Source organism: Terrapene carolina, unplaced genomic scaffold, assembly GCF_002925995.2.
Source record: "Terrapene carolina triunguis isolate 2854851 unplaced genomic scaffold, T_m_triunguis-2.0 Scaffold714, whole genome shotgun sequence".
Classification (NCBI taxonomy): Eukaryota; Metazoa; Chordata; order Testudines; family Emydidae; genus Terrapene; species Terrapene triunguis.
In genome coordinates this window covers 14,503,447-14,564,394 of record NW_020665065.1, presented here as the reverse complement: position 1 = coordinate 14,564,394, position 60,948 = coordinate 14,503,447, and the positions used below count along the sequence as shown (strand labels likewise).

Below are 60,948 nucleotides of genomic sequence, written 5' to 3'. Positions count from 1 at the left end.
TTTTGATTCTTTTCCTTTTGTGTGTTTCAATCAATAAATTCCTAGTGTTTGGTCTGAATTTTATAGTGTGTTTGCCACTGTATTAAGCAGGCTGAGGTCTCTGTAGCTCAAACTCTGGACCTTATTTAACACTGTTTTATGTGGGTCAGTGAATAGGTTAACACCTTTGGCCCATATATTATATCTAAATACAAGAGTGAATATCTGCTTGTTCACTAGGAAAGGGAAGAAGGATGCTTCCCTGCCACAGCTGTGCTTCCCCAGGCTCAGCTGTGCAAATTAAAAAAAAAACTAACTAGAAAAGAAATCATTAATACCAACTGGCTCATGGACATAGAAAATGTTGAATTGGACTGTTAGGTTTCCAAGTCCATGGCCTCATACTTTAGTATGCACTCTGGATATTGCAACTAAATTGCACATGAGAGTTCTAGCTAGATTTTTTTAATGTTGACTGGGCAATGTATATCAAAATGAATGCCACCAAAATGATGCTAACTGTGTGCTTAATAAATACTCATGCCCTATGGGTTACTGTGAAGTTTAGTTAATATTTGTAAAACATATTAGAAGGGATTTTCAAGGTACAATTTCATACTTACCCAACTTGTGCACATGTTTTGGGAGTTGTTCAGGTGTAAAATAGCTACTTGAAAAAGCTGGTCCTAAAATGCAGTGTTCCATTGTTATTAACTAATGCTGATGCTGCATTAAGGGCCTGATTCACAGCCCACTGAAATAAGCCGCTCACTGAACATGATGACAATAAACAGCATTTTATTGGTAGAAATAAAATTCTTAATGTGGGACTTTGTATTTACCTCCATACCAACTCAGCTAATCCACAACTCTCATCTCATACACTGGATCTAACTCTTAACATCCCTATATCATGGGATCACACCACAAACTGTGTTATTCTGCTGCCATCTCATGGACAGTTTGCATTCAAATCTCTCTCTCACATGGATTTCATTAATCTGTTATTCTATCAAACTATGCTTTGTGGCAATATTTTAGGGGTGAAATAGAGGCTGATAGCCAGGTCTGCAAAGTGGTTCATGCTATATAATCATAACTGCAAAAGGAGATCCGGAGGGGAAGAACTCCAACACCCACCTGAGGAAAGGTATCAAAACAGGTGGCAACTATGGATATCTAGAGCAGCAAAGGGAGGTGCAGTGGACAGAGGCTTGCATCAAGAGTCCTTATCTACAGTCTAGCCAGGCAGATGGACTCCTGTGAAAAGAAGCCCAGTAGTGACTAAGAGTGAAAGAAGAGAGTGGATTTGAAATTATTTCCTTCAAGAAGATAAAGAATTAAGGAATAATGATATTGAATTATTTTTGCCTCCCATTTTCTTTCCCACCCCTGCCCCAACCAGGCTCAGCATCCCCCACCCCTTCCTCTCTGCACAATTTCATCCTTCCACCCTTGTCACACCAATCAGGCTCAGTCTCCCCTTCTCCCCCAACCCAGGCTCACATTTCTCTTCCTCCTTTCCCAAGTTCAGCCCTCCTCTCCCCACACTCCCCCAGGCCCAGCTTCTCCACCTCCTACCCCCAAGGCTCAGGCTCCCCTCGATCTCTGAAGCTTATCCCCCCTTTCGCACCGGGCTCGGCCTCTTCCCTTCCCCCAAACTCAGCCTCCTGTCCTCTCTCCCAGATCAGCCTTCAAGATGGCGGACCCCATTGGCCACGGCTGGGGAAGAGCCGCTCTGGCCCCTCTTGGGCACGCTCTATGGCGCTACCGGTAGACAGGCGGTCACGTGACAGCGGCGGAACGAAGCCGGCTAGGGAGGTGGCGTTCCGGCGCAGGCGCAGTACGCACAGCAGCCGGTGTAGCGGTGCAGGTAGCGTTGGGGGCTTGGGGCAGTAGCCGGGTCATGTCCCGCAGGCAGGCGGCCAAGGCGCGGCCTGGTGGCGGGGGCAAGAAGGCGGAGCTGGAGCGGAAGCGGGACGAGCGGGCGGCCCGCCGGGCGCTGGCCAAGGAGCGCAGGAACCGGGCGCCCCCGGAGGACGGCGGCGACGCGGCCCAGGAGTTCGTGAGCTTCGGCCACCAGCTGCAGGCGCTGGGCCTCAAGCTGCGCGAGGTGCCGGGCGACGGGTGAGCGCGCGGAGGCGAGGCCACGCCCCCCTGCTGAGCCCCCCCCTCCCGCACTACGCCCCCCTCCCTCTCGTGCCACGCCCCCTGCCGGGCACCTAGCTCCGCCCCCCAGCGCTGGGCACACGGCCCTGGGGGTGCAATCCAGGCCTGTGGCTCCTGTTGTCCTGTGCACACAGCCCTCCCCCTGGACCCAGGTACCAGCCCCCAAACCACTCACCTGTCCCTGGGCAGCCTGCCCCAGCCGTCCAGCTCCTCTGGCTTCCCTGATCCAGGCTCACAGCCCCCTTTGCACTCAGTGCTTCCCCAGGCACTCCTGCCGCCCGTGTGCCTCCACGTGGTTCATGTACTGTCCACAAACAAGGCTGGAAATTACTTGGACGTGCTTCGATTGTGCAGCCTTGTAGGAAGTGTTAATACAGCATGAATAGAGGCTGAGGATTGAGGGAGGGTGCGTGTAGGCTGCCTTGTAGAACTATTGGGGTCACAGTCTATCCCCTTGATTATAGTAGGACAAGACACTCTTGCAACTGTGAAACTGGCAAGAATCTTGCCAATTGCACCTTACAGTTTTTGTTTTTGTTTTTTTTTTTGTTTTTAGAAAGCTTTGAGCTGCAGCAGAGGCAAGTAATGGAGTTGAGTCAAAGGAGAGAGCCCCCCAAAATCCAAGCTGAGGCAGGGGTACAAGTGTGGAGACACCCCAAAGATCAGAAGCACTGGGGTAGAGGTTGGGGGAGCGTTCCTTCCTTCTAACATCCATAGGAGTCCTTTGTCTGGGGAGGGCAGCCTTCATATTTATCAGGTTTTTATTGGCTAGAGGGAGATCTGGAAGATGGAGGCCCCTGAACCAGGGTCCCAGGACATCACAGTGGTGGGAATCTCAGCCTCCTTTTCTGTTCCAGCAGGTGGAGATTAGGTTCTCAGTGGTGGACTGACCCTCATATTTTATATTGGCCTGTGCCTGTTAGGTGTCTCATTGACTTTTTAATCTCTGGTATGTTCCCATCAGTCTTGCTACCTGTATTTTGAATAGCAGTCGAATGCTCTCTAGCCTGATAAATAGTTCAGTTTTTATAACTTATACATATATATGCTAAAGACACAATGTCACAATATGTACTTGATTGAGGAGGGCAGGTTGAGTGACCCAGCCCCTTAAAGAGATTATCATGTTAGAGAAGAGTCCAATTCTTAACTATAGGTATATTTTAATCCCTTAATGCAGTAGTCACCCCCCTCCCCAAAGGGTTAACAGAATAGTTAACTGTGTGGAAAGTGTCACTATTCAATAACTTGCTCTTTGTAGCATCCCATCCTTTGTCTTGGCTGGGATTTTTGAAGAGATTTAAAGGAATTAGGTGCCCAAATCCCCCTGATTTCAAGGACAGTTGTTGGCCCATGAGAGACTAGTCAATGGTTTTCTACCTTGTTCTTAGTGGATAGGTGTCTGTTTCACTAAAAGCAGTACACTGTTGCTGCTAGTAGGTAAACACTTTCAGTTGCAGCAGAGATGCTGAGTACTGAGTGAGCATGGAGGTTGTGCTCCTCTCGCTACAGGCCTGACGTGCAGGGAAGCTTACTTTCCTGCTGCCATGACTGCACTGTTCCTATCTGTAAATCACAGACTCCAGCATTAATTGGGTATCTTTCACCAATGTTAAATACATGTCAGACAGACTTATTTGAAGTGTTTGTCTTTCTACAGCAACTGTTTGTTCCGGGCCCTTGGTGACCAGCTTGAGGGGCACTCCAGAAACCACCTCAAATACCGCCAGGAAACAGTGGATTACATGATAAAGCAGAGGGAGGATTTTGAACCTTTTGTTGAGGATGATGTTCCCTTTGAGAGACATGGTACGGAAACCGTGGGATGCTGGCAGAAGGAGTTATTGTGTAATTAATCCCCTAGCCAAACCTCTCGCCCTTCCATTTCCCCATCCCAAAGCTACCTTAGAGTAGCTATTCATTCTTCAGATGCAATTTGTAGATACTAAAGAGTTTTCCACCAAAAAGGCGTTAGGGGAGGGTGGGAGGCCAGGAACGTGAGCTGCTAACTGGTCTTGGTATGTACCCAAATATGGGAGCAGTTTGGAGAGGCAAAAGAAGCCTAAGGGTATATCTACACTGTAGCACTGAGGTGTAATTCCCAGGTCGGGTAGATGTACGTGTGGCTGCAGTGGCATGGGTGGTGGCTTAGGCTAGCTGCCCACATATGTACCTAGGATCTTGGACTGGGTTGCACTCAGGCAGCTAGCCCAAGCCGCTGCCTGTGCCTCGGGGCCACACTGCTATTTTTAATGTGCTTGCTTGATCAGAGCTAGCACATGTATGTCTACCCTAGTTGAGAATTGCACCATCCATCTGCAATGTAGACTCATTGTAAGTGAGTTAGGTGCCTGACTCCCATTGAATTTTAGTGAGTGAGTGCCCTCGCAACTCTTTGGGTTCCTTTGAAAAATCTCACCCTAAGCTGCTTAGTTTTAGTAGGACTTCAGATTAAGTGGAAGCCTTGCCCTATAACATTATATAATGCTAACTCTAGATAAGAGCAAAAACAGAGCCTTATCTAGACTTTGCTATAAGAGCCTGGAGAAACCCCTAAGTAACACACAGGTGATACAGGAAGCGGTTTTAGTGATTCAGTACATGGCATGCTTCTTTCTGAGTTACTACTGAGCTGACAACCTCACATATGTTAGGGGAGACTGTTGTGGGAGAAGCATTTTCTATGGTGATTAAAGACCCTCTTAATCTTTATGTCCAAATTCCAACATGAATAATCACATTCGTCTGTCAGGCTTGTTGAGGTGTGGTTCTCTTTAGCCACCAGTGTTTCTGTAGGTGTCCAATCCAAATCTCTAACCTCTTCTGTATCCATTCTGAATTTTTTTTGTTTTTAGTTGCCAATTTGGCGAAGCCTGGTACATTTGCTGGCAATGATGCTATTGTGGCATTTGCAAGGAACAATCAAATGAATGTGGTTATTCATCAGCTCAATGCCCCTCTGTGGCAGGTAAGAATCAACACTGAACTTTCCTATCTTGGTCTGGGTTCCTGCTGACTAATACAGATGGTGTTAAATTTGCTGATTTTTTTTTTAAATTACTCTTGGCTAGGTTTTGGTATGATGCTGAGTGGCTCTTTGCTTCCCCCTCCCTCCTGCAAAGTTTCTCCCAAAACATAAGCAAGGACGAAGGGGATGTAATTTAGGCTAATAAACAGCTATTGAACATCTGAAACTTAAGCATGTCAGGCCAGATCATCTTGTGTAAACTGACATCTCCATTGAGGTGAGACTTACATCACCTGAGGATCAGGCGTATATGTAGAATGACTGTGTCGATATTAGATTGAGTTAAGGTTGGGGAAGGTTCTTAGCACTGACATGCGTTAGGAGTTAAAAATAAGCGTGGTAAGGCTGTCAACTTAATGTAGGTGTGGGTGTTGTGGCGGGGCCCTTGGATGCCTTGTGTGTGTGTGAAGCTCCATCAGTCGGTGTTTTGGGGAAGTGCAGACTGAGTTAGTGCTTTTGTGGGTGACATGGAGTGGATAGAGCCGTAAACTTCTTGCAATAACTCTGCAGGCCAAATTAGCATTGGCCAGAGCAGTATTGATTTAGCTACATGGACGTAGAACTTCTGGGATGTACAGAAATCAGTCGGGTTGATCCCCTGTGTGAATTCTGTATATTTCCTCAGATGTGTCCTATTTAACTACTACTGAACTGCTTTGAAAGCTACTGCTGCTTTACATTGCTGTTTTACTGAAATCAATGAATTGTTAGGATGTACCATGTGCTGTGTATTTGCACTTGCCATGTTTGCTAGCGGTATTTTGAGTGACATTCAGGTAAATGTCACCAGCATGAGAACGTGCACTATGCAGGGACTGAGATGTTTGAGAGCTTGTTGTTAGCTTGCCTCAATCTTCTGTAATACAACAGCAAGCATATCTGTTAACCATTTCCCTTGGGAGGTTGGCAAAGTCTGAGATGACAGAAGAATGAGCTATCTCTAGGGATTCTCATAGTGAATGAATCCGTACTGAACCTTCCCTCTCTGTATTCAGAGGAGCAGCATGTGAGCATGCATCTTCAGTCCTGGATCATTCATCTGTGTGTCTGTGCTTTAGTGAGGTGGATATAAAGGAGTAGCTCTTTAGTACAACATTTAGTAGCCCAAATAGTACAACAAAATGCATAGATTAGGGCTACTGAGGAGTCAGAACACTTACCAATTGGAAGGTCTAACTGGCATTTTAAATGCACTCCAGCATGCTGTAAAGTAAACTGTTGAATGGATTTCAGAACCAGAAAAGTGTATTTAGAGTTTAGATGACCCTACATAAGTTAGGTAGCTAACCCACACATTCTAAAGAAAAAGCATTCTTCTACTATGCTAAATTAGCTAGTTACGAATCCAGCAAGAATAATGCTCATAACTCTGAGGTTCTACCATAGCTGAACTGACCAGTCAACCACACCCCTCATTTGGAACCAGAAGTACACCATCAGGCAGCAGCAGAGACCAAATAAACAAATACAGTACAGTGCTGTGTTAAATATAAACTACTAAAAAAAAATAGGAAAGCAGTATTGTTCTTCTGCATAATAAAGTTTCAAAGCTGTGTTAAGTCAATGTTCTTTCAAAAGTTTACAACTGAACTATAATGTTTTGTTCAGAGTTATGAACATTTCAGAGTTACAAACAACCTCCATTCCCGAGGTGTTTGTAACTCTGAGGTTCTACTGTACTTGGTTTCTCAGAGCATGTAGAGGCAACCACTATGCAGGAGTTCATGGATATGTTATGCAGGTTATTGTTTTGAGCTGGATGTGCAAGTTGATGTGCTCACTCTTATCAGTACATCATGTATTGCCTCAACAATTACTGCCTGAGTGTTCCCTCTTTCATGGACCATTTTCAATGCCCTTATGATGAGATTCCTTGTCTTGTGTGGCTGAATGTAGTGCTGATGAAAGGTGCTAGTTGACAGCCCTGGTGATGGAAGTTCTACCACAGAACAAGTATTTTGGGGCAGCCGTGTAGATCTCTTCCCTACAACTGCTGTTGTGCCTCAGAGAGACTGTCTTTAGGGGAGTTTATTTTCCATGCTTCACTTGGTCTCAGCAATAGAACCAGATGGGGGTTGACTTGTAAGAGAGCCACCTTAAGCACAAAGCAACCAACCTGAGAAAACCTGGTAGAGCAAGTGCTTAATGCCTCCCACTCTTATTTCTCAATCATTTCTGTCCTGCTCCAAAGCCTAGTGAAGTCACCGGACATCTTTCCATTGACACTATTGGGATTTGGATCAGCCCCTTTGATTTATTTGGAAAAAATGCTTTTTGAGATGCCTATTACACATGGAATTACAGGGTTTGCTTTGTGCCTAATGATGCCTTTGCCATTCTCCTTTGGCTTAAGGTGATTTCATTAACAAGGTCTATTTACAGTACAAATTAGCATCCTAACTGTTTCCTGAATAAAAGTGAGTTTTGGTTACTTTCTGCATATTGTCACATTTCCTGTAGCAAAACTCTATTTACAGCCCCACTGCGTCAGCAGGAAGCTTCCCTTTTGTTAGGTAGAGTTTGTCCATGTTTTCCTATCAGGATGCCCTCATGGAACTGCAGGATCTGTAGCCATTCACCCTCCTGCAAAGAAATGTAGATGTAAAGCTAGCGAAGCTTAATCTTGTTGCCATCCGGCATGTTGACCAACTTAAAAATAATGGAATGTGAATGGGGAGGTAAATGAAAAGTTGTTGAACTGGTGACTTGAAGGTGAACAGTCGTTAAAAGAAATAAATGGAGGACACTTGTTTGAGATCTCAAATCCTTAACAGGACAGATGTATACTTCAGCTACAGATATAGTCTAAAGGAGAGCAGGAAAATGCTCTTAGTTGCTTTCAGAAACGTGGAGGAGTGAGCATTCTTTGTGCTGCTTTGGGTATTGGTCATCTGGTTTGGCAGGTAAGTAAAGGAGGAGCTGACTTACAAATATTCAGTTATGAAAATGGATCTGATTCTCTGCATTCCACTTCAGAGTTGGGATCTTAAACATCTTTTATGTAAAAAAGTTTAAGTAACTTAAAATATCAGGGTGCCTACCTATACTTAGAGCTGGAGTTATTCTAGCAGCTGTTACATCCATAGATGCGGCTAATTCCCAGGCTAGGTGTCTTTTCTACAGATATTGCTAAGCTTTGGCTGGCACAAATAAAAACTTTCGTTTTCTTTAATGTTTTCCAGCCCTGCTCTAGTATTAAAGAGCAAATTGACCAGCACTTGATTTGTAAAGTCATAAGAATCAAGCAGCTGACGTGGCTTCCTAGCACTATAGCTTGCATATTATGGATATTATTTTAGGTACATCTGGACTACTGGCTATAAATGTTCCTTAGTTAAAGGTCTTAGCTATCTAGGTAGTTTCCTAGGTCAATGTTTTGTATTAAGCTTAAGCACTGCTTGTAAAAAATTCATATGCTCTTCAGAATGTAAAGTTGATTCAATTCTAAGGCCTCTTTGGGAATCTCTCCATCTTCCTCAGATTCGAGGCACGGATAAAAGCAACGCAAGGGAACTTCACATCGCCTATCGGTATGGAGAGCACTACGATAGCGTGCGGAGAATAAATGACAACTCTGAAGCTCCCGCACATCTTCAAACAGAGGTCGGTGATGACAGAACGACCTCCTCTGGTCTGGTGTGGGCATCAAACCAGAGTCTGGGTCTCCAGTTTCTGCCAGCTTGATTTGATTGAATGTGTCAAAAGTGGTGGTCTTCGATGGTGTGCGCGCGCACACGCGGCACCCTCTCATTGACTGTGTTGGTGTTGAGCATTGGGGACATAAATATCCCTCGGTCATTATAGTTGGTGATGTCCACTTAGCAGGCGGTTGGAGAAAGTTTCTACATTTACAGGACTGGGATGCGGGAACTACTGAATTCTAGTCCTGGCTCTGATCAGTGCTGAGGGCCCAAATGTCCTTGAACCTCGTAAACATGTGATGCGCATGCACCTCCAATGTAAAAAACCAAGGGGGGAGATGAAGGTGAAACAGCCTCACTCCTGAGCCGTCACTGTCCCTCATTAACTATGGAGGGTTAGAGTGAGCTGTCCTGGAGTCACGGTGCATGCAGTTGTACAACATGCACCTTGTAAGTGAGGTTAAGTCCTTGAAATTTTCTTTTATGAAGTCTGCTTGCTATACATAATCCTATAGCATCAGAAGCTTTTCACCATATAATGCAAGACTCGAGCAACAGTGGAAAATGATCCAATTTGTTTTTTTTAAATAAAGGACACCCCAGGCAAAGGTATTTAATTCTCTAGCCAAGTTCAATGGTCAGCACTAGGTTTCCTTTGTCATGTCTTGAAATGACAGTATCTTCATATGCTATGGGACTCTGATTTGACCCAGGCTGGTACTTTTCATGGTTTCCTTGTCACTGCAGATGCTGTGTAAAAATGAATCTAATAAGAGGGAGAAAATCAAGCCACAGAAGGACGAATCTGAAGAGGAGTTACAGGATGAAGTGGAAGATGCTGTACAAAAAGTCTGTAATGCAACCGGGTGTTCGGTCAGTATTTAGTCTAGTCTTCATTTCGGAGTGATGCACACAATGAAGGGCACCTCTTATTACATGAAAGTTGACCTGCAAATGGTTCGTGGGCTGATGCTGCTGAGCAGTTTCAGCATCAGAGCTGCAAGTCACTGGTCAGGGCTTACAAGGGATATGCTTCATAATACAGGTACGTTAGTGACAGAGGAAGTGTATTTCAGGAATGACTAGATTTGTGGGTTGTTGTTTTTTTTTCGCATGTCCAGCTTGAGGGCCCTTGAAGGGGCCAGATTTTCAGAAAGCGCTGAGCATCCAGTCTCTGAAATTCGGGCCCTTGAAGGTATCGTAAGGTGGGCACCCAAAATCCCTAGTCACTTTGGCCCTCATTGTTACATAGCTGTAATTAGCAGCTGCACTGTCCCTGTAGATTGTCATCTGTATTATAGTAGTTCCTAGGGGCCAACCAAGAATCAGGCTCTATAGTGCTGGGGTACATACAGACAGAGCAGGGACTCTCTAGTACTCTGAAGTGCTTCGATTATGCGGGCTATACCGTAGCACATCAGACTCGTGTGCATGACTGTGCAGTCAACTGAGGTTTTGGATTCGGCTGCTGAGTTTAAATCAGATTTGTCACTTACTCTGCCCTACTGAAAACTAGAAACGTGTAAGCTTATAAGAATTCCCCAAACAAGATTTGCTTTTAGCTAGAACGTATAGATAATTGTTTTAACAGGTCTGAGGGGTTCAAATCTATCCCACGTATTAACATCTCTATTTGTGGCTAGGATGTTGATTTAATCATTCAGATTCTGGAAGTGAAGAACTACGATATTGATTCTGCGATATTTGCTGTTCTTCAAGTGAACAAAGTGAAAAGAATCTGTAAGTAAATGGAGGATTTTTTAAATACTCTTGTGTTTCTGAAAAATACTGGCAGGAGGGCACTGGAGACAGAGGTGCTCTCATTATCCACATGACAGGATAGCACTGGCAATAACAGTGCAAGCTTCTCCTCAGCTGTCCCACCAGGGTGCCTCAGCCCTAGCTTAAAAGGATCACCTGTGAGGGGATAAGGTTAAACTTCTACTCCGATCAATGTTTGGTGACTCAGCCGAGGCTTCCAGTGTGGTGCCATCTATGAAGCTGGTTTCAGTGACTATGCTAGGAACTCGAGTGAGCCCACCAACTGATTTCCTCTAGGACAGCGAGCAGCTAGCCCCAACCAACCTGTGCTGATGACTTAATATTTACAAGGCTCCACTTCAGATTACGATGCCATTCAGTCCCTCAAACAAATGGATTTTCAGTGTTTACGAATTGATCTAATTGATTCTAAACCTGCAATTCACTCAGGCCTCTGGTGTCCCTTCACCTGGGATGTTTAGGTCCTGAGGATCTCTTCCCCACAAAGTTAATAAAAGCCTGCTACTGAAAGGCAACAAGGGTCAAGTGCATTCTTGTACATATGGTCCTCTTTTGAACCTTGCAATGGGTGTGAAATTTGAGGGGTCCAAAAAAATCTCTGTGGGCTCCATAAACCGGTTACCATGAGCAGCCCCATAACTAGCTAAGTAGTTTAAGCAGCATAGGCCACCCCCAAAATTAAAACATTGCAGAAAGCCCATTGGGAACCCAGTGACATTCTGTAACCAAGAGATGGATTGTATCAGTGTCTGAGTGAAATCTCTTCCCTTGATAGATTCTGAAGAGGAATATGAGACCCAGGCCAAAAGTAAGAAGTCACAGAGCTCAGCCTTGTGGGAGGAGAATGGAAGTGGCACCAGAATCTTTGGAAATCAGGGATTGCATCAGGATGGAACAGAAAACAACAAGACACAGGCTAGTCCAGATGAAGAGAATCAAACCAACAAAAAACATTTCCCAAAGGTATCCATCGGGAGGGCTGGGAGCAGGTCAGCTGTAGGTTCAGTGGAATTCTGACATTCTGGTGAACTCCTTGATTAAGGTTTAACCCTGGAAACATTTTGCCCATGTATACAAACTTGCTGTATTGCTGCAAGAAATGCACTCCCTGAATTTGCTAGCTGTACTGCTGGGATCTGATCTGTGTCAGATCATGCTCTTCTGACAATGGGGAACAAGAATGTTACGCTATCATGTGGCCTCTTGTTTCTCAAAATGAGAAGATGCTAAAATCCTGGGAGAGTGGCTGTGTGTCTCCGTTCAGGCCTCTGCTTTGTAGCCTTGTGCTTTAATATCATCCCGTTTGCCTCCCTATGCTATAGAACACAACATATTCCTCTGTCTCTTGAGCAGGGCCTATGGGTAGGGCCCTACCAAATTCACGGACCATGAAATCTGGTCTCCCTCCATGAAGTCTGGTCTTTTGTGGGCTTTTATCCTACACTATGCAGATTTCACAGGGGAGACCAGCGTTTCTCAAATTGGGAGTCCTAACCCAAAAGAGGTGCAGGTGGGGTCACAAGGTTATTTTAGGGGGATTGTAGTATTGCCACCCTTACTTCTTCACTGCCTTCAGAGCTGGGCGACCAGAGAGCAGTGGCTGTTGGTCCGGAGCCCAGCTGTGAAGGCAGAGCCGCCGCCAACAGCAGAGCAGAAGGAAGGATGGCACGGTATGGTATTGCCACCCTTACTGCTGCGCTGCTGCCTGCGGAGCTGGGATCAGTCAGCAGCCGCCGCTCTCCGGCCACCCAGCTCTGAAGGCAGCAGCGCAGAAGTAAGGGTGGCAATACCATACCATGCCACCCTTACTTCTGCACTGCTGCTGGCGGTGGCTCTGCCTTCAGAGCTGGGCTCCCGGCAGCCGCTTCTCTCCAGCTGCCCAGCTCTGAAGGCAGCGCTGCCGTCAGCAGCAGCACAGAAGTAAGTGGTAGTAGTACCACAACCCTCCCTACAATAACTTTGTGACCTCCCCCACAACTCCTTTTTGGGTCAGGACCCCTACAATTACAACACTGAGATTTCAGATTTAAATAGCTGAAATCATGACATTTATGATTTTTAAAATCCTATGATCATGAAATTGACCAAAATGGACCGTGAATTTGGTAGGGCCCTACCTATGGGTATTTGAAGGTGTATTTACTGTTGGACTCTTCCTTTTAAGGTATCCAATAAACAAAGGAAGGAGCAGCAGCGGCTAGAGAAGAAGAAGCGGCAAGAAGAAAGGCACCGGCAGAAAGTCCTGGTCAACAGGAGTAACAATGCAGATAACAACAGGAGCGAGACAGACTCGGATACACAAGTCACCCTGGTGAAGACCCTTGCAGCTCTGAACATATGACTGATGTATTGTGTGTTCTTTGATGGAATAAGTGAATGGCAAATAAGACTGATCAGGAAGGGCACTGAGCTTTCAGACAAAGCCATCTTCAAAGCAGATTCCCTAGCACCCCTCTATTTTTAAACAACGTTTCTATGGGGTTCTCTTAGCATATGCTAAGTTGTCTTTGGTTCTCCTGCTGTGGGAAGAACAACTCTTCAGTAACACTAAAGAACATCAGCCAAGCTTGTGAGGGATGGGCAATCGAGGTTAAGTAAAGTGAAAAGATTGACACTTGTTTTTACTATTCTTGAGACAGAATCTAGTCAACCTTGATCCATCACCCCACACACCTTGTGTGAATTTTGCTTGGCGGTGTCACAATATTACTTAAGTTAACTCTGACTACATTTTACTAAGCTCAAGCATGGAAGAGCTCTTATTTTAAATTACTGTGCAGGAACATTTTAACTGCTCCCGACTCAGGAACTCTTCTTTCTCTATTTAAATTCAAATAGATTAGGACAAAATTCCCAAATCCCTTTCAAAGCTAATCAGCCAAATGCTGCACCAGACATGTTCGATTCCTTTCCCTCCCCACTTGTAACTTGATAGCAAGTTATAGTCCAGATAGAGCTGCTCTTGCTTTGGTGCACTAAGCCATATGCTAAATGTTGCTAACTATTAGAGGAGATAGGGATGGTTGGGTCTATGCTTGTTTTTTGCACAGAGAGGGTGAACTCTTAAGTCTGTAGCTGCTCTGATCTGCTGGCAACCGAGTTCCCCTTCTGACAATGCTGCTCCAGTAATAATAGGGAGATGCCAATGTATTCCTGAGGTTGCCGGGTGGATTTCCCCAATCTGGTGAGGTTTAATAAGATGATCTTTTACCATAAGCAGGTGTAAGATTTCTATTGTATAGTAACAAAGATGTGCTGGTGTTTCGGACCATCCTCCACCTTGCTCCTGAGCATTAAGGGCTAGAGTCCAAAAAGGGAACTTGACTGTCTTTAATCTCCAAACTAAGTACCTGTAGCCAATGGATCAAAAATCCTGGGAACGAGCTTCCAAGAAGCACTGGGAGACCTGCCTGCTTTATTCCTCCTAAATCAAGCTTTTCCTAGCTTAGATTCTGCTTGGATAAGGTCACCAAGCACCACACAGTATAATTGATAACTAGAGTCTGAACCCTTTGCTGCTTTCCACAAAGATTAGGAGCCTGGCCTAAACTAGGGCCAAATTCCACAGTTCTTAACTTGATGGTGTGAAGCATTGGACATCACTCAAGTGTTTGGACCTGCATCAAGCTTTAAAAAGTGAAGGATGGGGGGGGAACCCTTACTCAGAATAAAGTCTAAGCAGAACATTTGAGTGAGATGAGCTTTGAAAAGTGATCCTAGATGTCTTAATCATCCTACATTGGTACTAGAACATATGTAGACGTGAAACATACAAATGTCCTTTTGGCTTAATTGTCAAAGTCTTCGTTAGTGGTTCTTGGTTTCCTCTTCCTGTATATCAGTAAAATTTGAAGCACTAGAAGAAATGGTGCTCTGTTTGGTATGCTAGCAATATTAACGGTTGTAGGAGAAAAGTAAAACTGTGAACTCTGACCTTGGAGGATTGTTTGTCCATCCAGTTCTGGATGCGGGGTAGGGAGAAAGTTGTTCTGAAAGAAAGTATAGCTACTAGATGAAGGTTGCTTCCAGCATAAGCACAGAAGCTGCCTGACCCTGCAAAGTCCAACCTTGTTCTTAAAGAGATTAATTGGACTGGCTTTTTCACGTAGCGCTACCAGATCTTTAGTGGGAGGGGAAGATACTTAACTATGGTATCTGAAACTGACTATGCAATAGAAAATGCTTTCATCTGTGAGTGTAAAGGAATTAAACAAGCTCTTATTGCACTGGACTGATTGTCTTGTTAAAGCACTCAACTTCACTCCAGCAAGCTGTGTCAAGAAATCCAACCTGTAGTAGTTGAGGGTCCCAAACTCTCCTGCCCTCTGTGGTACAGACTCTCTGGTCTGGCTGATGAAAATTCTCCTGCCTTTAAGATCTAGAACATCTCTGGCAGAGGATTTCCCTGTACTTTGTTCCTCCAGGAACTTGCTTTCGTGCCTGTTGGCTAAATGAGATGGCAGTTATCCTCTAGGTGGCAGGCTGTGAATAGCCTTCACAGGGAGAAGATCAGCAGGATAATGAGCAGCGAATGAGTTGGGTTCATTCCCTTACAGCTTTTATTGTCAAGCTCTTTGGTATGGAGCCAACTGCTACATGGTATTGGGTGTCAGGTCAGCGATTTTCCCCTTGCCATCATACATTAGCGTCAGTTCCCACCCCCGTAGCAGAGACCATCTCCATCCAAGAAGCCTGCGATTTGAGAATCCTCTGGTTTTATCAAGGTGGCTACTTTGTACAAAACTCATTGGGTTTAATGCTAGATGGGGACTTAAATAGCTCAGGATAGGCAGTGGTATATGGAGACTTCCAACTCTAGATCTCTCTGGATGCAGATACAGCTTTACCAATGGTGGTTGTTTAGTGGCCGAGGTGAAATGAATAAGTTTCAGTCCGGCTAGAAAGATACTATCATCATGGGCACTTGGAGGCCTGGGACTGAATGAATATTGGTTACCTCTGGAGTCTGAGAGGTGCTCCTTCAAGAGCCGTTTAGCAAACATTGTCCGAAGATTTTACTATTGCTGCTTGTGATATACCTATTTGGATAGAAGGTTAGCTCAGCAGGTGCAAACTTGCATAGCTCCACTGACTTTGATGGCGTTAAATTGGTAATGTAAACCAAGCCTATGTCTGTATAACTGTTGCTAGTTATACTGACCTACTCCTCACAGTAGACCATGCTATGGGCTTCTCCCATCAACATAGCTACCGCCTCTCAGAGAGGTGGAGTACCTCTGCTGACAGGAGAGCTTCCCCATCGGTATAGGTAGCATCTTCATTATGCGCTACAGCACTGTAAGTGTAGACAAGCAATTCTTGCCAAACTATGCAGGTTGAGCATGTGGTCAGTTGTTCCTTAATGCTACCAATCCAATACCTTCCTCCAGTAAATGTAAAGAGAACACACCCCCATAGCAGTTAAATTACATTGAAAGTAATAAACTCTTGGCTGGAGGTTGCACACGGTAACGAAAGCAGGCTTGGGTTTGAGTGTAAGTGCCAGGGAGGCTTCCCCTATCGTTGGCTGTGCACTAATTCTCGTTCCTTTCTGGTGATAGCTTAACCCTCCTTGGGGAGCGGTCAATCCATCTGTTGACTTACCAGTGGTTTTACCTCATCTGCAGTGCCTGAATATTAGAAAAGTCACATGACCTGGAGTATTTGCATCCATAGTAACGCTCCAGATGTTCCTAATTTCCCTTGGATTCTGTTGAAACTGAGTAGGGAATCTTCTCTTCCTTCCTACTTCAGAGCATTCTGTGGGGCTCCTGCCCCGGTCAAACCAAATGTCGGTCTCTTTTAATTGAATACTTAGTGCAATAGACGCTGCAAAGATGTGCCATGAACTATGAGAATGAATTTTTGTATATTGCTCAAGTACAGATTAAAGGCAAAATTTTCAGATTTACTAAAAGCTGGCTCACTTCATTTTGTTGAGTAAGAATGTACTAGCTGACACACCCAAGCAATCGGATTCTCTCTGGTTCTGCTCTGGTCCCCATTACTGTAGTATGGGAGTGTCTCAGTGTTCAATGTATTTATCCTCAACACCCAGTGTGGTAGAGCAATGGTATTATCTCCATTTTACAGAGGAGGAACAGAGGTCCAGAGACACTAAGTGACCAGCCCAGTGTGAGGCAAGCATGAACTGTGCAACACCAACTCTATTCAGGAGCTGGCTAGCTCCATTTTGCCACCCCTTCACGCAATGGTATTGTGCTATAAAGAGGGCCAAATTAACAACCCTGCAGCAGAAAAGCTAGAGCAGGGCATGGATTGTGTACACTTTCCCATAGTGACTTAGTTCTAGGATTACCACCTGTGTGTCTTAAACTACCCTTTAAGGGTATGTCTACACTACCCGCTGGATCTGCGGGCAGCGATTGATCCAGCAGGGGTCGATTTATCGCGTCTAGTTTAGATGTGATAAATTGATCCGAGTGCTCTCCCGTTGACTACTATACTCCGCTGCCGCGAGAGGCGCAGGCGGAGTTGCTGGGGGAGCGGCAGCAGTCAACTCACCGCAGTGAAGACACCGTGGTGAGTAGGTCTAAATATGTCGACTTCAGCTACATTATTCACGTAGCTGAAGTTGCGTAACTTAGATCGATTCTTCCCCCCCCCCCCCATTCCCAGTGTAGACCAGGGCTAAGTTCTATGTGGTTTGAAAATTCTAAGCATTTCTGGGTGCTAACCTTAAAACAAGTTACTCTTACACCGTAGATCCAGGAAATTATCTATGTCAAACATCCAAGAACTTCCTATATCTGCACCAGACCTGCTCAAAGACTACCACTAACGATCATGGTTTACAAGCCAATCTGTGAGTTACGTTACTTCATTCAGTGAAGATACCACAAACCAGTTACCAGTGAATGAAGGCAGGCCTCCCTTAGACAGCTAGCTGACGCCATATAACCAATAAACACTACTTTTAAAGAAGCTCAAAATGATTTCCCTGATAATAATTTTGAAGATGCATAAGAAGCAGGGAAGTGCACCAAGCAAGACCCAGCTCCTCTGAGCAATAGTGAGGATGATGAACCCTGAGTTATCCCCAATTGCCAAGACGGTGTGTCTGGGGAAGTGATTTGTGCCCTGTAGATGAATCCCAGCTGGTAAAAGCATTGTCACCTTGAAATCTGGGCGGTTTTAAAGGGAGTCTAACCGAGTGTACCTGGCCTGTTTTCTGTACTACTCTGATGGGTTTTTTAAATCATGAGTCTTCTAAAAATGGTTTTTCTCTTGTCTGTCACTGTGCCAAAACCTACAGACAGGTGAAGCTGCCTGGATACAAAGCACCGCCAAACACAAAGGAAAACGATAAACCACCTCTTTCTAATCTGTCTTTTCAACTCATTTGTTACTATAAGCAGCTACAAACTTTTCCTTAGTGGAGGTAAGGGGACTTAGCTGCAGCATGTGTGTAATCCCATCCCTTTTAAGCACTTTGCTGAATCTGGGCCATAAATCCAGCTTGTTTGACTTGCTTTCATTTATCCTCTTCCGTTTTGCTGTGCTGGTACCTAAAATAAAAGAACTGGAGCCTCCCATCACGTATGCAACACTAGAAGGCAGTTCAGGATGAATCTTCTCTAGCAATTGAGCCATCTAATCTTTCTCTGTGACAGCTGTTTGCATTTCCCATTAAGATGAAATTTAAGTACTCACTATAATGGGAGGAGCCCCGTCCCTAAATTACAACGGAAAGCAAAGGCCCTTCAGTGGCTCTAGAAGAGTCTGGAGTGTTCATTAGAAGGAAAAGTGAGCAAGTGGTTTAAGGGTAAGTCAATATGTTCAATTGAGGGGTAAGTTTGAGGGGAAGGTGGGTGGGAGATACATTAGTAGCTGCATCATTCCTGGAGAGGGTCTCTATGCTAACTAGAAGGGAGAGATGACTGTCCTAGCTTAGCTGGTGTATTTACAGTTTCACATTGATTTAATTCCTCGACACTGATATTGGCCAAGTCTGTTCTGTTCTGGATGATTGTGGCCAGGCTCAACAACATTATTAGCCTCTAGTGCACAGAGCTCCTCCACTGTTTACTAGAACCACCCCCAATGCAGCTCTGTATCCCTTGTTTGCCTTCCTGTGAGCAACTCTGAGCATGTTCCTAGCCTGTGTTCTCTTAGAATGGTGCAGTGCTGATGTAGGGGAGAGGTACTTGCGAAGGCAGTGTGTGTCCTCCCAGTGCTACCCCCCTGTTGCGCCTGATCACTACCAGTGCCAGAATGTGGTCAAGCTGCCCACATCACAGAGTCAAGTAGGCCTACAATCAGCCAAGCTTGTTCCCAGCCTCCAAGCAGTGGTAAAGAACACAGCGATCATGCAAAATACAACCCTGTTGAAACAATAGATTGGAATAGATGTTTGGAGGGGGAAAACTGCCTGGGAAGGGCCCAGAGGGATGTTATCCTGCTAGGCAACACGAGAGGAGCTGTAAGATCAGGCACAAAACAAGAACAGAACTATCAGCAACAATATTAACTACCCCTGCCCCCCATACACAGCTGATAGAACCACCAAGGGCAACTTCTCAAACTCAGCTGCAATTATTTAATAAGACTAGGAGAAGGGCAGTAAGTACAAGCCCCTCCCTCCCATAAGGCCCTTTCCCCTTGACCTCAAGGCACTAGCTTCCTACCAGGTCTATTGAGCGGCTTCCTTTCAGCGGTCTGATCTGCCCCGTGGAGTAACCACGCTGCCACAGCTCTTCTCTCCTGTTCAGATTTTACCATGTTCTGGATCTTGGAACAGTTCTGTAATACAAACAGCTCCTCGCTACAGATCAAAGGAATCCTATGCAGCTACAGACAAGCGGCCATGTCCAAATCCCTTTGAAGCATCGCGCCTCTCCTGGAGAGGGTTCTACGCCAGCCACCCTTGCTGCTTCTACTCAGCTGGATGCTCCCGATCTGGCTCCAGCTCTCCCACCCACCTGCAGAGGGGTCCCTGCAGTTCAGCATGATACACTCAGCGCAGAGATTGCATCAGGGGAACTCATGAGGCAAAAAATGGTGACCATATTCAGAAGGGATAACGTGCCAATGTTTGGAGGCCTGGGGACAAGACCCCCGTATCTGCTAGTTCTATTACTATTTGTATTACAGTAGTGGCTGGATGTCCCACTGAGATCAGGGTCCCATTGTACAGCGCCTAGCACAAACATAGTGAGAGATCATCCCCGCTCTGAAGAGCTCGCAGTCTGAACAGCCAAGGGAGAGAATAGGTGGGAGGGGAAATGGAGGCCCCAGCTCATCACAGGTTAAATACCTGTGAGCATCGGGGCAGGAGAGCAGGAATGACTTGGCAGCAGATCCAGACACAGACCTCAGATCTCTTTAAACCCCACTTCAGCACCCTCCCCACTAGACCGCGCTGTCTCTGGTCTTGGAACCTATCCGGATGTCCAGTCTGATCCCCAATCACTGGGCATTCAGATTTCACGTTTGCTCCAATTTCACTAATATTTACGCATGCCCAGAACCGTGTGTCGTCAGCTACCCCAGTGCAAAGTCGGTATAAAATGCAACCAAATGGAATTAGCGGCTTTTAATCCCCATTTCACGCTGGTGTAAATGACCTGAAGGGCAATAGAGAATCCAGTCCCAGGAGTCTTTTCGCCTCTTTTTATAAGACAGTCCCTCCAACCCCTTCATAACTCTTAATTCCCTTCAGTCTTTCTATGCCTCTGTGGTCTCTAGGTGCTCAGAAGTGGAAGCAGTTTTCTAGGTGCTATTTAACCAGGGTCATACAGAGAGGGCTCATCCCTGGTACAATATTTATCTCATGAGAATCCAAGAAAACCAAACCTCTTTCCTTGCAAGGATGCGTCTCTTGGTGGTATGGTTTGGCAAGGAAGTGTTCTCTACTCAAGACAAGAAAGAATTGAAGTTAATCACTTAAGCGGAGGTCACGCCCTGATTCTAAATATTTGATAGTATCTTAATGCTCACTTGGGGTCCGAGAGAGTTTACACGTTTGATGACACTAGAACCTCACTACTCCACAGTGCTCTCCTTAGACAGCTTGGAATTCACCTCCCCAGAACAGTGCTCTCGCCTGGCCTCTCAAAGATTGCGTTGCTATTGAATCTCATTCCCCACTACATTTCTAACACACGAACGCTGCTGCGTCCAGATACCGAGGCCGAGCTCCTCAAAGGTATTACCTGATGAGGTTCAACAAGGACAAGTGCAGAGTCCTGCACTTAGGACGGAAGAATCCCATTCACTGTTACAGACTAGGGACCGAATGGCTAGGCAGCAGTTCTGCAGAAAAGGACCTAGGGGTTACAGTGGACGAGAAGCTGGATATGAGTCAACAGTGTGCCCTTGTTGCCAAGAAGGCTAATGGCATTTTGGGCTGTATAAGTAGGGGCATTGCCAGCAGATTGAGGGATGTGATCATTCCCCTCTATTTGGCATTGGTGAGGCCTCATCTGGAGTACTGTGTCCAGTTTTGGGCCGCACACTACAAGAAGGATGTGGAAAAATTGGAAAGAGTCCAGCGGAGGGCAACAAAAATGATTAGGGGGCTGGAGCACATGAGTTATGAGGAGAGGCTGAGGGAACTGAGATTGTTTAGTCTGCAGAAGAGAAGAATGAGGGGGGATTTGATAGCTGCTTTCAACTACCTGAAAGGGGGTTCCAAAGAGGATGGATCTAGACTGTTCTCAGTGGTACCAGATGACAGAACAAGGAGTAATGGTCTCAAGTTGCAGTGGGGGAGGTTTAGGTTGGATATTAGGGAAAACTTTTTCACTAGGAGGGTGGTGAAGCACTGGAATGGGTTACGTAGGGAGGTGGTGGAATCTCCTTCTGTAAAGGTTTTTAAGGTCAGGCTTGACAAAGCCCTGGCTGGGATGATTTAGTTGGGAATTGGTCCTGCTTTGAGCAGGGGGTTGGACTAGATGACCTCCTGAGGTCCCTTCCAACCCTGATATTCTATGATTCGGCTTCCAACTTCCACTGAAATGAATTGAAGTAAGGAGCTTAAATATCTTTGAAGATCTGGGTCCATGTTACCAAGACCTTGTTGTTTCAGTCTGTACCACGTTATGTTCACCAGTACGTTATGGAGTATCAGTGACTACTTGTGTGCAAAGTTACTGACGTGCAAGTGTTTACAGGATTGGGCCTTAAATCAACAATAATATTGCCATGAAACTGAACAAAAAAAGCTGTCAATGAAAGCCCGGTTTAGGGATTTGAACATACTCCTAACATGCGGTGTTAGGATCCTAAATGTTATTGCCATTGTACTAAGGCAGGAAGATCTGAAAGTGACATTAATTCTCACCCTTTTAAGTTGCATGTGGCTTTTGTACACTTTACTCAGGACAGAAAGCAAAACTGAATCAATCTGCATGACACCTGCCCGGGTCAGCCCCCAAAAGAAAGGAGTCCAGAATAAACCCTAGATAGAGTTACCCAAATGAATGTGACCGTTCCCCATCATGAATCCTGTGAGTTTACCTCAAAGCACCCCATGCTTAAGAAACCCCAGAGATGATTTCTCAAGTGTCTGATTCAGCCATCCATGCTCCCCTCTTACAAACTTTGTTAGCTGCAGCATGAACTGTAACATATCCCTTGCTAATAAAATGTTTGTAATACAGGTGTTCTGTTAGATCGTTAACCCACCAGCAAACAGCATTTTCACAATCTATTTCCCCGCTTTATATCCCAGTGTTAACTTGGGGCCTAAGAGGTTAGGCAACACGTCAAAATAAATAATGCAATTATTTTATAAGTTTTTCCATAGAGGAGACATGAACAGCTGCGAGGAGATGATGTTATCCAGCCAAACCTTTGATTATTTAAAGGAGTCCCTCAGGGAAATTTCAGAGAAAGTAAGTTTCTAGTTCTCATGGTTGTAGAGAAAAGCTGAAAGACCAGAAGGGCAACAAAAAGGCCCCAATGTTGTTATTTTTTAAATCTCTTGATTGTGATGCAAATCTCATGATTGTGGGGGCCTGTCTCCCTATATCAGAGTGCTTGGGAATAATGCTGGTGATGCTGGATGGGTCTGTCTGGACCCCGAAGAAGGGTGCTTTTAAAATTGAATTAGTTCAGTGGAGTTAGCCTTGTGGGGAAGCCACACAGCCAGTTGGCAGAGTTGTAAAGGTGTTAAACTGTGTCCACCTGGGTGTGAAAGGTCATTTCCAATCATGTTAAGGTAACTCCATTAAGCTAATTCAATTTTAAAGAGCACTTCTTTCTTTCATGGGGACAGGGCCAAGGAGGTTGTTGTAACTGAGCTATTGGAATGTCATTTTAGTCTTTGCACAAAATATTTTAGAACATGAAATGGCCATGTCGAAGGGTTGACTCACCTCTGGCATGGCTCCTCGTGGCTGGGTGTGGAGGAGCAGATTTGCTCTGCGACACCCCCTGCTGACAGGTGTTCCTGGTTCTGTGGTGGCCTGCCTCTTTTTCCGACTCAGCTCTCTAGCCAGGTCCCCTTTTAGTTCCACAGCCCTTTCAGGGTACTCCACTCAAGTTCCAGTTTCTTCACCCCCTCTCCTGGGGTTAACTAAGACCGACGGGGTCCTCACCTGGGATCGTCTATGAAGATCACTCAAAGAAAGCTCAAGTACTTCTAGTCCCACTCAACTAACTCCCAGGACTTTCCCAAACCCTGTTTCGGGCTCACCATGGGGAGAAACACTCCTCACTTGCCAGCTTGGTACTCCCTCAGACTGTCAACTCTGGACTAAACCCTCTTTCAGGCCTACCGCAGTGAGACTCACCATCTCCTGTTGCCCTGTCTCTAGTGGCCTTCCCAGACCCCTCAGCTTCTCAGGCTTTCTTTCCCAGTCCCATGCCCTCCTTCCTCAAGGCCTCTTGCTGGGGCTCTGCCTAATGCCTGCAAAGTTCTTCCTTGCTCTTATTTCAGAGTATGGCCCCCCCAACTTCCTCCTGGCTCAGCCATCTCTAGTTCTGGCTCCAGGCTTCTCTCAGCCTTTAGCCCATGAGAGGAAACTACCAGCTGGTTTCCTACTAGGCCTTTCCCCCCACCCCGTGCTCCTTCTTTGATGAAGAGCCCACTCCTCCCCAGCTGGGTTTGATCACCAGTTTTGCCTAACACCCCTCCAGGTGCTGCCCAGGGGCCTAATTGGGCTCAGGCTTCTGTTAACCCTTGCTAAACTAGTGTGGGGTTTATGCATCCAATCACACTCCAGCACATCGTTAATCTCCCAGCACAGCTTTAGGCCCAGTTTGTACCTTGATTTTGGGCCTAATCCAAAGCCCAGGGAAGCCTGATTTAGATGCACTTTGGCTCAGGACCTCGAGGCAGAGACCAGTATTCCAGTTCTGCAGCTTTTCCCACTTTACTGCTGCAAGCCCACGTAGCCACCCGCTCTGTCTCTGGAGAATCTTTCTCCAGCTGGTCTTAAATAAGACTTGGCACTAAAACCAAGCCTCGCTGTAACTGCCTGGCAGTGCCGACTGGTTAACGTCTCCATTGGAGAAGGGAGAGAGAGAGAGCTCAGCCTGGTATAACAAGAGGACGATAGCTATCATGCTAAAGTTTATTTCAGATATTCCATCAGCAGTTAAATCATATAAAATGACCCGAGCCGGTAAGCAGAGCTGCCCGAATTTCACGCTGATTCTTAGAAGCTGCAAACATTGGTTGCATTTTAGAAGCTGTCTTTTATTTTTACTAGTAGGGGGAGGTATGGCTTGTACTTACAGGGCCTGGTCCAAAATCCACTGACGTCAATGGAAAGGCTCAGAACCCTGCTGAGGAACGCTGCTAGAACTTGGAACATCTTGCCGAAAAAGGAACAGCACCTAGCGCAGGAAAGAGATGGGGCTGGCACTGCAGAGCACGGGGACTAGGGCAGCTGTGGGCCTAGCACGCGGGAGAGGGTCCCTTGCAGAGGATGTTTGGGTAATAGAGATATTTTCTGCGGAAGGTGTGGGCGGTCCTTTGGAAACACATCGCCGCAGCCTTGTCACATTCACAGGTCCATTTCTGGCAGACAGTTTTCCCACCTGAAAAATAAACCAGCAGGGAAGCATGAGAACAGTACAATAGAGCCCGGGGCAATTCTCTTGAATCAACTGCTGGAGCATATGCAGATCCTCTCATTGCATGCCTGAGTGTTGCAGCTAAGCCATCCTATGTGTGGGAAAGTCACTTGGGCCCAATCCAAAGCCCATTGTAGTCCACGGGAACCTTTCTATGGACTGAGGTGGGTTTGGGCTTGGCCCCTTGCCCCAATTCTACTGCTGCTTTACAGAGGTGTCTGTGATAACTACCTACATGGTGGATACAGCTTCTTACCAAACAGGAAGATCACGACTCCATAACTAGGTGCAGGGGGCCTGCGGTGAACGTCTCTCTGTTTGTTTTGAAAATGCTGCTGTTGAGAAGACTGGAACGATGCGAGCCGGTGTGGAGCACCCCGCTTTGTGCTGGCGGCAAAGCAGCCGGGCACACGCCGTGCTGAGAAATGTGCTCAATTCCTTTCTTGCACAGATGCAGAAGGCCGGCACGTCTCCTATGCACCCAGCGACAGCTGAATTTCCCTGGGTGAGTGCCTCCTGGCAATAGACAATAGCCAGAAATCACGCTGCATGTGACACAGCTGGGAGCGCACAGCCTCCCTGTTTGCCAACTTCTCCGAGTTGCTCTAGAAGAAGTATTCCCTCTGGCGCAGCAGGGCCCTGGGCCTGTACTCAGCTCAGGGTGAAATTCACCCCACAGCCTGGGGCCACCAAAAGGCCTTTGCGCCGCTTAAGTTTTTAAAACAGGGCAAAAGTGGGGCAGAAATAGTGTGGAGGCCCTCGTCCTGACCCCTCTGGGTGGGGTGAGTTTCACCCGTAGGGAAGCTTGTCTTGCTTAACCAATCACCTGAAGAATAATCACAACCAGGATCTGTACAGCCTGCTCCCTATTTCAAGCACATTTCACTTGTTAGCCAGTTGAATAGCATTTTCCAGCCTGCTAGTCTCCAGGGTGCTCAGGAGGAGCGAGGCCCAGAGACTGCCTGTCTCTACGGAGAGCGAAGCCATTCAATTCATGCCTTGGGCTCTATAGTCTCACTTACTGCAGGCTATGTTGCCCGACTGGATGGAGTAAGAATAGGATTCCAGTTTGGGTTCACAGCCACGTGCCAACATCTTGTTGTAGCAGCAGTCGTGAGCATGACAGCACCTTGTATGAACAGAGTCAGCATTAGTACAGCACTGGGGGGCGGCAGGAAAAACATGACTAGTTGTTATTTGAATTACGGTAGCACACAGGGTCCCTAAATGAGATCAGAGCACCGGGGGGGAGGGGGGAGGAAATGTTGTGCGCACACAGCGAGACCAGGGCTTGCCCCAAAGGGCTCACAAATCTACAGCACATCTTCCTAGCAGAACATCCTCCCTGTTTTCATTCAGGGAAAGTGGAGTTAAACGCATCCCCTTGCCATTCACCTTCCGCGGCGCTCCAACAAAGGGGATGATTCAATGCCGCTCACTGTTGGCCTCCCAACAATGCAGCATTTGCTTTGATCGATTTCCTGTTTCTCTGCTGTAACTAATGTCTGGTAGCTGAGTCATTACCCAGTGTTCTCAGGAGAGATTTGATCTCTAGTCAGAGGTCTATGCTTTTTTAGGCACGCCGGCGTGATCCGTGCAGACAGCGGATCAGGTAGTGTTGAAAGAGCTGGAGGGGGGGCCTCCTTGAGCGATCTGCATCACCTTGAGCATCCTCAACTGTAGTTGTGAAAAAGCCCAATGGAGACTTGAGGATGTGTGTTGACTAATTCACGGACAGTTCAAACTAGCTAGCAACTGCCCCTCAGATCAGATACACTCAAATGAATAAAATCCCAGGAGTAAAATACGTGAGTAGTTTTGATTTGGTATCTGGATACCATCCGATTAAAGTGGCAGCTGAGGATTGAGAACAAACTGCCTTGGTGACATGCTATGGGTTGTTTCAATTCTGCAGAATGCCTTTCAGACTCATGAACGTGCCAGGGGCATTTCAGGGGCTGGTGACTGTCCTTACCCAAGCTTTGAGAACTGAAGACATCCTCACGTACTTAGATGACTTCATTTGTTCCCCCCAAAATGGGCGGGACGTCTGGTAGGCATGGTATGGGTTCTAGATCTTCCTAAGGAACCAGGGTTTAAATTTGTACTAAACAAATATCAGTTTGTGAGGAGCCACATCACCTTGCTTGGACATAGAGTCAGCGAAGACCAACAAGACTGGGATATGAAGACACCCTCTGTTGTCTTTGCATATAACACCTGCTGGCATTCAACTGTCCATTACTCTCCTTATGAGATTATTTTTGGACTCCACAGACCTATGAGTCCCTCAGACTTGATGTTCGCCTACATAGCTGAGAGACATGGCGGAGTCTTATATCAATGACACCATTCCCGAAGGTGGAAGAACAAGTGAGCCAGAAGCAGGTTTTGGAGCCAATCTCCCCTTGCAGTTCCAGGATTCCCTTGAAATGCCCCCCTTCTCTGAATTCCTGGCATGCCACTGAGTTTTGAAAGTAAATGCCATTAGTTATACAATGCACGCTGACAGAATAGTTACTCCTGGGGGGTGGGAGGGGGTCAACACACTCTGATTGATTGCTACTGAACTAAATAATCATCACAATGATCTTTTGTGGGTATCTACCAAGCGTCTTAAAGCTCTTCATAAAAGTGGACATGCAGTAACCTCATTTTACCCGTGGGCAGATTGAACCCAGCTCTCCTGATTCCCAGTCTTGTGCTCCGACCACTTGTTCACATTGCTGCCCTGAGTAACAAATCAAGGGCCATGCTGACGACGCCAGTTCTGGAGGGGAGGAGGGCAGCGGGGGCGCTGAACGGTGGTAGCACTTCCCAGTGCCCTTAGCGCCTGTGCTCTGACTTACCAGTCGGTCGCATCTAGTGGCTGTTTGGATCCTCCCAGTCCACAGTAGCATCCGTAACCATTGTAATTCAGAAGGGCGTTTTTCCCAGTCATCTGCTTAGTTATGGCCGCAAACTGAATCAGGTTACTGCACGCCAAGGGCAGGCCTGCAACCAAAGAGCTGGGGATAATTAAACTGTGTCTAAAGGGACATCAGGGAAAAACACCCCTGGCCTCCCATGTCAGTCCTACTGCAGCCACTCCTGGCTCTCTGATCATTCTGTAGGCAGGTGTGGGGGGAGCTCCATCCCCTCAGAACGCCGGGCTCTAAGCATGAATCTCACCCACAGCTCCCCTGTGTCTCTCCTATTTACTGCGGGTCCTTCCCACACCAGTTAGTCCAGGGCTGCAGTGTCCTCTGCAGAATGGAGGGAGTGCCAGAGAGGAGAACCATTTCTTGACCTGATGCAGATAAAGTTAATTGTGCCTAAAGCTGGCGCCCCCGTTATGCTGTATTCTGTACGTACACAGCATCTTCCCTGGAGACAAGACAGAAATAGGGGGAACCAGCGGCAGGGGGCAGCCGTCAGTGGCAGAGTCAGCATTAGAACCCAGTTCTCTATGGTTCCACCCCAGGGCCCCAGCCCCTGGACCAGCGGTGTGCAAACTTTTCCAGTCACGTCCCCCCCCTTACCATTCGTGGCATTTGTTGCACCCGCCTTCCCATTACTTGTAATCTGAAGTAAACCCTGACGTCTGTGCTGCTGCTGGCGGCGGCGCTGCCTTCAGAGCTGGGCAGCTGGAGAGCGGCAGCTGCTGGCCGGGGCGTTGTTGTTGTTTGCGGTGTGGGAGGACTATTTTTTCAATCCCACTCCCGTCCCGCCATGCAATACCCACTCTATTTTTATCCCACTCCTGCTATTATGGCAGCAGGTCCTGCAGCACCCATAGGATCCCAGTTTCCCCCGCAAACCTCTTGCACCCCCCCCTCAGTTTGCACACCATTGCACTACTTTGTCTCAAGCAAACCATTAAGGCTTTTTATGACAACAGCTTCTAGGCAATGTCAGAGTTTACAGGAAAATCAAGAGAGTTAAAAACGTGTTACAGAATGGGGATTTACTTACAGCACAGGAAAAGTAACAGGATGCCAGGCAAACGCTTCATTTCAATTGAGAGAGGTTAGAGAAGAAAATAACTGTCCAGCTAAGGAAAGCACTAAACCTTAAAGAGAGCCCAGGACTAACTGCACCTTTACTGCTGTTGGTTATATGGCCATTCCATAGTGCCACTCCTCCTTATTAAACTACAGAAAGATGGGAGATGCAAATATTTACAGTTCTCATCAAAATGTATTTGTTATGCAGCGGTGTGTCTGGGGTTCCTGGACACTGTTGCCGTAGGGATTAAGGCCCAGATCTGCAAAGGTAGTTAGGCACTTAACTCTCCTAGAGGTCCCAGGAACTGGGCCTTCGTGTTTTTGCTGTGGGTTAAATGGGGGGTGAGAGCTGCATTGTGAAATGCAAAACTACCCCGCAGTCAACGTTTCCCCCACATTTTGAGTCTCAACAACGGGCCTGTTGTCACAGAACGTTTTGCAAAACAGGTGCCTTGTCCTCCTAGGATCAGTGTGTGTGACTGTGACTAAAAATGAGTTCCCATGGATCAGATTTTCAAACTTCAGTGCCTGAGTTTTGCATGCAAAATATTCCTGTGCCAAAGCGTGCACTGAGGTACCCAAAATGGGCATGAATGCCTCCAGCGTGCGTCCTTATGAACACAAACACAGGAACCTTATGCATTTCCCAGCCCCCTGTTCTCTACATGCAGTTCCACCTTTGCACGGGTATGTGTCGCTTTGCTGTTGCTAGAGATACTGCTGATGGGAAGGCAGAAAGGACACAGGAGCTTTTGTTCCCAGAACATTTCTCTGCTGGTTGGGGAAAATATTAAGCAGTATCTTCTCTTTGTACCTGCCCAGGGTAAAAACTGAACCTCTCTTTGTGTGTGGCCTCACCCATCCTTGCCTGAGGCGCTTCCACAGAAGAGCGCTGATGCCAGGTATAGAAATCAGGCAGCCCTTTGCTTTCCATTCCAGAGGTCTCTTGGCTCCAGTGGTTCCCGACAATGCTTGTAACTGAAGATAAGAGTGGGCCAGGTCATGGCCCGGAGGGCTGCTTTGTGATTAGTATTGCACTAGCCTTCACAGCAACACCCAATCAGAGCCGTGCCCCATTCTGCTGCACAAACTCTGCTCTAATATATATAAAAAGGGGGGGGAAATCAGTTCAACAGACTGTCCTGTGCTGCAGAATAAGGTGTCCTGCTCACCTTTATTTAGAAGCAAAGGAAAGGAAATAGCATGGTAACTAAAGTGAAGGAAATGAATCCGGAACCAGAATATTAAGCAGTGGGGAGCTTATGCCAGCAATCCTAGGAGAATCCCAGTTCAGCCAAATGGTCCCTAGTCACCATTTTTAGTACTGTGGTATTATATATATCCCAGTAGCACTTTTGGGACAAACTGAGATCAAAGCCCTATCATGCTAGGTGCTGTACAAACACATAGGAAGAGACAGTCCCTTACACGCTACATACACAGGCAAAGAAAGGACTATTATCCCCATTTTACAGATGGGCAAACTGAGGCATAGAGTGATTACAGCCCAGCTTCATAAAGGTACTTAGGCACCTAACTCCTATGGTTTCCAATGGGAGTTAGGTGCCAAAGTGCCTTTAAAAATCTGCACTTGGCCAAGGTCAAACAGGAAGTCAGTGCCAGAGCCAGGAATTGAACCAGTCCAGTGTCTCAACCGTCCTTCCTATATTGGCTACCGGCCATCTGATGTGGTTCTTGTCCGGCCTGGTCTGTTCTAGTGACCCGCTTTAAGGTAGAGCTGCTGCACTATTTACAAGCAGTTCCCTGGAATTTCTCTTGTCCTCTCCAGCAAAGCACTCAGAGATCACAGTCCATTCTACAGTCCCACTCCTGGCTCCTGGCTCCTTGGTCCTGGGGAAACAGCAAGTGCAAACTCTTGTCAGCTGGGTGGTCAGTAAAATGATGTGCTGGGGACAGGATGGCCCCTAGCACCTGGGTGTGAATCCCGTGCACTTGTTGTCTCGGTAACGAACGTAGCGGCTGTTGAACGTCTTCAGGTTCCTTTCCAGGCAGAGAGCAGTGCTCTTGTCACAGTCACAGACCTGTTCTTCGCACCAGCTCCCCAAAGCTGCCAAGACAGAGAGAGAGAGACGCACGTTTTTCATGGGACAATCGCTGCGACGAGGAAGGTGACTAATTCTCAGGGCCTGACTTCCCGCTGGCCCTGTGGAGTCACTTACACTCGGGCTGTGTGAGTGCAAAGCGGGTATGAAGTACTGCTACAGGCGTCCTCACTCACACCGGTGATAGGTTACATTTGATTGGATGAGACCTTAAAAAGTGAGCTCCTAACACCCCCTTACAGTCAGCTGCATGGACCCCAATTTACCTAGAATCATAGACTATCAGGGTTGGAAGGGACCTCAGGAGGTCATCTAGTCCAACCCCCTGCTCAAAGCAGGACCAATCCCCAGACAGATTTTTGCCCCAGATCCCTAAATGGCCTCCTCAAGGATTGAACTCATAACCCTGGGTTTAGCAGGCCAGTGCTCAAACCTATATCAGCTGGCCGAGGGGCCGAAGTCATTGGGTCAGGAGCTGGACCAGGGCTTTCAAGGAATCAAGGTGTGGCAACTCCAATACTTATGGGCCATTAATTCACTTCTTGGGTCCATGACACAAGGGGAGAGAGCCAGAGTCCTTCCAGGGACCCTGGTGCTGCCCTCCCCTTCGAACCCTTCTCTTCTGGATCAATGATAACGTTTGGCCCTTTGGAAGGAGGACACCGAGCGAGAAAGGCGAAGAACCAGACCAGTGTGCTGATTAGAGAGTAGAAGCAAAGCACGTCCCAACCTGACCAAGGAGAGAGAACTCACCACACAGAATGTCCCCGTCCTTGTAGGTGTAACTATATCGCTGTCTGTTCCCATAACATCCACTAGCTTTTAGCCTTTTATAACAGCAGTGATGAGCTCGGCAGCACCTCCGGGGAGAAGGAAGAGCAGAGGTACACGTCAAAGGTCTGCTTACAATGAAAGAGACTATCATCCAGTATAGCCGATCTTTTCTAGGCAAGCAGGTCTGGCCATTGTCTAAGCATTTGTTGGATTTACTGTTCATATCCGGTACATTCCCACTAATACACGTATTTGTTCATGTCAGAATCAGGGCCATATCTGAGGATCCATAACTAAAGATCAGAAATGCCCTGGTGAGTAACTGGTAGAAACTGAGCTTTCTGCAGAAGCCAGTGAGCATCTTAAGAGACTTTCCATCCAGTCGGTCTCCTGCAAAGGCCCCTTGATAGTAAACTCGACTGCACTTTATAGGGATATTTAAGCACCAGCCCCTTCTCTCACCATGACAGGCTCTGGGGGACTTTTCCCTTTATGAATCTTGGGGCTTGACTAGGTGAGTGGTTTTTTTGGCGGGTGTTTTGCAAAGGTGCATTTGACCAGTCCCGTGGGATTACAGCGCTGCTTGAGGAATGATATATTTTTAAAAAAATCTAGTGGCAATTTACCAATCTGTCGCATCCTTTGGCTCCCCTCTGCCATCAGACCCGCAGTAGCAGCCATACCCATAATAACTGAGGATGGCGCTTTTTCTCGTGGCTTGATTAATCATCTTTCGAAACTCCAGAAGGCTCCCCTGTGTTCCAGACAGACCTGCAAACCAGCAAGAGCACTAGGAAGGATGGTTTCCTCTAAAGGAAAGATCACTTCCCCCTCTCCTGTTGTTAGTGCACATGGGGAGCACACTGAGTTGGTGAAAGAACGCTGAGCTGAATCCTGGGGGTTAGCATGTGGCTCTAATGCCACAGCCCTTTGCTAGGGGGTGCTATGGCGCTGCGCTGCTCTACACGGGGCACCAGAGAGCTTGTGCCCCCTAGTGGTGTGTTCCTTGCAAAGGGGATGCACAATCCTCATTCCAGCCTTTAGACCGGCATAGACGCTTCCCACAATTGCACTGCTCTTGCTCTGGGGACCGGCACCAACTCCTCCCTGCCCCCTTTCTCCAGCTTACTCTCCTGTGGGAGAGCGGGAATGCACAGCCCTTCCCTGGAGCGCGGGGACTTGTATTGCAAGAGGCCCCTGTGCAGCAATGCAAGGGGCAAGGTGAACACCTTACCCTCTCCCCTGCCCTTACACAGAGATGTGTGTGGCCATGCATGAGCTGGGGCCTGAGGCTTTAATATGCCTCACTCGGGTAAAGCTCCCAGTGACCTCAGGTAAGGGCTGAGTAAACCCAATGTCCAGACCCCAAGCTGCGGCCAGGTGTACCAGGCACCGAGCCTCACTTGCGCTGCCCTGATGCTGGGGATTCTGCTCTGAGGGGGGACGCTGGTTACAGAGCGGAGGCGATCACATCATTAGCGTCGGCTAGGGCGTCCCCAGTTTGCTGTACTCACTGCAGGCGATTAGCAAGGTGACCGCAAAGAGATTCTTCATCTTTGTGCAGGACCTGGGAGCGGAAACACCCGGATCTTTCACTCAAGCAAGCAACTCAGGGGTATTGATCTCTGGATCTGCTCCAGTTAGCAGGCAGGCTTCGGATAGCTGGCTGCTGCTGAGAGGATAGAGAGGCAAGTCCGAACTTCTGGCGCACGAAGCCACTCGTCACGATGAGTCAAAGCCCTGCCTGGGACAGTAAGGAGATACAGCGGATGATCTCTTACAAAGACGTGATCTGTCAGCACCGGCACTTTCTGCCTCTCCTTCTACTGGAGACATTGTACAGGCCAGCAGAGAGCTAAAGTCACGTCAGTGCTGAAATTCAGGAGGCTGATGCCCCTCTTAGAATCTGGCACAATTTGAGCCTGCATTTCCCCGCTCCCTGCCCGCCTCTAACTGGTATTTCACTAGCATGCCATTCACAGTCACTACTCAGGATCTGTCTCGCCACGGGTGAAACCCCAGCCCTGTTGGGGTCAAGGGCAAAACTCCCATTGATGTGTGGAGTCAGGACGTCACCCCATGAGTCTACCGTTCTTTTATTTCTTTAGCTGAGTTCCCCTGTAATATTAGGGGACATGGAAGATAAGGGGAGCAAGGGTCATGACCTCTTTCCCACTCCATGTAGATGTCAGAGTGAACTCAGCTATATGGTCTCTCTGTCTTTCTCAGGTCACTTTTAGGGGGGAGGGGATCGTAAATAAGCCAACCTGCAAGTGAGATAAGCTGAGCCCTGCTCTTTCCCGCTCAGGCAGAGGGGAGCGATCACATAGGGGGTGTTTATAGTGGAGTTGTAGGTGTAATTTTCAGGGTGAGCAGACGTACCCAGGCGGATTGAGTGAGCATGCTAAAAATAACAATCTAGCCGCAGCTGCACGGAAGGTGGGACCGGTTAGCTGCCTCAAGTACAATCCTGTCTGAGACCCTAGGTACATAGCTTGGGCACCTAGCCTGTTTCACTGCCCGCTACTCTTTTTAGTGATCTAGCTCAATCAGGGCTAGCACAGGTGTGTCTACCTGAGCTGGAAATTACCCCCCCAGCTGCAGTGTAGACACGCTTTAGTGAACCCCGGGGTCCCAAAGCCAATCTCAGCTGCAGCGAAGGGTAGGAAGTCTGTCCCAAGTACAAAGAACTGGTTGTCTGTTCTCCTGTATAGTTACCAGTTAGAAGGAATAACCCACAATGACACACAAGCAGAAGCTAAAACTTGTCAGAATGGGCATCAGCTGCTTGATCCCATAATGCAAGAAAAAGATCAGTAAATAATATCTATAGCACCAATCATCACAATACCCAACCACTTCCCAGGAAAATTAAGTCACTGTAGCAAGGCCTACTAGAGGGCATTCTCTTTTGTAAAGCACTCACCTCCTCTGGGCTTGGGAAAACCTTGGCAGCTGGAGTAACACCTGCTGGAGTGGTTTCTCTTATATTCTCCACTCTGTCCCTCCCACTGCTACCCCCGCCAGGTGGATCTTGTTCTCCAAGGTCCATAATTCAGGATGATCCAGATGAGTGGCCAGGTCTGTAATAGAAGGCGTTGCCTGTTTCCCTCTTTTCTCTGGGTCTAAAGGACTCTTCCATTGTATTTAAGCAGGGAGGGGCGATCATGCTGAAGACCCCCAGTAGAGACTCCGGTCTCTTCTGGCGATTTCACACTGCTCCTTTCTGAATACTTCCACTGTGCTATGAACTCGCAGGCTGGAGTTTCACACCCCTTTGGCAGAGTCTCTGCATTCTGATGTCAATTTGGCAAGAAACTATTTTTTTTCCCTTCAGAACAATGAAGAATGATCACAGCCCCACTGAAATTACCAGGAGTTTTGCCATTGACGTCAATGGGGCCAAGATTTCACCCCATGTCTTCAAGAGTGAGACCGTGCTGGATTGTCCCAGGGAACAATAAATGAAGAGGGCCAGAATCACCAGCTCAGGGAGTTGGTCGGTAAAATCCCATGGGAAGCAAGTCTAAGGGGAAGAACAATAGAAGCGAGTTGGCAGTTTTTCAAAGAGACATTATTAAGGGCACAAGAGCAAACTATCCCACTGCATAGGAAAGATAGGAACTATGGCAAGAGACCAGCCTGGCTTAACCAGGAGATCTTCGATGATCTAAAACTCAAAAAAGAGTCCTACAAAAAGTGGAAACTCGGTCAAATTACAAAGGATGAATATAAACAAATAACAGAAGTATGTAGGGACAAATTTAGAAAAGCCAAGGCACAAAATGAGATCAAACCATCTAGGGACATAAAAGGAAACAAGAAAACATTCTACAAATACATTAGAAGCAAGAGAAAGACCAAGGACAGAGTAGGCCCATTACTCAGTGAGGTGGGAAAGACAACAACAAAAAATGTGGAAATGGCAGAGGTGCTTAATGACTTCTTTGTTTCGGTTTTCACCAAAAAGGTTGGTGGCGATTGGACGTGTAACATAGTGAATGCCGGTGAAAATGAGGTAGGATGGAGTCTAAAATAGGGAAAGAACAAGTCAAAAATTACTTTGACAAGTTAGATGTCTTCAAATCACCAGGGCCTGATTAAATGCATCATAGGCCTTGGCTACACTGGCGCTGTACAGCGCTGCAACTTGCTGTGCTCAGGGGTGTGAAAACGCCCCCCCCCCCGAGCGCAGCGAGTGCTGCGCTGTAAAGCGCCAGTGTAATCAGAGCCTGCAGCGCTGCACGCTAGCTCGCAGCGCTGCAAGCTACTCCCCTCGGAGAGGTGGAGTACTTACAGCGCTGCGAGAGAGCTCTCGCAGCGCAGGCGGCGCGACTACACTCGCGCTTCACAGCGCTGCCGCAGCAGCGCTGTGAATTGCCAAGTGTAGCCAAGGCCATAGAATACTCAAGGAGCTGACTGAGGAAATATCTGAGCCATTAGCAATTATCTTTGAAAGTCATGGAAGACGGGAGACATTCTAGAAGACTGGAAAAGGGCAAATATAGTGCCCATCTGTAAAAAGGGAAATAAGGACAACCCGGGGAATTACAGACCAGTCAGCTTAATTTCTGTCCCCGGAAAGATAATGGAGCAAATAATTAAGCAATCAATTTGCAAACATCTAGAAGATAATAAGGTGATAAATAACAGTCAGCATGGATTTGTCAAGAACAAATCATGTCAAACCAACCTGATAGCTTTCTTTGACAGGATAACAAACCTTATGAATGGGGGGAAGCGGCAGATGTGGTATATCTTGACTTTAGTAAGGCTTTTGATATTGTCTCGCATGACTTTATGATAAACAAACTAGGGAAATACAACCTGGATGGAGCTACTACAAGATGGGGGCATAACTGGTTGGAAAATCGTTCCCAGAGAGTAGTTATCAGTGGTTCACAGTCATGCTGGAAGGGCATAACGAGTGGGGTCCCGCAGGGATCGGTTCTGGGTCCGGTTCTGTTCAATATCTTCATCAATGATTTAGATAATGGCATAGAGAGTTGACTTATAAAGTTTGCGGATGATACCAAACTTGAAGGGGTTGCAAGTGCTTTGGAGGATAGGATTAAAATTCAAAATGATCTGGACAAACTGGAGAGGTGGTCTGAAGTAAATAGGATGAAATCCAATAAGGACAAATGCAAAGTACTCCACTCAGGAAGGAACAATCAGTTGCACACATACAAAATGGGAAATGACTGCCTAGGAAGGAGCACTGTGGAAAGGGATCTAGGGGTCTGTAGTGAGGTGATCTGGTTCCCCGTTTCCCCGGAGAGGGACAAGCCTCTCTGGACGCCAAAGTGGGCAGAGCCAGTGGAGCTTGCGCCCACCCCCCACAGGTCAAGGCGCAGGACAGGAAGTATAAAAGCCCAACCCCAGAGCTCACTGGAGGCCCGGCCGCCGGAGAAGCCAGACGCCTGTGGCCTAGCTCCCGGTGGGGAGACTCCTGCAATCTGCGACCGACCCGAGGACTGGCGAGACTAGCCAAGGACTGATGCCGACCAGCCCCCGGGGAAGCTGTTAAGCCTGCCTGCGGCAAGCTACCCAGAGAAACTACCAAGCTTACCGCTCGCCCATTACCCCGAGGAACTGCCAGGCCTACCGCTTGCCAGCTACCCCGAGGAGCCCATGGTGTGTGACCCCATGGAGGATGCCATCCGGACCCAGGTACCTCTAGAGGGGAGGTAGGAAGTAGCCCGGGGGCAGCCGACCCGAGACTGGCTGCAGCACCGCCAGAGCCAATGTCAGTCTGTTGCGGCCAGGATCCCCACTGACACAGCAGTGGGTCTTCGGCCGCTGCTAGGGCCCCGGGCTGGGAGGCAGTGGAGTGGGTGGGCCTGCGTCCCCCCCTGCCACCCACCTCGCGGGTGGCCGTCTCCCCCTCTCCCCGGCTACTCAGAGCCAGGAGCCTGGGGTTTGCTGTTGAACCTGTTTGCTCAGCCCCTGCCTGAGGGCCTGAGCTACTGACTGTTTGTTGCCCTGCCCTGACCCAGGGCCTGGGCCTGTGTAAACTGTTTGCTCAGCCCCTTCCTAAGGGCCTGAGCCAAAGAGACTCGACTGCCCTGCCCTGAACTAGGGCCTGGGTCTGCGGAATAGAGCTGTTTGTTGGTCTCTACCATTGCCGCGGCGTGAAACCCCGCAGCCAGGCTAGTTCCCCCGAGATAACCCGACGAACGTAGTGAGGCGGTCTGGTTCCCCGCCGCCCCGGAGAGGGACGAACCCGGACGAACCCTTCTACAGGGTCATAGTGGGTCACAAGTTAAATATGAGTCAGTAATGCTGTTGCAAAAAAAGCAAACATCGTTCTGGGATGTATTAGCAGGAGTGTTGTAAGCAAGACATGAGAAGAAATTCTTCCGCTCTGCTCTGCGCTGATTAGGTCTCAACTGGAGTATTGTGTCCAGTTCCGGGCGCCACATTTCAGGAAAGATGGGAACAAATTGGAGAAAGTCCAGAGAAGAGCAACAAAAATGATTAAAGGTCTAGAAAACATGACCTATGAGGGAAGATTGAAACAATTGGGTTTGTTTAGTCCGGAGAAGAGAAGATTGAGAGAGGACATGATAACAGTTTTCAAGTACATAAAAGGTTGTTACAAGGAGGAGGGAGAAAAATTGTTCTTCTTAACGTCTGAGGATAGGACAAGAAGCAATGGGCTTAAATTGCAGCAAGGGAGGTTTAGGTTGGACATTAGGAAAAACTTCCTAACTGTCAGGGTGGTGAAGCACTGGAATAAATTGCCTAGGGAGGTTGTGGAACCTCCATCATTGGGGATTTTTAAGAGCAGGTTGGACAAACACCTGTCAGGGATGGTCTAGATAATACTGAGTCCTGCTATGAGTGCAGGGGACTGGACTAAATGACCTCTCGAGGTCCCTTCCAGTTCTATGATTCTATGGCTACCCAATGGAAGTTTGGTCTGCGTGAGGACTGCAGGTTTATGTTTAACCACAGATAAATGGTGGTGGTGCTACAACCATAGGCCAAGATGCGAAGGGGATTAGCACAGCAAAAATACCCTCTCCACTACAGTTATTCCAAATCAGTTTGTACAGCACCTAGCGCAGGACGGTCCTGGGCCTAGCGCCTCAGAGGTATTTAGGTTCCTGACGCTCATTGATTTCAGTGGGAGGTAGATGTCGAAATACCTTTAAGGAGCTGAGCCTTGATCCGTGACTAGGGCTCCTAGGTGTTACAGTAATCCCAAACTAACGAATCATACGAGAGGCTGCACCTTGACATGGAGTTATTGTCAACCTTTTCATGCCCAAATTTGGAGAGTGTTTTCATCGTCCATTCCCACGGCTATTACAACTGCTGATTTGTTCCGCTGAATGCACTAACTCAAGGGGCACACACCAACGGAGCCCACAGACTGGGGTGGAGATTCCTATCTTAATTGACAATAGGCAGCCCAGGTGCACAGACAGTAATGCAGTAATGCCAGCATGCAGACAACCTGTGGTCAGAGGAATTGAGACAGTCACAGTAGTTCAAGTCAGTATGTAGGTGCCAACATCTGTAAGGTCTGGAACAATCACCTGTCCCCTGTCCCTTGAGTCCCGATTTACCTCCATCACACTCCAGGTGAGCTGCGAGGGTTTAGCAGCGCCTTCATATTGAGTTCCACAGGTCGCTCTGCTCCAGCGAGTCTCAACAATGCTTGAAACTGAGGCTAAGGGGTTGTTGTAGTAACTGGATGGAAATAATCTACTTTTAATGCACTTCGGGACAATTCCTAGTGCCATTAAATTCATCTGCTAAAATCCCATTGATGGCAGTGAGAGCTGGATCTGGGTTCATGGACTGGGCAGAACTGACTGGCTGAAGGTTCCCGGAGGAGTGGAGGTTGTAGATGATTTGAGCTGTTTGGATTGGATCCAGATGTTTCTGCATCAGCTATTGAGCAGCTATCATTTAAAAACAACAACAAAACACTGCTTAACCTTTAGCCCTGCACTATATGCACTGGGTGCGTGAGCCGCATTGTCTAGAATAGAACATAAGCTCCATGAAAGAGAGATGACGTCGGCCTTTACGTCTGTGCACTGCGGAGCACGCTGGTGGCTTTCAATAATTCAATGATAATAAGGGCATAAGCATGTGTCACCCTACTGCAGGATATGTTGCCAGGTGGAGAACCCAGTCACTCCTACCCTTTTTGTCCCACTGGGCTCTTTGCTTCAGTGCTTGTAAACAATGCTTGGGTTTGAAGGCAAAACTAGACTAGGTCCAAGTGTTCGCACTTTCATTGCGCCGAGAGGGGGAGCACTTCTCTTGTCTCCACCAGGCATGCTGAACATGGAAACTATGGAGGAAGGGCCTCCAAGGAAGAGAACCTGGTTAAGGTGACATGACAGAGTGCCCAGGACTTCTCTTATGATGGTTAAAGGGTAAAAAGAGGGTGGTGCCTTTTGGAATGTGATCATTTGAGAGCATGGCTTTGCAGAGGCCTGCCCCTTAGTAGCCTCTTCCCAACGCGGGTCCTGTGGTGCCCCTGTTGTTATCTAAAGCTGTCCTTGCGGCATAAACACCCAGGTGGGGACAGGAGAGCTAGTTACGCCACCTATGCTCCCTGGGGGCGAAGCCTCCCTGCAATCCAGGAAGGATGCAATGTACAACTCCCTTGTGCTGGAATTCACTGAACTCCTCCTTCAAGTCAGGAGGGTGACGGAACCCAGGGAAAATTAACCAATCATTTCCAGCCAATCGGCCACGTGAAGTGATTGGAGGGGTTCTGTGCTCCTGTTGGTAGTATACCTACCTGCATCCCCCTTACACAGCTGGTGGGCTGGGAGATGGGGGCAGCGTTATGGTTTGCAGTTGAACCTGAACTGCAACTTTCCAGCCTTGTAGACGGTCGAGATAGTCTTTTAAACTATAAACATGTTCCCCCTTCAGCTGGTTTTTAGAACAAACTTCACTGAGAAGCTAATGAGCGATTTGGGGCGGTGGATAATGATCCATTGTGGAGAAAATGTCCCTTTTGCAGACTCAGCTTCCAGCAAAAATTCTCTGCCATTGAGAGGAATCGAGAGCCAGCAGCAAGCGAGGACTCTTCCGATGCTTCCCCTAGGCCTGATCACAAGAGAGGCCCTGGAAAAATCAGACTCTAAACAGTGGAACCATAAAGAGGGGGCTAAGGATGGACTCATTGGCAAGAAGTGGGGGGATGGAGTTAAGGGGGCTGGCAGAGAATAAAGGGAAAGAAATACAGGGAGGGTAAGAGATTTCCCAGAGCCCTGAGAGAAGAGGCAGCAAGAGAGAGGAAAACAGCTCATCTTTATGAAAAGTGATTAGGGCACTGGCCTAGGACTTGCGAGAGCTGGTGTAAGAGGGTGTGCTGGCCCTGTAGCACCCCCTCCGGGTCACGCATGGCTTTGCAGAGGCCTGCTTCAGTTTCCCCTTCTCTCAAGGCTCCTTAATAAACTCTGCAGAGGCTCTCTCATGGCCAACACCAGCCCTGTCCAAGGCTGGTTTAATAACAAAAAACAGTTCAAGACAACCCCAAATAAAGTCCATCATCACCACAACACACAAGCTCACACTCAGCTCCGGCATCTTCAGCCACTCCTGGAGCTCTTCCGTTCCAGCCGGCTTTTCACCAAGCAGCCACTCCCAGCCCTGTCCTCACTGGAGCTCAGCCTTCTTTAGCTCCGGCTCAGAGAGGTCAGGAGGCAAAGCCCCTCTCCTGGTTACGCAGGGTCTCCTGCTCACTGCAACCTCTACCAGCACCCTGACCTCCTTGGGCTGAGAGAGGTCAGTGGGTTGCCTTCCTGCCCCTGCTGCTGTTGTCCTCTTTATAAGACCCAGGTACCTTCCCTTAAGCCCAGGTGGGCAGCAGGCGTGCTGGACCTCCACTTCCTCTTAAAGGGGCCAGTCAGGCTGGGACACCTGGGTTTAGTGCCTTGTTCCATCCCAGAGTTCTTATGTGATATTGGGCACCTCACCAGCTCCACAAAGGGACGGTGGCGTTGCAGTGCCTAGAAACTCACAGGAGCCACCAAGCCTGAGTGAGGTGCCCAGGGTCCTAGACAACGAGTGGGGAGAAATAGGCACCTCAGAATGGGATCCGTGAAAGCCAGCACGCCAAGGAGAGGTGCTGACGACAGGGACGTGTCCGAAGCCCTGCCCCTCTCTTGGCAGGAGCTGCCTCAGTCCAAGCTGCGAGGAGGGGGCCTATCTCTGCTAGCGATCCACGAACGGCAACCTGGCTCCTGAAGTCAGGCAGGTAGGTGCCAAAGCTGCTTCTTGCAGGAATGAGTTAGGAGCCTGCCTCGCTCCACATAAAACAGCTGGAGGAGGAGGTGGTGGTGGTGTCCACCTTAGCCTGATGGTTAGAGCACTCACTGGGGATGTGAAAGGCCCAGGTTCAGTTCCTCCCTCTCTGACACGGGTCTCCCACCTGTCATCAGAGTGCTCCACCACTGAGCCAGGGGATATTCTGGTGTGGGGCTCCCTCCCCCTCTCTTGTTGGAGCTGCTCCACTATGGAGAAATAATGGAAGAGCGATTGGAGCAGCTGGGCATCCTAGCCACTGGACTACAGCCTCATTCTCACACTTCTTCTTCTCTTGGCCCAATGACCGTTCCGCTGTGTATAATACTTAAGTCATCATCAGGCCAGAGACAGCTCAGTGGTTAGAGCCATAGGCACCGACTCCATGGGTGCTCCAGGGGAAAAAATTAGTGGGTGCTTAGCACCCACCGGCAGCCAGCGCCCCCCTCCCCACCAGTGCCTCCTATGCACTGGCGGGCCCTGCTGATCAATTCCTCCCCCTCCCTCCCAGCGCCTCCCGCCCACCATGATTAGCTGTTCTGCGGCGTGCAGGAGGTGCTGGTGGGGAGGGGGAGAAGCAGGGATGGGGCGCGCTTGAGGGAGTGGGGGAACTAGGTGAGAAGAGGCAGGGCGGGAAGAGACAGGATGGGGGTGGGGACTTGGGAGGTGGGGTGGGTTGTTGAGCACCCCGAGGGCCCAGAGTAATCAGGCACCTGTGGTTTGAGAGCTCTCTGGTGAAAAGGGAGACCCCTGTTCAAATCCTCTCTCCCCTGCTGGCGGAGAGGGAGAGAAATTGAACCTGGGTCTGCCCCATCCCAGGTAAGTGCATTAACCACTGGAGACAGACACCACCACCTCCTTCTGCAACCAGATTTTGAGTGGGCCTCACGCTGGTAGGCGGCCTCTGAGCATGCCTATTGGATTGGGCCCGGCATGCCACTTAGGTGGAGGAATGCCTGTTTTCCATGTATGAATGGCTCTGGGGCTTAGATGGAAGATAGGTGCCCGGATGCCTAGGGGGGTTAGGCACCCAAATACCTGTGTGGATTGGGGCCAAAGGCTCTCTGTGTCTGTTTCTCATCTGTAAAACAGGGATAGTGGCTTTAAGCTCACAAGGGGTATCGTCAGGATGAATCCATTAAAGATGATGAGGAGCTCAGATACTACGGTGCTGGGCCCAGAGACGTACCTAAGCTAAGCCCAGCTGGCAGCATGGAGCTCGGTGCATATTGACTTGCAGGTTCTGGGCCTGAGCCAGAAGCTGTGGATGGGTGGGATTTTTTTCACCCTAAACAAAGAGAAGTGTTAGAAATGGGCCTAAACCAAAGACCTAGATCGGATCCACCCCAGATGTGGGATCTGAATCAGAACTCTACAGCGAACCCTATTACCTAAAGTGGACTGAACCAAACCCCTGGATCACGAATTTTGGGAGTGAAATTTGAATCAAGATCTAAACGTTGTGGCTCAGAACCGTCGGGGCCTCTAGATATTTTAACTAGAGGGGTAGCTGCTTCCAGCTTTCTCACTCACGCCGAAGGGTGACTAGTTTGGTTCGGTCGAATGCCTCTGCGTCACAACGCAGAGAAGAACATGGTTATACTCTTCCGTTTTATTCAGAAGCAGCAGAAAGCGAATCTGCACTGAAGCAAGAGCAAAGGAAATTGACATTTCTCTATGTTCATTTATGCACGTAGGCCCAATCCAAAGACTATTGAAGAGAATGGAGAGACTCCCCCTGGCTCCCATCATAACTTAACCATGGCAGAGGACACGTGCCAGTCCTCCCTAGTATTTTTATCAAAAACGTGACACGTGTTGCTTTCTCCCTCAAAATAATTTCTCTTCCGATTCTGTATATCGTGATGCAGTTAAGGCAGATCAGGTCTCTTATTTAAGAGCAGTTCCTTGGATTCTGCCTGACAGTAGCCTAGGGAAAGAGCAGCCAAGAACCACTGGATAGGAAGCAATTCCCAATCCCAGGTCAAGCACTTGATTGCTTAACAGTGTGGAAATGCTGAATGCATGAGAATAGGGGATGGCTTAATGAGCATTGCAAGGAGCCTTTGCTTAACATCTTGGCTTTCTCCCTGTGCACTTTATGTTGGAGTAGAAGCGATACTTCTTGTTGTAGCTCTGTAAGTTGCGCTTCATGCACAACGCAGTGGCCTTGTCACACTCGCAGATGCTCCTTTTACACCAGCTGTCTGGACCTGGGAAGACCAGGGAAGAAGCACATTGCTTAGGGAGTGGGGCGCCAACTCCAGGAGCATCAGAGCTGGGTGAATTATTTGCAGGCATACACTGATTCGTTATTTCCCAAAGTGTTCAGCATTGGCCTAATTCTGCTCCCATCCAGACCAAAGCAAAGCTCCCTTTGGCTTCAGTGAAGGCAGAATTGTAGGCCAATGCTGAGTGCTTTTGAAAATCCCATCTCCACTCCACCCCCTTTCCTCCACAAGCACCATTTCTGCTTTAGAGGTTCATGGTTCCAGAGTAGCTTACGAGTTGTTCCTTCAAAACATATTCCAACCCAGGGGCTGCTACCACCAAACTATTTGGTGTAACTTTTGGTGCCTGTCGTCACTGTTCCTAATTCTCTATTCTCACTGGCCATCGAAGTCACCTGGTGTTGTTTCTGCTCCCTGACTGGGAGAGTCCCAAAGCTACAGAAAGCTCTCAAGATGGCTTGTGAACACTTTCATTGTGAATGTTTGTGCAAAATCCTGGCACCCGTGCATGCTCACATGAGTAATTGCGGCACTTTCCTTTTCGGCAGACAACCGTGTGAACAACACTTCAGCACGGGCAGATGTTTGCAGAATGCAGATAAAGGGGGTTGCATACACCATCAAGACGAATGTGTGTCTCTCTTTCTCTCTGCTGGTCTGAAATCCCAGTATAGATGACTTCTATCACTTCCATTTTATTTTCCTCTTATTTACCTTTAAAAAGAACAGGAGTACTTGTGGCACCTTAGAGACTAACACATTTATTTGAGCATAAGCTTTCGTGGGCTAAAGCCCACTTCATCGGATGCATAGAATGGAACATATAGTAAGGAGATATATATATACACACACACACAGAGAACATGAAAAGGTGGGAGTTGCCCTACCAACTCTAAGTGGCTAATTAATTAAGATGAGCAATTATCAGCAGGAGAAAAAAAACTTTTGTAGTGATAATGACTTTTGTTAGTCTCTAAGGTGCCACAAGTACTCCTGTTCTTTTTGTGGATGCAGACTAACACGGCTGCTACTCTGAAACTTATTTACCTTTGGCTGTCTGGAGTCGGACTGTGTGTCCGATGCCCAGCTGGGGGAAGTTGGCCTAGGCTCAAGGCTCTCCAGCTGAGGTTCTGACCCCACAGATTTTAAGAAAGTGGCACAGCAAAGCAATGAGCTGATTTGGGAGCAGAGACAAAGGAAGTGCCTATCTTTCTATGGGCCTGGCTACTCACCGCACGTTATGACTCCTCTCCTGTAAGTGTAATGGTATCTGTCAGTTATGACATGACATTTTTGAGCCATCAACTGTGAGTAACAGCAGTCGTGATGCAGGCAACACCTGTAGGGAGAATCAGGTTGAAGCTGATTCCACATACGATGCTGTGTAAAACAAAACAACCCACTCCCCAAACACCCCTCCCCTCAATCGGTTTCTAAGTTACATAAAACAAGCAGATCCTGCAGCTTCACGGCTAAGAAGAATTAAGCAGTTAGCAAAACGTACTCATACAAATAGTCTCACTGAAGTCAATGGATTTTATTCTCCTCTCAATCTAAACCTTCCATGGACTTGCTCTTTCTGATATCATGGTTCTTTGCTTTTCTTATTACTGTACTTTCTTTGCTCCCTCAACTGGCCTTCTTTCTGTTTTTCCACACATTCTGTCTGGTCTTGGTGTGAGAGCCTTCTCTTCTGCATCTCCTGGCATCTGGAACAGACTTTGTGTCCCTTTGCAGTTCTTCCTTTCTCAGAGCCTGGTCCGCAGCTCCCGTAGATCAGTGTAGCTCCAAGGAATTACTTTCATTTATCTCAACTGGGGATCTGGACCTCAGTCTTCTTTCCAAACTCATGTGAGCACATATCAGGCTACATGCATCCGTAAAGTAACTCAATTGACTTCAGTGGAGTTACAATAAGGATGAATTCGATCCCATCTTTTCTCTCTGGCTTAAACCTTTTTCCTTTCTCCTTCTGCTATTGCTTTCTGTTTCCTGTACCCGTGTTTCACTCTGCAAAGCCTATGGGTAGGGCCCTCCAAATTCATGGTCCATTTTGGTCAATTTCACAGTCATAGGAATTTAAAAATTGTAAATGTCATGATTTCAGCTATTTAAATCTGAAATGTCACGGTGTTGTAATTGTAGGGATCCTGACCCAAAAAGGAGTTGGGGGGGGGGTGTCACAAGGTTATTGTCGGGAGAGTTGTGGTATTGCTACCCTTACTTCTGCGCTGCTGCTGGTGGCGGTGCCTTCAGAGCTGGGCAGCTGGAGAGTGGCAGCTGCTGGGAGCCCAGCTGTGAAGGCAGAGCCACTGCTAGCAGCAGCGCAGAAGTAAGGGTGGCATGGTATGGTATTGCCAGCCTTACTTCTGCGCTGCTGCTGGTGGTGGCTCTGCCTTCAGAGGGATAGCTCAGTGGTTTGCGCATTGGCCTGCTAAACCCAGGGTTGTGAGTTCAATCCTTGAGGCACTCAGGGATCTGGGGCAAAATCAGTACTTGGTCCTGCTAGTGAAGGCAGGGGGATGGACTCCCTGACCTTTCAGGGTCCCTTCCAGTTCTATGAGATAGGTATATCCCCATATTTTTTTTTTTATTATTATTTACCACAACCCCCCTAAAATAACCTTGTGACCGCCCTGCAACCCACTTTTGGGTCAGGACCCCCAATCTGAAAAGTGCTGGTCTCCCCCTGTGAAATCTGTACAGGACAGGGTAAAAGCCCACAAGACCAGATTTCATGGTCCAGGATGTGTTTTTCACAGCCGTGAATTTGGTAGGGCCCTACCTATTGGGAGGCAGCTGGGATGCAGCGGACACTCATCAAGCTCAAGTTGTTTGACATCTAGAGCAAGGATTATAGAACCGTAATTCACCAGTGGTGCCTGCGTTTTTAGAATACTGCTGTAATCAGTAACTACTGTACCAATCGGTTGCATCCTTAGGCGTTCCTTTGCCTCCCACACCGCAGTGGCATCCATAGGTGGTATAATTCGGTAGAGCACTTTTCCCAGTTGCTTGTTTGATCATCTTGCGAAACTCCAAGAGACTCCCATGCACCACAAATTCACCTGCAAAATAACAGCAGAGGGTTACGTCACGGCGCTATCCCACAGCAAGGCAGACAGCTAATGGCCAGCACCAGTCCTTTGCTTTCTCATCCGAGACTAGGAACACTGTAATTGCCCACAGTTGTAAGTTATGACACCGAGCTCTCTAAGCAATCACATTTAGTCCTTAAGGTACAAATCATTACAGAGAAAACATATTAAAAAACAATAAAAGAACCTACACGCATGCTGATCAGCTTACCGGAGATCACCCTCCCACCCCCCATCCCAAAGGCTTTGGCTGGCGATTAATCCTTTGAACCCCACACAAGTTTTTTTCCCCTGTGGTCACTGGTTCATCATAGCCTCAGCTCCGAACTGACCCACTCCTGTGTCAATGAGTTACTTCTTTATACCGTTTTTGGGGTCTTTGATCTATCCTCATGTAGCCAGTGACCAGTAGCCAAAAAAGTCCCCTCTTGCAAAGCTTCAAAAGGCTGAGTTTTCATATACCTAGAGTTTTTGCATCACCCTCCTCCCAGGGATTTCCTGGGAAACATACTTAAAAGTTCATTCTTGTCTTTGTCCATTGTTTCAAACAGTCCTTTGAAGCTAACAGTTCCCATTGTTTGCCTGGGTCCTGTCTTCCCCTTGAAAGAAGTTACATACACTCCCCTAACAGTACACGAACAGTTCGTTTTTTACACAGTGAGCTCCTAAGATACTTAAACTTCATTCAGTGAAGTCTGTCCAGGATTTTGTCATACCTGTCACAGGCCACCTTATACATTGGGGAAGGAGACGTTTCCTATAGGGAATAGCACTGATTCTCCACATGGTGAGATACCAGTCAATAGAATTACACGAAGGATGAATCTGGCCCAGTGTGGGCATTAGAAGGCTTAACCTTTTGTGTTGACATTTCCCCAGAGATATTTGTATTGGGGCTCATTCCCATCACAGTCATGGACTCTGGGTGGGAATGACCCTGTGCGCCCAAGCAGCCCTGGCAGTGACATGTTGGTTACAGAGCCGGTGTCATGGTAAGAAACGGGTTACCCCCATGTGGCAATCAGGGTCCCGACACCTCAAGGGGAGAACAAGGCCCCCAAAGAATAAGCAATTGAATCAACTGGCGGTATACATTATTGTGTATAGAAATGCATCAAGTATGGTCTTTTATGAAAGCTTGTAATTACTCCTGAGGGCATTCTGCACCAAAAAGTTAATAATTCTGCGCCAAAAAATTAATAATTCTGCGCACAATATTTTAAAATTCTGCAAAATATTATTTGTCAAATAAATGTGGAGGCTCCAGCATGGCACTGGGGAGCACAGGCCAGTGGCTGCACAGAGGTGGGAGATCACTGTGCAGCTCCCCGCTCCGGGACGTGGACTCAGCGGTGAGGCTGCACCCAACCCTGACACAGCGCAAGGACCGGACCTGCCCCAGAAACACCCCAGGGCCCTGCCCCTCCGTGCCAGGTGCACCAGGTGTGGGCAGGCAGGCTCCAAGTGTGGAGGGGCTCAGTGTGGGGGGATCCAGGTGTGGGTTGAGAGGGCTCTGTGTGGGGCAATCTGGGTGCAGGCGACTCAGTGGGGGATCTGGGTGCGGGGGGGGGGATCTGGATGCTCAGGGTCTTGTTGGGGGGTTCTGAGTGCAACAGTAATGGGACTCGGCAGGGGGGTCCAGGTGAAGGGGTTTGGGGTTCAGCAAGGGGGGGGTCTGGGTGTGGGGGGGATCGAGCTCATAAGGTGGGTCTGGGGGAATGGGGCTCAGTGGGATGGGGATCCAGGTGCAGATGATTGGGGCTTGGTAGGGTGGGGATCCGGGTGGCTTGTTGCGGTGGTCCAGGGGCAGGAGGAGTGGGGCTCATCAGGGGGGGTTCTGGGTGTGTGTGGGGGTCAGGCTTGGTGGGAGGGTCTGGGACTGAGAGGATTTGGATGCACGGATGCTGGGCGGATGGGGGAGCAGCTCCCTGTACAGTGATCCCTCCCCCTGCAGCTGAGGAGTGATGGGTGCAGGAAGTGCAGGGGAGGGGAGTGTTTGCAGAGCTTCCTACGGTCGGGGAGAAATCCGGGGGTGGGTCTGACACGGCCCGGATGCCGTGCAGGGGAAGAGGAAGTACCGTCTTCCCCAGTTCAGCCGGGTCTAGCAGCTGATCCCGGTGCAGGGTAGGAGCCACCAGCCGGGTCTTCCCCAGTCCCTCCCCCTGCCCCACAGTGATTTACCTCTCTGCCCTGGGCACCCAAAATACACTGCTGGGGAGGGTCACATGACCGCTCTTGTGGCTTCCCTTTGTTTCCCCCTCAGAAAATCATTTTTCTGCAGGGAAGCAAAGAAATCTGCGGGGGACATGCAAGGCATTCAGGCACCCAAGTTACAAGGCAGGTGGTGACAGAGCCTCTTACTGGGGTGGGGGATCCCCAAAACACCACACTCCAACTCTAAACAGCAGCTGAGGAGAGCGTAGCATGGAGCTGGAGGGGTGTGTGCCTGCAACAGACGATGTAGACACCTTCATAGCCCACCCAGTCCTAGGCTGGCTGCAAACAAGGATGGTCCCCAGGCTGTTCTAACAAGGGTCTGTAATGGAGGCTGGAAGCATGCCCCCCTTGGGCTATGCCCCCTATATGAGCACCTGGCAGGGGCGTGTCACTGGATCTGCAACACTAGCTCTATGATGCCGGAGGAGTCTCTAATTGTGTGGCAATCCTCACCCAACTGGCTGCACCAGCAGCGCAGGGCACCACAGAATCTGACCCGCAGGTTCTACTCTCACACTAGTTCCATACCGGGACAACTGCACTGACTCAATGGAGTTCTACAGAATCTACTCCAATGTCAATGAGATCAGAGTCAGGCTCAGGATAATTAGCACATTAGAGGGTTTGCCAAATCACTGCACTTACTGCAGGAAAACAGCACAGCCAATGCCAAGAGAAGCCTCATCTTCCTCTAGTCAGGACCTGGAAGAAAAAACAAATCCACCCTGATCGTCTATTCAAGGGGTTTTCTAGCAGGCTTTAGAAAACAGACTACTCCGTACGGCCCAATGGAATGCTTTGTGAGGCATATGGCCCAATTCTGGAACGCTTTGTCAGGCAAACTCCCACTGAGCCGAATGGGCCTTTTACTGGAGTAAGGGACTTGCAGTTAACAAGAGAAAGAGAAGCAGGTGTAAGCAGGGTCTGAATGAACTCTCCCCTGACAGCTAGCTGGGAGCGGGAGAGACATCAGGAGCAAACTGTATTTACAAGAACACACCTACTCTGCTTAGATATCCAGCAGGAGAGCAGTGTTGCTCAAAGTGATCAACTTTGGCTGGTGTTGGGTTACAAATCACTTGAGTACTGAATGCAGGGGTAGTGAAATGCTGTTATCAGTGTTGTTGTCTTTATTGTATGAATAAAGGGGAGCAGAACTGTGCTGAACCTGTCCCAAATGAGGGGGTCACCTTTGGCTGAAAGGACCTCGTTAAGCCAGGGGCTCCAATGCCAGACCCCTGTGAAAGTAAAAGGGGAGGGGACAGATGTCCCAGCCAGGAGCTGTGGATGCTCCCTAAGGGTCCCCAGTCTGGCTTAACCTGTTTCTCCCCACTGTTGTTCAAAGATAGTGCTAAATAGGCTCCGTTAGGAGCCTTTGCTATTTTAAAGTACTTACATGAGAGCTGACATCACCTGTGGTGGGACAGCATTTCTGCCCAGCCAGCTAAAAGCTGAAAATCACTAAGAGCTGACAATCAGTAAGAGACTGACCAGCAGAAAGGTAGGTGGCAGCAGAAGGTAACTGACAGTCGGCCAGCGGGAGCAGCGAGCAGTAGACCGGCGGGAGCGGAATGAGCGGCTGGCGGGGCGGCCAGTGGAGAGGAACCATGGCTGGTGGGGCGGCCAACCAGAGCAAGTGCTCAGATGGCGGAGCAAACAAGGTGCGTTCTTCCCCAGGTGGGAGATGAACTCACACAGCTGCACCTCTGAACCCTGGGTCCTCACTGACCAAGGACAACCTCTGTGACTGGGGTGTGGTGATGGAGCAGAGAGAGGCACAGAAAAGGAACTTTTGGTTGTAGAACTCAAGAACATGAGGCAGAAGACTCTACCCCATGCACTCTGGGGTGGGCGTCCTGCTCACAGTTTTAGGATTATGAATCCTGCTTGTGGCATTTTCCCTAATTAATGTCAGGTGACTTCCCTCCTTTCATTAAAAGTTTCTTTTCTACACTCAGACTCTGTGCTTGCGAGTGGGGAAGGATTGCTGCTCAGTGGCACCCGGAGGTGGTGTGTAATTTTCCCAGGTTACTGGGTGGGGGCTCAAGCCAGTTCTGTGTTGTATTCTTGAAGAGGAACCCCTAGATATTGAACCCGGCCCTGGCAGAAGGGTTACACAGGTTTTATCAATGGTTCCACTGCTGGGTGCGAGACCCCTTGTTAACAGGGGTGGAGGCCCTTTGAAAACATAGATAAGTATAAAATACCCAAGGACTAAGCAACTGTAATTAGCCAGTTACCCATACTGAGTTTCTCATAAATTTGCAGTGAAATCAGTACTCACTGGGAGTAAAATATAATGATCATATGATAGAGGTCACATGCCCTTTATAGAGTTCAAATGAATGAATCTAATACAGGGGGCCATATCCTTAGCTGGTGTAGATCAGTGCAACGCCACTGACGTCAATGGAGCAATGCTGATCGACACCATCTGAGGATCTGGCTCAGGGAGTTAAAATATAACAAAAAGATCAAATCGCACTAAATCTAGGATGAAGCTTGCTAGTGACACAACTACACATAATGGGCCAAGGCCCAGATTCTCGCCCCATTGAAATCAGTGGCAAAACTTTTCTTGAGTTCAACAGGATCAAGACATGCCGGAGGTGCTGGAATGGGGGGTGCTGGGGGTGCAGCCGCACCCCGTGGCTTGAAGTGGTTTCCATCATATGCAGGGGTTACAGTTTGGTTCAATGGCTCTCAGCCCCCCCCCACTACAAATTGTTCCAGCGCCCCTGCATGGCACCATATAACTAAGCTATTTACAAACTTTGTAACTCACACATTTAACCTAGAATATGGCAAATGGCCACTTGACTGAAAAGAAACGTACGTATAAAAGTCCTTGTTACTTGTCAAATGGAGGCACTGTAGGTGAACTCTCCAGGTCATTGGTGGCCTGTTTTAATGTGAGGTAGTATTCACAGATTTTAACACAAGAAGGGACCGCTATGATAATCTAGTCTGACCTCCTTCACGCTGCAGGCCAGTGGACCTCAGCCAGTAGTATTGTAAGGCTTGTTCTACTAACACTGCGGTCTTAAAAATACTATTAACTCTGCCTTTTATCTATGATAAGTCTTAGTTTGTTACCTGTACAGAGAGTCCTCAGCAGCCAGCCTACGGATCCAGTGTACTTCTCCAAGAGTTGTTAGCTATGGGGAAGCAGACTGATGATTAGGCTTATTTATTCCATTCTGATGGGGGTTCCATGTTTGGACATACTCTCTGGACTGTAATTTGATTGGTCAACATCGGTATTTTGAAAATGGGACCAATCAGAGTACAGGTTGTGCTGCCTTTGCACATTCCAACCAGAGAAAACAGGGCCTTGCATTGGCAATGTCACAGTTGTAATTGCACATGGTTACTGTGGTTTTAGTACCAGAGCTGACAGATGTCTCAAGACTCTTACACTTAAAGTCTAAGTTCTGCTTTCAAAATATCAAGGGTTTAGGCAACTGATGTACAGCTGCCCCGAACTCCCCTTGTTTTGCCATACATGGCTCTGTGGTCTTGTAACCTCTTTGATTAACTTTGCACAACCCCAAGTTCCTTCTCAGGTTGAAGTTTCCCGGCCAACAGCTTTATTGCCGTTCAGTAACATCCATTTGACGTTCTCTCGTCTTAACAAAGCATCTCTCCACATCCTCTGACGTGTTTCATGAGGGTCTTTTAGTTCCAGAACATCTCTATATGATGCTGTGTTAAATAGCTCACCTTAGCTCTTCCCAGCAGTATCATTTCACTGCTCTGGTTAAATCACATCTCTCAGAAGGGAATCTCTTCTTTCACAAATTCTCCGGTGAAGCACAGAGCAAACAGAAGCTGCTTTTCTAGCCGGAGTTCATCAAAGCCATACTTCACAGGTGTTGTCAACACAACTCCCTGATTGAAATCAAGAGTATTTTCAAATAATCCTGCTGGTTTCATAATAAGTGGAGCGGGGGCAGAAAGAGGTGGGGCAGGAGTGGGGCCTTGGGGGAAGGGGTAGAGTGGGGGTGAGGGCTGGAGCTGAGTGGGGGGCTTGGGGGTCCCTGAAAATTTTTAAATCAAAACGGGGGTCCTCAGGTTGCTAAAGTTTGAGAACTGCTGAGCTAGATAAAATATTGCAAGAATAAGGACAGTGAAGATGATCAGTAATTCTCACCTGCACTGGGCTTGGGAACGTCTCCACAGCTGGAGTAGCTTCTGGCTTGCGTTGGTCACCCACTTACCTTTTATATCCTGATCTCCTGCTCCCCAGGAAGCCTGTTACCACACACAGCTGAATTTCATAATACTCTGGATGGCTGGACAGTTATGCACTAGGGAGAGAATTCCCCTCTTTTCCAATGATCTGGCAGAAAACCCAGTCTCTCCTCAAGGGAGTTGTTATGCTACTCTTCCAGCTCACATGCTTTTTAATACTAAGCAACCTCTCCACCCCCCTCCAACCTCGCCTAACCCAAATACTCTAAATCTTTCAAGATCTGGCTAATACAAAACTACATGGTGGGGCACATATGCCTCTCTGGAAAAGTTTCTGAATTGTATTGAAACTAGGCATGAAACCACATGGCATCAGAGCAGCTGAGATTGGAAGTTTCAACTAGGATGACACTGTCCAGCCTTGCAAAAGGGGAACATACATGTAAATAAGAAAGCAACCAACGAAGTGACCTGATTTTACTGTTTTTACTGCAGTGGGATAAATTCTCCTACCATTTACACGTGTGTAAATGCAAAGTACTTCATCTCATTTACTCCAGATTTGCCCTGGTGTAACAGAGGACAATCTGGCACAGTGTATCTCCACGGACTTCCAGGAAGTTACTCCTAATTAATAACATAATTAAACCAGAGCAGAATCAGACTCATTAAGTCCCTAATTCATGACATGGTTTAAGGTGGATCATGTTGGCTATTCACAAGCAGTTCTTGAGATTTCTATCCTGTCAAAAGCAGTAACAAAATCATGAAATCATTCCATTCACCAATCCCAGTTCAGACACACGTTTTTTTATTTCAATTTTTTAAAAAAATACAGCAAAAAATGTTGCTACATATAAATGGGATCAAAGTTATAAAATGATCCAAGCAAAAACATTATGAAAATACATTAAACAGTCCATGCAAAATTGTATATCTATAAATGTGTGTATGTAATAAACAGACATTATAATGAAACAATCACATTTCATTGCTTTTACCTTGTGCAAATATAGAGTACGTTGATATGGCAGGTAAAGCATCTGTGCAACTTTTTAACACGTGGGCGCCTTATCCCCACAGCGTCTCTTTCGATAGAAGCGATAACCCGTCTTGTAGCTGCTTAAGTGTTTCTTCAAGCAAAGCACAAGGTCACTGTCACACTGGCAGCTCTCCCTTTTGCACCAGCTCCCCAAGCCTGCTGACAAACAGTAACAGGATGAGTGTTTGAGAGGAGGGCCTTGGGGAGAAGAAGAGAGGCTGGCAACGCTGGCTGCTGAGACGGTGATGGGGCCACATAAGAGTATGTCTACACTGTAATCCCAGGATGTGACATACCCAAGATAGCTTTAATCTAGCTAGTTAGGATCCTAAAGTGAAACCATGGTAGTGTCACTTCAGCATGGGCCAACCCAAGAACCCTAATTACTTGCAGGGCAGCTTGCACTGAAGCGCACATTGCTGTGACTTCACTGTTATCACTACTGGAGCTAGCTAGATAACTGTTAGCTCAGGTACGTCTACATGAGCTACAATCTCACCCTGTGCTTGCAGTGTAGTCATACCCCAAGAGAGCACATGCTGACACCTAGGAGCTGGTCTACAATGTGAAAGTCCATCATGTTATAACTTGTGGCAGGACCGTAACGGATGCAGCGTTAAACATGGCATAGTACTCACCGTAGACAGGGACTGTCAGGTTTAACATCATGTCAATTACCTTGATTCCACAGGGGTGCGCTCTAACGCAATGGAATTTCTCAGTTAGATAAGTCCCTAGGGAGTAGCCCTCAGCCCAGCATCCAGCTTCCTAGTTTAGGGCAGTGGTCTCCAAAGTGGGGTGCACGCAACCCAGGGGGTGCGCAAGAGGATCCTTGGGGGTGCGCGACAGGAGGAGCGCCACTGGAGCAGCGCTGCTTCGGCAGTTCGGATGGCTTTTTTTGCTTCGTCAGTTCGGGCGGGAGTCCGAGCAGCCTTTTTTTTTTTTGCACTTGGGGCGGCAAAAATGGTAGAGCCAGCCCTGCGGCATGGCGGGGGGTGCGTGCTCAAAATTTTTTCACTGATAGGGGTGCGCGATCAAAAAAGTTTGGAGACCACCGGTTTAGTGGATTGAGACGCATGCACAGGGATGTGACTGATAAAGCAGCAAACTATCATGACACGCAGACGTAGCCCCACTTCCAGAACATGGGTAAGACAGCTGTGTTCAAACCTTCAGCCAGCCAGCAGGTTTCCTCCACATTGTAAAAACCAAGTTCCGTCTCTAAATTGCCTGCCCTCTGGTTGTTACCGTAATAGAAACACACAATAATAAAATGGGTAACCGGACTCTCCTTTGATCCCATATTCTATTCTGGGGGTTAAGAAAGTGCCTAGCCCCATAGCCTTCTTGCCCTTTCCACATAAAGGAAGCCCATTAGAATGTCAGTGTTCTTCCCTCTTAAACTCAACCGTTGACTGCTCACGATCTATCCGTATTGATTGCTTGTTGTTCCTAAGTGGCTCACTTGGAGGATTGAGCTTTAAGCACATTAGGGTATTCCTGCATGGCAAAGAAAACCCATGGCAGCGAGTCTTGGAGCCTGGATCTACAGCCTCGGGCTGGTGAGGCTTGTGCTGTGGCACTAAAAGTAGCTGTGTAGATGTTCAGGCTCGGGCTGGAGCTTGGCCCTGAAGCCCGGAATCGGGGTGGGTTTCAGAACCCAAGCCCAGACAGCTATTTCTAGCATTGTAGCGCAGGCCCAAGTCTGTAGCCTCGGGCTCTGAGACTCGCAGTGTAGACATACCCAAAGGGAGTAGCATCTGTTCTAGTCATTAATCCCTTGTGCAAGTTCCCATCTCTGAGAGTGATTCAGTAAAGTTACTGAGTCAGATTCAGGTGAGTGTGTAAGTTACATGTTAGTAAGTGGGCATGAATCTAAACGAGTGTCAGGGGATCCCAGATGGCATAACACACATTGAAAGGCCTTGAAGATCTAAATTACACTAGTTTATGCTTCTTATAAATGAAACGGAGCACCATTCACCGCTGCATCACTCCAATTTTAATCCAGTTCCAATTAGACTCCCCTCTGAATTCGTCCCACTGATTTCTCCTCTCTCCACCCTTCTCGCAGTGGGAAGCAAATGAAATTTCTATTGGTTTCCCCCCTCTTCTGCCTCTTTCCTGTTGTTGGGATTCTGAGCTTGGGGGCTGGTTGGGCTTTCACTCCCAACCCTGCCCACTGGTTTTGAGAACTCCTAGCTGAGAGCAGAGGCTCTGAGCAAGAAGACATCTCCTTGTAATCAGTGCAGCCTATGGTCAGGGGGGGAAAAAATCACTATTCAGGACAGCACATAAGCACGTGTTTAAGTGTTTGCTTGATTTGGGGCCTGCATCCCGAGGTTCAGCCAGCCAGTGACTCTGGTTCTCTTGTCCTGTTCCTTACGTATAAGAACAAAAGCTCTAGTAGACTGGGCTCGGGATACAGATTTTAAAAGCCAAGTAGCAAAGCCATTTGCTGATTTAGGGGAAGAAACAAAACCGAATCACCATCTTTCTGTCCAGGAGCCAACTCACCGCAGTATATCCTTCCACTCAGGTAGAAGTAGCTGTAGGTTTTAAATTTGGCATTACATCCATGATGCCTGAGCCTCTTATAGCAGCAGTCATGCAAATAACAGCACCTTGGGGAGAAGGAAGGACTCAGCAAAGAGACACGTACACGTAGGTTTAAAACATGAGCAAAAAAAAAAATCCCCTTTGACACTTTTCCAGGGCACGTAAAAGAGAGAGACATGTTTTGACACGATGGGCCAGATTCTCTTCTTACACTGGTGTAAATCAGGAGTAATACCGCTGACATTAACAGGTTTAGGCTCTCAGTTTGTTTCCCATCTATATACATGACAGGTTGGGTGGAGGGGGCGGGGGAGGAGGGGTAACTAAACTGAGCACCCGGGAGAAAGCACAGATATCAAGTTTGCTTTCTTTATTGTTCTTCAGACAGGCCACTGAGTAGATTTCAAGCTTCTTCTCTAATCTCCAGCACAGGATGCTCTTGTGTTAGGAAGGCCTGGTAGGAACAGCCAGTTGTCAGCTCAAGGGACTCTGACCTCAGCATGTAAAATAACTTTCACAGAGACGGGGGAGAGGGGGAAGGAGAAGAGGGGGCTGTCGTAGCCTGATTTTTCCTAACGCTCATGGCCTTTTCTTAATTCTTCATTCCACGGTGGGGGATGAAAACGGTGCCCCATGTTCCGTTCTCCCTCAATCCACCCAGGGTGGGAGCCCCATTGCTTGAGATATTTAAAACTACCTGGGATGGTGTGCAAATAGCTTTAAAATAGGGACCAGCTATGCATGGGTCCTTAGAGCGTGCCTATGTGATCTAACAGGTCTTTTCCAGAGGTACATTTCTTAGGGGCTTTGTTGTGCCATTCATCCTTAAACAGAAATATCTGAAACCAATGAGAAGCTCCTCTTAAAACTCCCAGTGGAGTGGTATGGTTCTGATTCCTTAATTCTTCGATCCCAGAAGAGAAAAAATGCTCTTGCATTTAATCCCAAAGGAAGGTGGTAGCCTTCCTCCTAACTCCAACACACGGGGACACCCCATTCTAGGAAATATGGGCAGGTAGATTCAGCTATCTGCCTTGGATGAGCTGGTGGAAGAACCTCTCTTTATGAATCCTGCCTCCTTAATAACTCAAATCCACCTCTCTTTTGCAAATGCATTGGGTGTAGACTGACATACTTCCAGTGACTTCGAGAGAGCCATGCCCGTTTACACAAGCTGAGTACCTGGCCTATTGGCCTTACTTGATGGAGAGCATCTTGGGTAAATACAGACTTGGGGTAAAATTTTCAGATGTGCTTAAGTGACTCAGGAGCCTACGTTCTATTTTCAAAAGTGAGTTCGGCCCGGGGGGCCAGATTTTCTAAAGTATTTAGGTGCCTAAAGAAGCTGAGCCATTACACACATTGAATCGATTTCCCCATGTTAAGTATCCTCACACCTTCTTGTCAAACTATCTGAAATGGGCCATCTTGATTATCACTACAGAAGTTTTTTTTCCCTCCTGCTGATAATTGCTCATCTTAATTAATTAGCCTCTTAGAGCTGGTAGGGCAACTTCCACCTTTTCATGTTCTCTGTATGTATATATATTTCTCCTTACTATATGTTCCATTCTATGCATCCAATGAAGTGGGCTGTAGCCCACAAAAGCTTATGCTCAAATAAATTTGTTAGTCTCTAAGGTGCCATGAGTACTCCTGTTCTTTTTAAAGAAGCAGATAGGCACTTCTGAAAATCCCACTTGACACTCATGTGCTTAAATCCTATTGATTTCAATGGGAGTTAGGCACCGAGGCGCTTTTGAAAATCCCACTAGGTGCGCATCTGCAGGAACCTAAATGCCTTTGAAAATCTGGCCTTTAGGCCCTTTTGCAAGTGTTATCCCAACTGAAGTTCCTGGCAGGCTTTTTAAGACCGCAACTTACTGATCAGTGTCATCCTTTGGCGTCCCTTTGCCACCCAATCCGCAGTGGCAGCCGTAGTTGGAATAATTCCATAAGGCACATTTCCCAGTGACTTGCTTAATCATCTTTTGAAGCTCCCAGAGACTCCCCTGTGTCATAACTGCGCCTGGAAAACAGCCAAAGGGTATCCAGCACTGGGAGAGGAGGGCTTCCCAAAAAGAAATGACACTTATTCCTGTGCCTTTATTAAGCTGCTTTGTGAGCTCATCAGGTAGGGTGACCGGATGTCCCGATTTTATAGGACAGTCCCAATGTTCGGGGCTTTGTCTTATATAGGTGCCTATTGCCCCCCACCCCATCCCAATTTTTCCGGTCACCCCATCATCAGGCCTGATTTTCCTCACATCTAAAACTGTTTTTAGATTCATATTACACACCCTTCTCTTCCTTATACCAGAGTCAATGTGGAGGAGCTCCATTGTCTTCAATAGAATTCCACAACCGCTGTAAGCAAGAGAGGAATCAAACCCTGTGTCTCTTTTCATCTCATTACACACGTGAGGGGTACAGTTATGTGGGCAGAAAGACTGATGGGGAGAGATTTTATGTGACTGGATGTATCTCTCTAATATCTGTCATTAACACGTATATCAGCTCCCTCCATCACTCTCAGGTGCAGCCCTTACTAATTACCTTCCCCTCTCCTGTCCTTTACCAGATCTAGCTGCTGGTCTGTATTGCACAAACCGTTTCAGTGTTGTGTGAAAGTTTATATTGGCAGCGCTGCCGCAACCCACGTGCTTGGGTCTAGGTTGAAGACTAATAAGATGGTCAGTGGGCTCCTGACACTATAACTCAAATTGCATTCTCTACTTTACAGCTATTCGTGATCATCCCAGAGATTAGCACTGCACAAGAATAGTCCTGTAAAGGCAGGCAAATCCCTGTGCCCTGGGAGGAGTATGTTGGTATAGAATCATAGAATATCAGGGTTGGAAGGGACCTCAGGAGGTCATCTAATCCAACCCCCTGCTCAAAGCAGGATCAACACCAACTAAATCATCCTAGCCAGGGCTTTGTCAAGCCTGACCTTAAAAACCTCTAAGGAAGGAGATTCCACCACTTCCCTAGGTAACCCATTCCAGTGCTTCACCACCCTCCTAGTGAAGAAGTTTTTCCTAATACAACCTAACCTAAACCTCCCCCTCTGCAACTTGAGACCATTACTCCTTGTTCTGTCATCTGGTACCACTGAGAACAGTCCAGATCCATCCTCTTTGGAACCCCCCTTTTCAGGTAGTTGAAAGCAGCTATCAAATCCCCCCTCATTCTTCTCTTCTGCAGACTAAACAATCCCAGTTCCCTCAGCCTCTCCTCATAAATCCATGAGCTCCATGGTAACCACTCTGTAATAAGAATGGGACATATGCAGAAGAGACTTGCAGGAACAATTCAGATCCTCAGGCCCGTACTGGAAATCCTAGCTGCAAAAGGTCTTATATATCATGCCATTGAGACATTAGAAGGCAAAAAGTGTATTAGCTGGCAGGGGGCACATCTAGAAACACCAATGGAAGGGACAGATCTTGTGTTGGGGAAGATACAGATGGTAGCGCTGCTACTCACATGGCAGTACCATTAATAAGGTGGTGTGGTGCATGGAAAGGTGCAGTGAACTTTCTCAGGCCTCTCTCCATTTCAGAGGAGCCCACCCACCCTATGTTCAGATGATCTCTGCGTGGTTAAGCAGCTACTGGCATGGCCATAGTACAGCTGCTTTTAAGAAGTGGGGGTGGGGGAATCAAACTTCCTCCCCTTTTATTTTAAAACAATTGGACTTTTGGCATTTTTCCAAATTTCAGAATGGTTCAGGCTTTTAAAACATTCCAACCAGCTCTATAGGTGGTTTAAAAACAACTCCCTCCCCCCCACACACACACTAGGGTGATAATAATGCAGAAGTTTCATTACTATTTTCCCTAATTTTGCTTC

General features: G+C 47.7%; 4 protein-coding genes across 5 annotated transcripts in view; 1 reads left to right on the top strand and 3 right to left on the bottom strand.

The window, feature by feature from the left end:
- The first annotated feature begins 1,835 nt into the window (after window positions 1-1,835).
- On the top strand, window positions 1,836-16,516 carry OTUD3 (OTU deubiquitinase 3). Of its 2 annotated transcripts, none has more exons than XM_024205071.2 (8): window positions 1,836-2,106; window positions 3,809-3,957; window positions 5,004-5,116; window positions 8,657-8,779; window positions 9,565-9,690; window positions 10,461-10,557; window positions 11,375-11,514; window positions 12,764-16,516. In XM_024205071.2, the coding sequence occupies exons 1-8, from the start codon at window positions 1,886-1,888 to the stop codon at window positions 12,938-12,940; spliced, it is 1,146 nt and encodes a 381-aa protein (XP_024060839.1). In that variant the 5' UTR covers window positions 1,836-1,885; the 3' UTR covers window positions 12,941-16,516. The 2 variants fall into 2 exon arrangements, with proteins under 2 accessions (XP_024060839.1, XP_024060836.1); XM_024205068.2 differs by having other exon boundaries at window positions 11,375-11,562.
- Window positions 16,517-24,466: 7,950 nt separating this feature from the next.
- LOC112110191 (group IIE secretory phospholipase A2-like) lies at window positions 24,467-32,198 on the bottom strand. The gene is made up of 6 exons (XM_029913570.1): window positions 32,095-32,198; window positions 31,448-31,554; window positions 30,564-30,699; window positions 27,495-27,674; window positions 25,668-25,774; window positions 24,467-24,609 (listed from the first exon to the last, which is right to left on the bottom strand). The coding sequence occupies exons 1-6, from the start codon at window positions 32,196-32,198 to the stop codon at window positions 24,467-24,469; spliced, it is 777 nt and encodes a 258-aa protein (XP_029769430.1).
- An 11,624-nt stretch (window positions 32,199-43,822) lies between these two features.
- Window positions 43,823-49,983, bottom strand: LOC112110193 (phospholipase A2 homolog sphenotoxin basic subunit B-like). Its single transcript, XM_024205075.1, has 4 exons — window positions 49,944-49,983; window positions 46,907-47,051; window positions 45,216-45,322; window positions 43,823-43,965 (listed from the first exon to the last, which is right to left on the bottom strand). The coding sequence occupies exons 1-4, from the start codon at window positions 49,981-49,983 to the stop codon at window positions 43,823-43,825; spliced, it is 435 nt and encodes a 144-aa protein (XP_024060843.1).
- A 4,517-nt stretch (window positions 49,984-54,500) lies between these two features.
- Window positions 54,501-60,948, bottom strand: part of LOC112110190 (basic phospholipase A2 Ts-G6D49-like) — an 8,805-nt gene continuing 2,357 nt past the window's right edge. Inside the window, exons 3-5 of the mRNA XM_029913569.1 lie at window positions 58,978-59,122; window positions 57,052-57,158; window positions 54,501-54,690 (exon numbers count right to left, since the gene is read on the bottom strand). Coding sequence (XP_029769429.1) covers window positions 54,548-54,690; window positions 57,052-57,158; window positions 58,978-59,122 — 395 coding nt within the window. The 3' untranslated portion in view covers window positions 54,501-54,547. The remainder of the gene's footprint in view (window positions 54,691-57,051; window positions 57,159-58,977; window positions 59,123-60,948) is intronic.

Bases quoted from the DNA above. Each gene is read 5' to 3' on its own strand.
- OTUD3 (XM_024205068.2), top strand. From the start codon at position 1,886: ATGTCCCGCAGGCAGGCGGCCAAGGCGCGGCCTGGTGGCGGGGGCAAG. The intron at 2,107-3,808 runs GTGAGCGCGCGG...GTCTTTCTACAG, and splicing joins CGCGAGGTGCCGGGCGACGG to CAACTGTTTGTTCCGGGCCC. The intron at 11,563-12,763 runs GTATCCATCGGG...CTTCCTTTTAAG, and splicing joins ACAAAAAACATTTCCCAAAG to GTATCCAATAAACAAAGGAA.
- LOC112110191 (XM_029913570.1), bottom strand. From the start codon at position 32,198: ATGATTAATCAAGCCACGAGAAAAAGCGCCATCCTCAGTTATTATGGG. The intron at 30,700-31,447 runs GTGAGTTCTCTC...CTGTCTTGGCAG, and splicing joins GGACGGGGACATTCTGTGTG to CTTTGGGGAGCTGGTGCGAA. The intron at 25,775-27,494 runs GTAAGTCAGAGC...TGTTCATACAAG, and splicing joins CCACTAGATGCGACCGACTG to GTGCTGTCATGCTCACGACT.
- LOC112110193 (XM_024205075.1), bottom strand. From the start codon at position 49,983: ATGAGGCTTCTCTTGGCATTGGCTGTGCTGTTTTCCTGCA. The intron at 47,052-49,943 runs GTAAGTGCAGTG...GTTATTTTGCAG, and splicing joins GGCTGTGCTGTTTTCCTGCA to GTGAATTTGTGGTGCATGGG. The intron at 43,966-45,215 runs GTGAGTAGCCAG...TGGTCTTCCCAG, and splicing joins GAGAGGAGTCATAACGTGCG to GTCCAGACAGCTGGTGTAAA.